At 41.2% G+C, this 72,089-nt stretch overlaps 1 protein-coding gene across 1 annotated transcript; it reads left to right on the top strand.

Annotated features, from left to right (window-relative positions):
- Nucleotides 1-36,959: 36,959 nt before the first annotated feature.
- Nucleotides 36,960-62,941, top strand: SHCBP1 (SHC binding and spindle associated 1). Its single transcript, XM_014868031.3, has 13 exons — nucleotides 36,960-37,113; nucleotides 39,822-39,989; nucleotides 40,161-40,276; nucleotides 41,871-42,079; nucleotides 46,499-46,591; nucleotides 50,318-50,551; nucleotides 50,639-50,807; nucleotides 51,108-51,228; nucleotides 53,845-53,976; nucleotides 54,625-54,743; nucleotides 56,742-56,828; nucleotides 57,158-57,299; nucleotides 60,029-62,941. Exons 1-13 carry the CDS (start codon nucleotides 37,005-37,007, stop codon nucleotides 60,352-60,354), a joined length of 2,025 nt encoding a protein of 674 aa, XP_014723517.1. The 5' UTR covers nucleotides 36,960-37,004; the 3' UTR covers nucleotides 60,355-62,941.
- The last annotated feature ends 9,148 nt before the right edge of the window (nucleotides 62,942-72,089 follow it).

The raw sequence follows: 72,089 nt of genomic DNA, 5'->3' as shown, positions 1-72,089 counted from the left end.
AGGTAGTTGGCAGTGACAATAGAGAGTAGCAAGTGGAATTGGTAGCACTTGAACCCTAGTGGTTAGATACTAGGGTTCAGGAAGAAGGAGGTGAAAAGAATGACTCCTAGTCTTTGGCTGATATATTTGAATGGAAGGACATAGGTGCCATTTATTGAGATACTGTACACTGGAAGGGGATCAGCTTTTTGAGGTGATTTGGGGAGATCATGAGTTTGATCTCAGATGTGCTGAATTTGAGGTGCCATTGAGACTGCTAAATGGGGAGACAAGTAAGCAGCTGAAACCAGGTCTATATAATCTGCAAAGGAGAGGTCTAGGGTGAAGATAGACATTTTGGTGTCATTTGTACATATATAGGTATGAATGATATTTCTTGGGGAGAGAGAAGAAAATTAGAGGAAACAGGTTTTAGGGATTTCATGGCCTTGGATTTGGCAATGGCTTCTTAGATATGATATCAAAAACATGAGCAACAGGAGAAAAAGTAGATACATTGGACTTTATCAAAATTAAAACCTTTTGTACATCAAAGGACATTATCAGCAAAGTGAAAAGACAACCGACAGAATAGGAGAAAATGTTTGGTAATCATATATCTGATAAGGGTTAAATATCTGGATATATAAAGAACTCCTACAAGTCAACAATAAAAGATGAACAATTCAATTGAAAAATGGGCAAAGGACTTAATAGACATTTCTCCAAAGAAGATGTACAAATGACTAATAAGCATATGAAAAGATGCTCAACATCATTAGTCATTAGGTAAGTGCAAATCAAAACCACAATGAGATACCACTTCATACCTACTAGGATGGCTATAATCAAAAAATGGAAAATAAATGTTGATGAGGATGTGGAGAAATTGGAACTCCTGTGCGTTTCTGGTAGGACTATCAAATTGTGCAGCCCCTGTGGAAAACAGTATGGCAGTTCCTCATAGCTAAACATAGAATTAGCATATGACCCAGCAGTGCCACTCCTAGGTTTATGTTCAAAGGAATTGAAAGCAAAGACTCCAACAGATATTTGTATGCCAATGTTTATTCCAGCATTATTCACAATAGCCAAAAGGTGGAAACAACTCAAGTGTCCATCAACAGATGACTGGATAAACAAAATGTGGCATATACATACAATGGAATATTATTCAGTCATAAAAAGGAACGATGTTCTGATACATGTTACAACATGGATGAACCTTCAAAACATTATGCTAAGTGGAATAAGGCAGACACAAAAGGACAAATATTGTATAATTCCACTTATCTGAGGTATATAGAATAGGCAATTTCATAGGGACAGAAAGGAGAGTAAAGGCTGGAGGGAGGAGACAATAGGGAGTTATTGTTTAGTGGTTACAAAGTTTCTGTTTGTGATGATATAAAGGTTTTGGAAATGGTGATGGCTGTACAACAATATGAATGTAATTAATGCTACTGAATCATACACTAAAAAGTGGTTAAAATGTAAAATTTTGTTATATATATCTTACCACAATTTAAAAAATTAAAGTAATATGTCAAAAACCATTGAGCTGTACAATTTAAATGAGTGAATTGTATGAGATGTGAAAAATAAGTCTTTCTTTTAAAAAAAAGGTTTTAGGACTGAGCCTTGAGGAATTCCATCATTTAATGGTCCAGTAGAGAAGAGTAGGTCTTCCAGCAGACTGAGCATGAGAGGCCAAATTGATAGGAAACTCTGGAGAGCAAGGTGTCACAGAAGTCTGTGAAGAGGGTCCTTTCAGTATGTGGGCATGGCCAAGAGGTCAAATGCTGTTGCAAGGAAAGACAAAGTGGAAATCACAGACTACTTTGGATTCAGCAAGGTGGAGGTCATTGGTGATCTTGGTGAGACTTTTTTGGTGGAGTGGCCCAGCAGGATGTCATATTTTAGTGGGTTGAGTGAGTGGGAGGTGAGGAAGTGGTAATACTGAGTGTAGCTGCATGCCCTCTTGTCTCTTCCCTGTGTCGGGGCTAAACTTAGGGGCCCTGGCTCATTTTGCTCCGGATGGAAGTGAATGTCCAACCTCCATGCTTGCTCTCTGAGTCTCTGGGCTCCCTCTGGGCTGAAGCCAAGATTCTTTTCAGAATTCATGACCACTACCAACCCCAGATTTCAGTGTACTTTGCCTAAAATCTAACAGTCTGCTTCTCTAGTGCTTTATTTTCAAGAATCATCAGGAGACACTCAATTTACAACCAGAGATAGTTGAGAAATGAATGAAGAATAAATAAGAGACTGCAAAGCGTGGTGGAAAGAGGTCCAATGGGATTTAGCTTCGACTTGGCAACCAGCTCTGCCTGGCCCAGGGCCAGGGCACCACAAAGATAAAGTAGGAGAGTCTGCTCTCCATGGTGCTGACCACATTGCCCACTGGAGGCTGCAGCAGGTTTGTGTCTCTTGGATATTGGAAAGCATGTGGTCCCTATCCTCCTCTCTGCCTTTTGCTGCCTTAGGCAGGTCTCCAACTTCCTGTTGGCCTCAGGGTCTAACGGGATGTTTTCTATATTGAACATCTCTTGTTTTTGCCTATCAAGCATCCAGTCCTCTTCTGATAATCATAACTTGATTTTTATTTTTGGAACCACTTTTTCCCCCCATCCTCGGTCCATATAGTTGAGGCAAATATGTGTTCTATGATGACACTTGGATAAGCCATAAAAATGTGATTTTTTGGGTCAGTGAGTCAACCTGGGATATTTGTGGAAACTATTGGGAAAGAGGAGCTTTTTTTCTTTTGTGATTATTATATTGGGAGAACTTTCTGGGGTCATCCCATGGAGAGGATACAGAAGCTGGCATAGGAGGAAAGCTGACCTGAGATAGAGAAAAAGAGAGAAGGAGATGGAGGAAGTACTGGGGACATCATTTGACCCCCTGGACACAGCTGTGCTTGAAACCAACATGCCCCTGAACCTTTCAATTATGTGAGATAATTGATACCAATCTTTTGAGTAAACGTTTTTGAGTTGGATTTTTGTCACTTTAAACAAAGAGAATTCTAACTAATACTACCAGTAAGAGCCCTTCTAGCTCTGTTGTTTTAGGAATTTACATGTCCTTCACAACAGAAACATAATATGTAATGTCAGCTACAGTGGATAGAAAACAACTATTTCTCTAGTGCCTTCTTCTCAACAATGGAAGATGGGATTTTATTTATTTTCTTTTTTTTAAGGAATATTAGCGCTGAGCTAACATCTGCCAATTCTCCTCTTTTTTCTGAGGAAACCTGGCCCTGAGCTAACATCTGTGCCCATCTTCCTCTACTTTATATGTGGGACGCCTACCACAGCATGGCTTGCCACGCCATGCCATTTCTGCACCCGGGATCCGAACCGGCGAACCCCGGGCTGCCAAAGCGGAACGTGGGCACTTAACCACTGTGCCACCAGCCAGGCCGGAAGATGGGATTTTAAAAAACAGCTATTGATATATATTTTATGTCCCATAGAAGTAACCCACTTTTAAGTGCACAATTCAATGATTTTTATTAAATTTTCAGGGTTGTAAAATGCACTTTTAGAACATTTTCATCACGCCAAAAAGATTTCTCGTGTTCATTTGCAGTCAATCCCTGTTCCTAATCCCGGTTTGAGGCAACCATTAATCTGATATTTGTCTATAGAGTTGTTTTTTCTGGGCATTTAATATAAATGGAATCATACAACATGTGGCCTTTTGTATCTGGCTTCTTTTCACTTAAAATAATGTTTTTGGGGTTCATCCCTGTTGTTGCATCAGTAGTTCATTCCTTTTCGTTGCTGAGTATTCCATTGCGTGGGTATACCACATTTTATTTATCCATTCACCAGTAGATGGACATGTGGATTGTTTCCATCTTTTGGGTATTATGAATAAAGCTTCTATGAACATTTGGATACAGGTCTTTGTGTGACCATTTGTTTTCATTTCTCTTGGGTAAATACCTAGGAGTAGAATTTCTGGGTTGTATGGTAAGTTTTATGTTTAACTTTTTAAGAAACTATTTTCCACAGAGGCTTCGCCAGCAGGACATGAGAATTCTTTTTTCTCCACATCCTCATCAACACTTGCTATTGTCTGTCTGTTTTTTTTTTTTATTGTCTGTCTTTTTGATTGTAGACATTCCGGTAGGTGTGAAGTGGTATGTCATTATGGTGTTAATTTACATTTCTCTAATGACTAATGATATTGAACATCTAGTCATGTGCTTATTAGCCATTGCATATTTTCTTTGGCGAAATATATATTCAAATCCTTTGCCCATTTAAAAAATTGTATTTTTTGTCTTCTTATTGAGTGGCAAGTATTCTTTGTATATTCTGGATTTAAGTTTTTTGTCAGATATATGATTTGTAAATAATTGGGAAATGGGATTTTAAATCTAGAAGCTAATGATTCCTACCTATTTCTTCATGCCAGTGTCGGCCTTGGCATATCCTGGAAATAGTTAAAATCTGCCTTCAAACCCGGGCTTATGTCCTACTTCCAAGCTGGGTTCCTCTCTCCCCCAGAATTAGGCCCTCACCGTAGTTAGTTTTCTTAGCTGCAAACAACAGAAACCAACTTGGGCTAAATTAAGTGAAAGGAAATTTGTTGGAAGGACTCCTGGAGCTATTGGCCAAGTCATGCTTAGGCCACATGCCCACTCCCTGTCTGTTCCAGGTGGCGAGGGGACAGGCCTGGTTACTTTGCTTTCCTCAGAGTTGGTAGGACCCTTGATTTACTCTCCCACCAAGACTCCACACAATGGAGGAGAGATCATTCCCCAGAGGGAAATCAGGATGCTGTTAAAATGGGGCAAGTAGATGCTGGGCAGCCAAAAAATGTGTCCATACTATAGAATCTTCATCAGAGAAGGGTTGGAACTTCCTAGCAATGACTCCAACATGACCATATCTTGTAAAGAGCTGTCTGTCTGTAGGATTAAGATGAGACACCATTATTTGGAACACATTTCTCTGATGCTAGACATTCTCAAAATAATAAATATTTGTGGAATTTGAAGAAAATTCAGTAAATAGAACCAATGAGCAGAGATTAGGAGGGAGAATATTTCCACTCAATATAAGGATGGGATCTCTGATGGTCAAGGTTTTCCAATGATGGAATGGGCTTCCCTAGAGGCAGTGAGCTCCCCAGCTCTGGATGTGTGTGCAGGCCGAGGCTGGATGGGATGTTGCGGTGAGAATGGGGTGTATCATCCTATGGTTAGCTGTATGTTTCAGCTTGACTGGCCCAGATATTTGGTTAAACATTATTCCGGGTGCGTCTGTGATGGTGTTTCTGGATGAAACGAACATGTGAATTGGTAGACTGAGTAAAGCAGATTGCCCTCCCCAATATGTGAGTGGGCCTCATCCAATCCGTTGGAGGCCTGAGCAGAACAGAGATGCTGAGTAAGGAAGAATTCTCTCTCTGCCTGACTGTCTTTGAGCTGGGACATTGGTCTTCTGCCTTCAGACCTGGCTTCAGAATGAATCTTACACCGTCTGCCCTCCTGGTGCTCAGGACTTCTAGCTTGCTGACTGCAGATTTTGATACTTCTCAATCTCCATAATCATGTGATCCAATTTTTTATAATAAATAAATATATATTATTGGTTCTATTTCTCTGAGAACACTAATACAATGTCACAGGCAAAATAGCAAGATGAACTTGGAGGTCTTCTCTGTGCCAGGAATCTTTGATTCCACAGTTCCGCCTGTGTAGGCTGCTGGTCCTGATTTGGCTTTGGCCAGGGTGGATGCTGCTGACACAGTCTCCCAGACCCAGAGCATAATCATAGCTCTGTTTCTGTTTTCCTTTCTTCATAGTGTATTTCTGAGTCTATTATTTCAAGATGTGGGCTTGAAATCCCAGGGGAGATTGTTTAGAGCTACAATGAGGTGTTGTTTGGCTTGGAGTCAGGCAAACAGATAGAGATAAAGCTTTTTGTCTTCTGTTCTTTTGGGGGCATGAGGATGAACTTGTTGGGCGAAGAAGGGAGGAGGGTGGGGCTGAATCACAGGCTCAGTCCTCCCATGTGGTGGCTACCGCTGGCTTTTCTGAGTCTCTTTCTTCCTCTTTGCCCTAGCTTAACCCTTAAATGACACCCTCCACACACAAGTTGCCTTGTCCCCACTTGAGAAGACAGAAGTGGGATCAGAGGCATATGCCAATTCTATAAGAGGCAGGAGGAGAGGAGATGGGAGTGGTTTGGTTTTGGATTGCATCCATCAGTGGGCCCTGTCCCTCTCATGCCACAGGCTAATGCCCCTTTAGCTTATTGGTAACCCTCTGAATGGGCTCCAGTCTCAGCTTTGCCACCAGCCAGCTATGTAAACTTGGATGAGTTCCCTCCTTTCTCTGACTCTTGATCCCTGATGTGTAAAAGGAGGGTTTTGCATGGCTCTGAGGCAGTTCCACCTGGTGGTTAATATGTGGGTTTAGAAGTCTTAGTTCTAGAACTTCCACCAGCTGTGGGCCCTTAGTCACACTGAGCCTTAGTTTCTCCATCTGTAAAGGGGGATGATAGTAGAGCAATGGTTCCCAAACGTGGCTGCACAATGAATCACCTGGGGTCTTCCTAAAAAAATATTGAGCCTGGTGGACGGCCCCGTGGCCGAGTGGTTAAGTTTGCACGCTCCACTTCGGTGGCTCAGGGTTTCACCAGTTCGAATCCTGGGCGTGGACATAGCACCGCTCATCAGGCCATGCTGAGGTGGCGTCCCACATGCCACAACTAGAAGGACCCACAATTAAAAATACATGACTGTGTACTGGAGGGCTCTACGGATAAAAAGGAAAAAAAAATTTTAACAAAAATACTGAGCCTGATTTTCATCCCCAGACATTCTGCTTTAATTGGTATTGAGATATGGCTGAACATTGGGAGTCTTTAAAGCTCCCAGGTAATTCTGGCATACAGCAACCTTTGGGAAGCACTGTAATAGTGTTTGGCCCTGGAGATTATATGCAAGAACTTGTGCAAAGCAGCCAGCATGGTTCAACATGGCCAGCAGCTCCAGCAACTGCAGCTGGTAGGAATAAAGAGATGATGTCATGTTAGACACAAAGACTCCCAAAGGGAGTGAACAGCCGTTTTCCTTGCTCTGACTTTTATGCTGCATAATGCTGCTCTTCTTCTCCATCCTCATTCAGGCAGTCAGCACTCATTTCCAAGGAAGAAGGTGGGGCTATCCTTTTAGAGAGAATATTGGGAGGATGAGCAGAGAGGGATAGACTTCCCTCTGTCTATTCACTCCCAAACATGTTTTCCAGAGAGCACCAGCTCTATTTCCATATGAACTACCAGCTCTGTGTGTGTATGTTCCAGATGTTCCTTGCAGCACCCTGCACCTGGAGGGCAGCTAGGCTTGACTAAAACCCCATAAACAACAGCCCTTGGAAGCCCAGAACCCTCTCTCCAATTTCTGTGTGGGTCCTCACGGCCCTCCTGCTTCCAAGCCTGGATCCCCAGGGCTGCCTCTGCTTCACATAACACCTGCTGGATGCAAAATGAACCTTTTCACCAACTTTCAGGACAACCTCATTCCCACTAGGCATTTTATGAGTTCAATAAATTCTACTAGAGATTTAAGTGTCACAAGGAAGGGACACATCATGAAGCCTGTGACAAAGATACTTTCATTGACCAAACTCTACTCAGATTCCCCTGAACTCTCTTCTCAACTAGACCTGACTTTTGGACTTCCACATTCATATCTGCGCTGTCCAATTTTAGCAAGAACTCTGCTAACTCAGTCTAACCAGAACCCCCGACCTTCAATACCTGATCACCCTCGATATCCAATTGGGTTCCTTATCTTCCACCATCCCCCAGGTGATGTGTGATCACCCTGGTCTGCCTTCAGAAAGAATCCTGTTAGGTTGGTGTAGCCCGAATCTCCCCTTACCCCTGATGTTTCCTCTCAGTGATCTTCCATCCTCTGGCCCCTGCCCTGCTCCTTGACTATAAATTCCTGCTGCCCACGCTGTACTCGAAATTGAGCCCGATCTCTCTCCTTCACTGCAGAAGTCCTTTCCAGTGGTCCCTATACCTGTTGTGATGGTCCCTCCTTGAGCAAAATCTTCCTTAGCATGCTCTAAGTGTCCTTTGAGTGCTTTTTTCTTTAACAGTTAGAATGAACGTTTTTTTCTCTGACAACTGCCACCTTCCTAGGTCGCACAAGATGCTTTTCTCTGTCACACAATCCCTACCTCAGCAAAACAAATTCCTCTCTTGGGCTCACACACAAAGGGAAATGGAGGAATTTCCTTCCTAGTGTTTTTGGTGGGAGTGTGAATTGGTAAAGCATCTTTGCGGATATTTTGCAGTATTTATTTAAACTTAACATGCACTTACCCTTTGGCTCAGCAATTGCTCTTCTAAGAATTTTGCTTCATGCATAGTTAGATACATATGAAATGAAAATTGCACAAGATTTTACAAATGATTAGAAACAACCCAAATATTTGGTAGCATATAAATGTCTAAACAAATTGTGGTACTTCCATGTAATGAAATAATATCTAGCCATAGAAAGAATAAGGAAGCTCTTTATGAACTAATATGGAATGATTTCCAAGAGATATTAAATGAAAACAACAAGGTGCAGGTTAGAAATACACACATATTTGCTTGTATATGTATAAAACATCTCTGGGAGTCATATAAAATTAGTTGTTTGTGGGGAGGGAAACTGGGTGAGTGCAGGACAGGGCTAGCAGGGAAATTTTTACTGAAAATGCATCACCGTTTAAAAATTTGAAAGCTGGAAGTTAATGGTTTATTCAAAAACTAAGTTACAAGAAATAATAACAAAAGACCTAGCAGGGTGCTTGGCATGTAGTATGGATTCTATATATGGTAGCTTATTAGTAATTGTATTATTAGGGGCTTAGGAAGACCTAGTCCAATTTGGAGTCAGGTATGTAAATCAAAGGTAATTATGACACGAGAATGTTGTTGAGGGAAATGGTCTTTGAGGTTTTTGCTCTTTTAAAAGAGCAATTGGGCACATGCACGTTGACTTTGGAATTTGAAATGGACATATTTTTAAAAAAATTTTTATTGAGGTCAATAGTGTATAACATTGTAAAATTTCAAGTGTATGTTATTATTTATCAGTGTTCTGTATAGACTGCATCATGCTCACCATCAATAGTCTAGTTTTTATCTGCACCAAATATGTGCCCATTTACCCCTTTCGCCCACCCCCAAACCCCCCTCTCTTGTAACCACTAATCTGTTCTCTTTGTCTATGTGTTCTTATTCTTCCACATATGAGTGAAGTTATATGGTGTTTGTCTTTGTCTGTTTTATTTCACTCAACATAAAACCTCAAGGTCCATTCATTTTGTTGCAAATGGGACAATTTTGTCTTTTTTATGACTGAGTAGTATTCCATTGTGTATAAGTATATATATATATATATATATCTTCTTTATCTAATCATCAGTTAATGGGCACTTGGGTTGCCTCCACATCTTGGCTATTGTGAATAATGCTGCAGTGAACATAGGGGTGCATAAGTTTCTTTGAATTGTTGATTTCAAGTTCTTTGGATAAACACCCAGTAGTGGGATAGCTGGATCATATGGTATTTTTATTTTTAATTTTTTGGGGAATCTCCATACTGTTTTCCATAGTGGCTGCATCAGTTTGCATTCCCGCCAACAGTGTATGAGGGTTCCCTTTCCTCCACATCGTCTCCAATATTATTTTTTTGTCTTGGTGATTATAGCTATTCTAATGGGTGTAAGGGGATATCTTAGTGTAGTTTTGATTTGCATTTCCCTAATAATTAGTGATATTGAACATCTTTTCATGTGCCTGTTGGCCATCTGTATATCTTCTTTGGAAAGATGTCTGTTCATAACCTCTGCCCATTTCTTGATTAGGTTGTTTGGTTTTTCTGTTGTTGAGTTGTATGAGTTCTTATATATTTTGGAGACATGGTGTTTAAAAAGATCCTTCTAAGACCAATGTCAAAGAGTGTACTGCCTGGGGCTGGCCCCGTGGCTGAGTGGTTAAGTTCGCGCGTTCCGCTGCAGGTGGCCCAGTGTTTCGTTGGTTCGAATCCTGGGCGCAGACATGGCACTGCTCATCAAACCACGCTGAGGCAGCGTTCCACATGCCACAACTAGAAGGACCCACAATGAAGAATATACAACTATGTACCAGGGGGCTTTGGGGAGAAAAAGGAAAAAAATAAAATCTTAAAAAAAAAAAAAAAGAGTGTACTGCCTATATTTTCTTGTAGGAGTTTTATGGTTTCACATCTACCTTTAAGTCTTTAATCTATTTTGAGTTAATTTTAGTGTATGGTGCAAGATAGTGATCTACTTTCCTTCTTTTGCATGTGGCTGTCCAGTTTTCCCAACACCATTTATTGAAGAGACTTTCTTTTCTCCATTGTATGTTCTTGGCTCCGTTGTTGAAGATTGGCTGTCTATAGTTGTGTAGTTTTATGTCTGGGCTTTCAATTCTGTTCTATTGGTCTGTGTGTCTGATTTTGTACCAGTACCATGCTGTTTTGATTACTGTATCTTTGTAGTATATTTTGAAGTTAGGGATTGTCATGCCTCCAGCTTTGTATTTTTTCTCAGGATTGCCTTTGCTATTCAGGGTCTTCCGTTGTTCCATATACATTTTCGGATTCTTTGTTCTGTTTCTGTGAAGAATGTCATTGGGATTCTGATTGGGATTGCATTGAATCTGTAGATTGCTTTAGGTAGTATGGACATTTTAACTATGTTTATTTGTATGACCCATGAGCACGGAATATCTTTCCATTTCTTTATGTTTTCTTCAATTTATTTCAATAATGTCTTATACTTTTCAGTGTATAGATCTTTCACCTCCTTGGTTAAATTTGTTCCTAGATATTTTATCCTTTTTGTTGTGATTGTAAATGGAATTGTATTCTTGGGTTCTCTTTCTCCAAGTTCATTACTAGAGTATAGAAATGCAACTGATTTTTGTAAGTTGATTTTGTACGCTGCCACTTTCCTATAGTTCTTGATTATTTCTAATAGTTTTTAATGGATTCTTTAGGGTCTTCTATATATAAAACATGTCATCTGCTAACAGTGAGAGTTTCACTTCTTCCTTGCCAACTCGGATACCTTTTATTTTTTTATCTTGCCTAACTACTCTGGCCAAAACCTCCAGTACTATGTTGAATAAGAGTGGTGAGAGTGGGCACCCTTGTCTTGTTCCTGTTCTCAGAGGGATGGTTTTCAGTTTTTCCATGTTGAGTGGGTTTACCATATATGACCTTTATCATGTTGAGGTAATTTCCTTCTATACCTATTTTATTGAGAGGTTTTTATCATAAACAGATGTTGGATCTTGTCAAATGCTTTCTCTGCATCTATTGCAATGATAATGTGGTTTTTATTCCTCATTTTGTTAATGTGGTGTATCACATTGATCGATTTGTGGATGTTGAGCCATGCCTGCGTCCCTGGTACAAATACCACTTGATCATGATGTCTGATCCTTTTAATGTATTGCTGTATTCAGTTTGCCAGTATTTTGTTGAAGATTTTTGCATTTATGTTCATCAGCAATATTGGCCTGTAATTTTCCTTCTTTGTGTTGTCCTTTTCTGGTTTTGGGATCAGAGTGATGTTGGCCTCATAGAATGAGTTAGGAAGGATTCTGTCTTCTTCAATTTTTTGGAATAGTTTGAGAAGAATAGGTATTAGATCTTCTTTGAATGTTTGGTATAATTCTCCAGAGACGCCATCTAGTCCTAAACTTTTGTGTTTTGGGATGCTTTTGATTACTGTTTCAATCTTTTTCCTTGTGATTGGTCTATTCAAATTCTCTATTTCTTCTTGATTCAGTTTTGGGAGGTTATATGAGTCTAAGAATTTATCCATTTCTTCTAAGTTATCCAGTTTGTTGGCATATAGTTTTTCATAGTATTTTCTTATAATCCTTTGTATTTCTGTGGTATCTGTTGTAATTTCTCCTCTTTCATTTTTAATTTTATTTATTTGAGACTTCTCTCTTTTTTTCTTATGAGTCTGGCTAAGGGTTTGTCAATTTTGTTTATCTTCTCAAAGAACCAGCTCTTAGTTCATTGATCCTTTCTACTGTTTTTTTTTTTTGTTTCAATTTCATTTATTTATGATCTAATTTTTATTTTTTTCCCTCCTTCTGCTGACTTTGGGCTCTGTTTTATCTTCTCTCTCTAGTTCTGTGAGGTGTAGTTTAAGATTACTTATTTCTGATTTTTCTTGTTTGTTGAGGTGGGCCTGTTTTGCTATGAATTTCCCTCTAGAACTGCTTTTGTTGCATCCCATAAGATGCAGCATGATGTATTTTCATTTTCATTTGTCTCCAGATATTTTTTGATTTCTCCTTTGATTTCTTCATTGATCCATTGATTGTTCAGCAGCATGTTGTTTAGTCTCCACATATTTATGTCTTCCCCAGCATTTTCCTTGGGGAAGTTCATTTCGAGTTTCTTGCAGTTCATTTCTAGTTTCATAGCATCATGGTCAGAAAAGATGCTTGATATGATTTCAATCTTCTTAAATTTGCCTTGTTTCCCAACATATGGTCTATCTTTGAGAATGTTCTATGTGCACTTGAGAAGAATGTATATTCTGCTGTTTTTTGATGGAATGTTCTATATATATCTGTTAAGTCCATCTAGTCTAGCTTTTCATTTAATTCCACTATTTCCTTGTTGACTGAATGAACTACCCATTGATATAAGTGGGGTGTTGATGTCCCCTACTATTATTGTGTTGCTGTTAATGTCTCCCTTAAGGTCTGCTAATAGTTGCTTTATGTACTTTGGTGCTCCTGTGTTAGGGGCCTACATATTCATAAGTATTATGTCCTCTTGGTGGAATATCCCTTTTATCATTATATACTGCCACTGTTTGTCTGTCATTATCTTTTTTTATCTTGAAATCTGCTTTGTCTGGTATAAATATGGCAACACCTGCTTTCTTTTCTTTACCATTTTCTTGGAGTATCATCTTCCATCCCTTCACTCTAAGCCTGTGTTTGTCTTTAGAGCTGAGATGTGTTTCCTGGAGGCAGCATATTGTTGGGTCTTGTTTTTCAATCCATCCAGCCATTTTGTGTCTTTTGATTGAAGAATTCAATGCATTTACATGTAGAGTGATTATTGATACATGAGGGCTTAAGGCTGCCATTTTGTCACTTGTTTTCCAGTTGTTCTACATTTCCCTTATTTCTCTTTCTGTATATTTCTGACTTCCATTTCAGTTTGGTGATGTTCTATGATGATTTTCTCAGTTTTCTCTTTATTTATCATTTGTGTCTCTGTTCTGACTTTTTTGTTTAGTGGTTACCATGAGGTTTGTAAGAAAGATCTCATATATGAGGTAGTCCATTCTCTGATAGCCTCTTATTTCCTTCATCTAAGCATGTTCCATTCCTTTCCTCTTCCCTGTCTAAGTTAAGTTATTGTTGCCACAACTTATTCTGTTTTGTGCTGTGAGTTTTTGGTTAAAATGCAGTGATTATAGCTATTCTTGATATTTTTCTTCCCTTTATCTTTAATGTTATAATTGTTTGTTAACCTGTTCTGATAGAGAGCTGCAGTTTTCTGATTTTGTCTGTCTATTTATCTCCTTGCTCAAGGCTTTGCCTACCCTTTCTTTTTTCTCAGTATGAGGGCCTTCTTGATCCTTTCTTGTGGTGGTGGGGGCTGGGGTTCTGTGGCAATGAACTCCCTCAGCTTTTGTTTATCTGGGAAAGTTCTTATTCCTCCATTGTATCTGAAGGATAGTTTCACTGGATAGAGTATCCTTGGCTGAAAGTTTTTGTCTTTCAGAACTTTGAATATATCATTCCATTCTCTCCTAGCCTGTAAGGTTTCTGCTGAGAAATCCACTGAAAGCCTGATAGGGTTTCCTTTGTAGATTATTGTCTTCTGCCTTGCTGCCATTAATATTTTATCTTTGTCATTGACTTTTGCCAGTTTTACTAATATATCACTTGTAGAAAGTCTTTTTGCATTGATATAATTAGGAGTTCTACTAGCTTCACTTACTTGTAATTCCAGTTCCTTTCCCAGGTTTGGGAAATTCTCAGCTGTTATTTCTTTGAACAAGCTCTCTGCTCCTTTTTCCCTCTCTTCTCCCTCTTGAATGCCTATAATCCTTACGTTGCATTTCCTGATTGAGTCAGCTATTTCTTGGAGAATTTCTTCATTTTTTTTTTTAGTCTTAGTTCTCTCTCCTTCTTCACCTGAAGTATTTCTATATTTCTGTCCTTTAAATTACTAATTCTGTCCTTCATAATGTTAGCTCTGTTTTTCAAGGTTTCTAGATTGTCTTTTTTCTCATTCTTCGTCTCCAGCATTTCTGGGTTTTTTTTTTTTTATAGTTTCAATCTCTTTTGTGAGAATTCCTTCTACTCATTAATTTTATTCCTGAGTTCATTGAACTGTCTTTCTGAGTTTTCTTTTAAGTCGTTGAATTTCTTTCTGATAACTATTTTGAATTCTCTGTCATTTAGATGATAAATTTCTGTGACTACAGGATTGGTTTCTGTCTTGTCATTTTCCTTCTGATCTGGAATGTTAATGTATTTCTTCATGGTGTTTGATGAAGTGGACCTTTGCTGGTGCATAATGGTAGTGTCTGGTCGCAGATTCCACCTGCTACTGGGGGGTGGTGCAGGAGCTGTGTTTTCTGAACCTGCTGAGTCCACTGGAAGTTGTGCCCACCCATTGGAACTTGTGCTGATAGGTTTTCTCTGTATCCACCCCTGGCCACCACTGCTTGGTGGTTCCCACACACAGGTGCAGATGCTCTGGAGTGGATCCACTGCTCTAGCTGACCAGCTGAGCTGGTGCACGAGGTGGGAGGGGAGGGAAGGAGCACTTTCTTTTGAGTGCACAAGCCAGCTCTGTACTCACTGGTGGCCCATCTGGGCTGCTGGGCTTGGTGGGGGTGCCCACACAGTGGCTGAGCCACCTCAGTTTGAAGAGTTCCTGCAGGCTGGGATGCAATTCTGAAAATAAAAGCATTCCTTCAGAGGCCTGCCTGTTCCCCTGTCTCCTCTTAGAGTCTTGTGCTAGCTGTTGCATGAGTTCCTGTGCCCTAGATCGCTGCTGCTGGGGAAGGGGGAAAGATCCACTCACCTCCTTCCACTGCTTTCCAGGAATGCAGTACCCCCACCTTCAGACATGTGGCTGCATGGATGTCTCAAATGTCCTATTGTGCTGTGTGGGTGTCCTTTGTTGGTTAATTGATATCCTTTTGGTTGTACCTTAGGGAGGAGAGACTAAGGGAACAGCTTACTCCACCATGATGCTGACATCACTATCTGGACATAATTTTTTTAATGCCTATTCTTAAACCATCTAGAGTGGCCTTTGCCCATCACAGTGAAATGAGTGCTGATTGCCTGATCAAGGATGCAGAAGAAAAGCAGCATACTACAGCATAGAAGTCAGAGCAACTGCAATGATGAAAGGAAGACTGCAATTTAATGGGGCTCAATATTTGATTACAATAGACCCCTCAGTTGCCATAGAAACAAAACCACCTCTCTACTGATGCGGCCAGGTAGGGACATATCTTTAAAAAAAGACTAAATTAAAATGAAGCACAGAATGGCAATGAATTCTCCTGAAATTTCCCTATCTGGATGGATAAATGAGGAAAGCACAGAGATAACAGGCAAAACGCAGACACCTGATGAAGGCTGACTGAAGCAGCCTCCAAACTGTAAAAGGAAAATGACAGTTGAATCTTGGGATCTTCCTCTGTGACCAGGCCCAGGTGCTGGTTTCCTCTGGGATTGTGGATGAGTAAGTCGTCTTGGGGGCTGTGGTCAGGGCACCATCAAAACAGGAATCTGGATAACATGGTGGAAGAGAGAGAGAAAGAGGGAGAAGGAGAAAGAGCAGAGAAAAAGAGAGACAGGCACACAAACAGACACACAGAGAGACAGACAACTTGAGACCTTGTTGCCAATAATTGAAAGTCTGGTGGGTGAGGAGCTGACTTTTCAGGGCAATCTGGCACACTGTACTGAGAACCTTGAAAAAGTGCATACCCGGGAATTCTAATTCCAGAAATCTCTGTGCTGAAATTTTCCTTACAGAGTCATTTACATTTGCAAAAATTTGAAGGAAAAAAACCGCCTAATAATACAGGTGAAAATTTAGAAAAAATTCTAATAACACTGCTGAAAATTTAGAAAAAACCCTGATAATACCAGTGAAAATGCTTACTCTAAGTATCCCTGTGCCAAGAGCTTCATATGCATCCTCTTATTTAATCTTCCTGACAACCTAGGAGAGAGGCATTATTATTATTTCTGTGTTATAGATGGGGGAAACTGAGATCCTTGGAGAATAAAGCAATAAGTATTCAGTGGAAGACCCAGGATTTGAACCCAGGTCCTTCTGAATAGAGACTCTTAAACATAGACATTAAGTGAATTATAAATGTCATTATAAAGTAGAATATTCCACAGACACTGAAATTATGTTTTTAAACAACTTTAATGACATAGCTTGTTTATTTTAAGTGAGAAAAGCAGCTCACAAAAGTTGTATATTGCATAACTCCAACCATGTTACGTCATTTTTATATATGTAAACAAAAAATACAGGAAGAAAATTATAGTTTTTAAAATATTCTACTGGGGCCAGCCTGGTGGCATAGTGGTTAAGTTTGTGCATTCTGTTTCGGCAGCCCAGCGTTCACCAGTTCAGATCCTGGGCACATACCTAGCTCCACTCATCAAGCCATACTGTGGCAGGCATCCCACAGATAAAATAGAGGAAGATGGGAACAGATGTTAGCTCATGGCCAATCTTCCTCAGCAAAAGAGGAGGATTGGTGGTGGATGTTAGCTCAGGGCTATCTTCCTAAAAAAAAAAAAAAAACCTGCAAATTTACAATAAAAAGGAAGCAATTTTATTTAAAAAATATTCTACTGTCCTCTTTTCTATATTTTCTAGGTTTTTTCTTTTTAAAAAAAGTCAATTCTGGGCAGATCTGAGGTTGTGGGTATGGGTAATATCCGAATATTTTATTGCAGTGTTATTTTCTTAAGGCAAACCCATGGAAAGCCAGAGAAACATCCAGAAGCAGAGAGATTTTCCAAAGATAGTGGGTCAGGGGCCAGGCTGACCTCTAGGACTATTTCCAACTGGAGTAAGCTGGAGGGGGAGACAAGGGAGGCTCTATTGCCTAGAGCAGCCCCTCCCACTCTGGCCCCCATGGCCCTCACAGCAACTTCTGGATTTTCTCTCCTCCTCCTCCTCTTCCATTCTTTGTCCTCTTCTTTCTCTTCTTCCCCCATCCCCTTCTTTCTCTTCTACCCAACCTCTATTGGGCACTGAGCTAAGTCAGCATTTGTGAAATGGCTGTTTAACAGGGTGGGCATTGGTTCCATCCCCAGCATACGTCTTCCCTCTTCCTGGTAACAGTGTAAGCTTGAGTTCTCTTTGCAAACTATCTCTACCTGTGGGAGCTGGTGGGGCTGCCACTCAAGGTGCCTGCCCTTCCCTAGCCAGAGGATGGGTGTGTGACTGAACATGGCTAGTTGAAATCTGGTAGGAATCTGAATCTTGAGCAGATGAGATAAGGACAGAAAATCAGGGAAGCAGATCATCCTGGAGGAAGCACCTCAAAGAAATTGCTCCTTTGGAACCCAGACCTTCCCTGAGACCTATCCTTCCTAATGCCTTGTCCTTTCATTTTCTTCCATTCTATAAGCTACCCCAGATGCTTCCAAGGTTTTACTTCTGTTGTTGCTGAGTTTTGCTTTAGTTAGCCAGTCTGTTTCTGTTGCCACCAAATAGTAAGAGAGATTGACTCCGTGGCTGTTTACAGTCTCATTAACTTGGTTCAGACATACAAAGGAGAAGAGGTTGCCATCTCCTCCTCCCTCATTGAGTCATTCCAGATCCTGTTGCCAGGACTTAGGCTTGTTTCCAGATTCAGGGAAGAGTTGCAGTTTGGCTACCACATTGTCCAATCAGTGAGTGACCTTGTTCTGTGGTCCCTCTTGTCATTTTATCTGAAAAATCTGAGCCAGGGTCAGATTAAAGGGTAGGCTGGCAAGCAGTTGCCAATCTGGAGGGAAGTTACATCATCATCTGGGAATGTGGGGCCAATGAGCTCAGGTCTCCACAGGCACAACGTTATAGAACTGGAAGGAAACTAGAGTCAGCTCCACTGAGGGAGACATTGCCCTTTGGGGATGATGAAAACACTCTCCACTTTTTCTTTTTTGTGTTTTTGAGATACACACATAAAAGTCAGATGAAAGTTCGATTCCAAATTATGTAATAACAACATTCACCTTGAACAAACGATTCCTTTTCATTATCTGTTAAACCCTTTAATGTCATTCCATGTGGTTTTCTAGTTTGGAAAACCATGAAAGAAAATGAAACTATAGGAAAGTGGGAAATGTTTTACTGACTTATTTCAGACAAGATCAGGCGCATTCAGGGTGGTATGGCTATAGACTATTGATTTCTGTCTTTCTTTCCTTTTTTTTTAAGAAAGGTTAGCCCTGAGCTAATCCTCCTCTTTTCGCTGAGAAAGACTGGCCCTGAGCTAACATCCATGCCCGTCTTCCTCTACTTTATACGTGGGATGCCTACCACAGCATGGCTTTTGCCAAGCGGTGCCATGTCCACACCCAAGAGCCGAAGTGGCAAACCCCGGGCCGCCGAGAAGCGGAACGTGTGAACTTAACTGCTGCGCCAATGGACTGGCCCCTATTGATTTATTTCAAAGCCTTGACAGTGAAGTGACTTGGTAGCAGTTAAAAATAATGAGGTAGAACTCTAGGTACTAAGATGGGCCACCTTTAAGATATATTGGTCAAATAGCAACTTAAAGAGTAAGTTGTCAAAGGTGTTTTTTTAAAAAAAATTAAAAGAACTCACACACTGTCCATTTTCTAGGGATATATATAAAGGCTTGGAAGGGTGAAACTCTTCCAAACTAACCATACCTTGAGGGGTGGAAGGAGGGGAACTGGAATTAGGAGAGGTGGTCAAGGGACCTTAACCTTTTTGGGTGGATGTTTCACAAGAGGAATCTCTTTACAACTTTCTGATGAAAATAAGACAAAATTTAAAAGGCAGATAAAAAACCAGCTGCTCCGAGTGGAGGAGCCCTCCACCCTTGCCCCTCCTGGAACTTATCTGGACATCTTGGAACTGGGTTTAGTCTGGACTCTTCACTTTTTAGTTGGGGAAACTGAAGTCCAGCAATTCACCAGAATGATTTGTCTGAGGCTTTTTATTTTCTTAAGGTCAGACAAAACTCACTGAAAGCCAGAGAAATGTCTAGAACCTCCCTCCCTTTTCCTGCCCCACTCCCACCCTCAGTCCTTCCCAGAAGGGGAAGGAGATTCTGATTGCCTTGGCAAGAGACCTGTTTGAATTAAACATGAGCGTGTTTTCCGGGTGAAGATTAACGACCTAATGATCAACAGCAGAGACTGAATTACCGGGAGAGGATGGTGCTAATTGGATCCATGAACTCCCAGTCTCCGGATTGGAGAGATTCACCAGAGGAAGCCGCGCCCGTCCTACTTCCAGGCTGGAGGAGAGTGTGGGTCCCGTCCGCCCTAGTACCACAGCCAGGAGGCTCTCAGCAGAGTGTTGGGGAGCACAATTAGGGACCCAAGAGCGCACCATTGCGTGAGGGAGTCGATGACGTGGGCGGCGGCCATGATAGTAACTGTTGTGAGATGGCGCAAGTTGTTTCCTCTTTCTCCGTCTCAGTTTCTGTTTTGGTAAAATAGGTGGAGGAATATATATTCCGTTCACGCTACAGTGATGGTGTGGGGACCACAGGGGCTTCAAAGCCGCGTCAAAAATGAAGGAACGTGGGATGAAATCAGGACAGACCCCTTTGTTTGCAAGTGGCAGAAACCCAATTCAATTAATTTAAACAACATAAAAAGTGGAATTTTTTCACTCATGAAATTGAAAAGATCCATGTGGGTGTTGCGCGTGTGTGCATGTGTGCATATGTTTTTGTGCACATGAGTGTGTGTTTGTGCACATGTATGTTTGTGCATGTGTGTATGTGTGTGTGTTTGTGCTGTGTGTTTGTGTGTGTGGGTATCTGTCTTAGGCGCAGATGGACCCGAGGAACGAACTATTGTCGACAGGAATCTTTTCTTTTTCTCTAGTTCTTGGCTTTGTTTTCTTCTGTGTCATCTTATTCAAGCAGACTCTCCTCTGGGCTGGCAAAGGTGACTCTGGCATGTTAGACTTACATCATCCTCATAGCTGGTGGTCCCAGTGAAAAGAGAAACTCCTCTTTCTGGGTGGTTTCAGCAAAAGTCCTCGGGAGAATTTTGACTGCCCAGCTTTGGTCATGTGCCCATCCCTGAGCCAATTACTATGGCCAGGGGCATGGTGTTCCCTGATTGGCTTGGCCTGGGTCATGTGTCCATCCAAAGTAGATGGACAGAGCAAGGGTGAGGGATGGTTTTGATATGGGGTCGGTGAGCCAAGGAGTCGAAAGAAAGATTTCTTAGACTCTTAAGATCTGGCAGTAGTGCTCTTTTATTTAGAGAATAGTATAGAATAGCATGGGGACAGGACCCATGGGCAGTCAGAGCTTCTGCTGCCCCAAGTTGAGGGTTAGAGCTAAATTTAAGGCATAGGTATGTGAGTTATCTCTTTACAAGACAAAGAATATGTAAAAAAGTTAAAACGGTATAAGTGCCCATAGGGTCCCGCCATTTGGCGGTCCCACAACTTTTAGATAGGAATCAAACCTGATTGAGTAAATGGCAGAAGTCACCGCTTGAATATTATCCTCAGCTAAAGACAAAGTAGGACTTTGGGGTGGCGGGGGGTCAGTTACATGAGGTTGCCAGACAGTAAACAACTTAAGTTCTGGCCTCTGGCATTGATTAAGAGTTTCTAGAGACAAGGCCATCCCCCTTCTTCCTGGCACAGAGAGGGAGGCATCTTCACAGATAGAGGTTTCCCTTAGAAATGCAAATGTTTCCCAACAAAGGGACAAGCAAATTCCACTCCTTGGAGCCTGCTTCTCATCTGCAGTTTCAAAATTAACCAGCCTAAAAATCCTCATCATAAACCGTTTTAAGATTAACCAGCCTAAAAATCCTCATCAGTTTCCCAAAGAGATGCTGAACAGAGAGTAAACATACAGCCACCATATGACTGATATCATGCCCAGCAAGAACTCATGCCCTCCCTAATCCCTGATGGGTCCTGAGCCCAAGAGAGGCCCCTCCCAGGGACCCATGGCAACATTGCTGTCTCCAATGATGAGGGGGCTGTTTGGCCTGCATAAATACTTCTCTGCACAGAGCCCTCTACTTGCTACTGTCGTTAGCTTGGCCTGCCTGTTACAGTGGGCTAGGAATACTCTTGGCCCCAAATGAACATAGAACCCCGAGGGCTGAGCAAGTGAATGGACAAGGATGTGGTCTTTATCCTGTGATAGCAGTTACCTGGCTGCCAGTCAAAGAAAGGACGTGGCAAAGATATGAGAGGGCATAACCAAGTTGTTTTGTAATTTTTTAATATAAAATTAAATATATTCCATTCTACTTCTAAAAGTAGATCATTTTATATGTAAAGTCCCTTTTGATTGCCACCCCTAATCTCATGTCTCACTCCTGTTACCAGTTTTATAAATTGCATATTAAATATACTTTAAAAATAAATTTTGTCTTCAGAAAACTTATCTATTGGTGTGTGTGCATGTATCAGTCAGGATGGGCTAGGCTCTGCTGTGGTAACAAATAATTCCAAAATTCCACTACCTTAACACACATTTATTTCTCACTTCAACACATGTTTGACAGGAGTCTACAATGGGAATCTGTTTATTGGTGTCACTGAGGGACTCAGGCTGATGGAGACCAAGGCAGGAAGAAGAAGAAAATGGTGAGTTGTATACTGTCTCTTAAAGCTTCCACCCAGAGGTGAGTCATGTCACTTCTCACATTTTTTTGCCAGAGCAAGTCACATGGCCTCACCTAACTCCAAGGAGTGTGGAATCTTGTACCTGGGAGAACTGGAAATAATTGGTAGATAGCACTAATGACTACTCCAGTAGGTTTAGCATATCATCTGCAATTTGTTATTTTTATTCAACACTGCTTCTAGGATGTATCTATGTTGATACATATAAATCTAGTTCATAATCACGAATTGATAAGCCAGACACAAGAGGAGATACTGTATGATTCCAAAATCCCTGAGGCTTTTATCATTAGTTTAGTTCTTCTTATTGTTTTTGGCCTCTGGTTCAGCAATTGATCAATGAATCAATCCATCAAGAATGAGTTATTTAGTCAGTGCCTTCTGGATGCTCTGTGCCAGAAGATATCAATGAGCCAAGGGGATGGGGGAGCTGTTGTTCTGCCCTGAGGCACTTGGGGACTGGTTCACAGGGCAATGGAAGGCCTAGTGCTGAGGTATGGACTGCCAGGGCTGAGAACCTCACAGCAGGGAGGGATCCTGGGGGCTGGAGGAGCCAGAGTGGGCTTCCTGGAGGGTGTAGGGCTAGGCCTGGAAGGATGGGCGAGGCAGCGACAGGCAAGAAGGGTAGAGGGGTCAGCAGTCTGGGTTTGACAGAAACTCATGCAGCAGGTCAGTCTGGTCAGACTCATCTCCATCCTCATTATCACACGAGGTTAGATATGTCACAGGTCAAACCATGTTCCCTGAACTCAAGGTCATCATTCTTGGCAATGGCTACTCCAGGACACCAGCATCACAGTGTTGAAGCAAAGGCCCTGTGGCTAGAATCGTCTTTCAAATTGGGGCTTGACTAATTTTTTGAAAGCCAGTCCTGTGCCTTGGGCTTGAAATCATGGTAAAAATGACAGTAGTGGGCAATTATTGAATGCTAGGTATGTGCCCCATGTCACTCAATGAGTGGGTGATTATGTAAGGAATAAAGCACAGCAACAACAACAGCAAAACTGGTGCTTCCACACTGCTTACTACCTGCCAGGCTCTTTTGTCAGGAGCTGTGAATGTTAACTCTTGTCTGTCTCCTGATAGCCCCACGAGGCAGGTGCTCTTGTTATCCCTACGTTGCACGTGAGGAAGCAGGGGCACAGACTGCTCAAGCACTTTGCCCAAGGCCACGTCACTAGCAAGTTGCAGACGCAGGATTTGAATCCAGGCCCAATGAACCCAATGAGAATTGAAGGAAGCTCTGCCTCTGTCTTAGCCTGTGAGGGCTGCTATAACAGAATGCCATAGATGGGGTGGCTTATGGACAAAAGAAATTTCTCTCTCACAGTCTGGAGGCTGGGAGTCCAAGATCAAGGTGCTGGCAGGTTCAGTGTCTGGTGAGGACCCACTTCCTGGTTCATGGACGGCTGTCTTCTCACTGTGGCCTCATCTGACAGAAGGGATGAGGGAGCTCTCCAAGGTCTTTTTAAAAAGGGGACTAATCCCATTCATAAGAGTTCCAATCTCATGACCTAATCACCCCCCAAAGGCCCCACCTCTTAAAACTGTCACATTGGGAATTAGGTTTCAACATATGAATTTTGGGGAAGAACAAACATTCAGTCCATAACAGTCTCTCTCAGCCCACCCTGCAGTCCAACATGCAGCAGCGATGGCCTTGGTGGCCCTGGTGTCATCGTTAAGTCCAAGTGGGGCTATTTGGGCCTGGCCGAGGGCCCAAGCTGGCTGAACCTGAAGTTTTCTTTTCCTCTGACAACCCCTACCCCCAGGATTCTTCCCTGCTGAGTGGCTGGCGCCTCCTGTCTGCTATAAAGAGGCTCTTTGCTGGTCTGATTACCCACAGCCCTTCTTGGAAGTGCTTTCCAGTGAGTAGGTAGAAGGTGTAACTCCTGGGAGGGGAGGGCATTTTCTCCACAGCCACCTGATGGCTGTGCCTCCAGCCGCTCCAGGCCCTGGGCTGATGGGAGTGTCAGAGGTAGGAGAGTGCAAGCAGAGATTCTTGACTTCTTCTGTGCTCTGGTCGCAGGGTGAAGCCTCTGGTGCATAGGTAAAATACACAGGATTATGAAGGCAATCAATTATAATGAAATGCAGTTATCAAATGGTTAAAAACATTTGCGACATAGTAATATATGTGCTATTTCCTTAACTCATTAAATAAGATCTAGAGGTAGGATTAATGGCTGCAAAAAGTCCAGAGCAGGCAAGGAAACCCCCTGGAGGATGTGGGCTTGCCCTGCGCCTTAAAGGATGGGTAAGAATTGCAAAGACAAGGACAATGGCTCATAGATACTGAGTGGAATAGACAGGGCCCTTGTCAGAGAGAAGGTGACTCTGAGCTCAACAGAATGGGACACAGACACCTGGGGTGTGTGAGTCACTTTAATTGGGGCCACAGGTTGATTCTATTTTAATTATTTTACTATCAATGTCCCTCAGTTAGAAGTACCTAAAGTAATGAAGAAGCCTTCAATTAAAAATATATATGTCTCCAAATCAGATGCTTCATGAGAATCTACTCGGCTTTGGAGTCATCAGATTGCCTACAACACATATGGCTGCTCTGTCTGTGTTAGGGCTGGGATCTCTCTCTCTCTCAAGTATATATATGTCATATATATGTAAATATGTTTGTTTCAAATATTTGTATGTCAAATTTACATAAATATCTGAGAGCTGGAGAGCTGATGGTCTAAATTCCAGTTCAGATCTGAAGGCCTGAGAACCAGGAGTGCCGAGGGCAAGGGAAGATTGATGTTCCAGCTCAGCAGTCAGGGAGAGAGTGCTGTCACATTCTCTTCCCTCCCTCCACCTCTTTGCTCTGTTCAGGCCCCCAGTGGGATGGATGATGCTGCCTACACTGGAGAAGGCAATCGGCAATGTCTTTACTCAGTCTAGTGGTTCAAATGCTAATTCTGGAAACATTGTCACAGACACACCCAGAAATAATGTGTAACCAGATATCTGACACATAAAATTAACCATCGCAGGTCCACCATTTGTCAATGTGCTGCCCATATACATCTCCTTAAGGCACACTTAATCTCCAAACGAACACTGTAACAAGGTCATCATTTCACCTAACATGATACAACTATCCTGTGTACAACTGAAAACACATTAACCCCTTTCTCAGAAGAGGAGATAAAGTCCTTGAGTGATGTTTCCTCTTCTTGATATCTCATAGTTTAAATACTGTCATGTAAAATTGACAATACTTAAGTAGTGTGATGTAAAGTGAACATATGTTACATGCTAGGGAACAGGAGAGGAGAGAAAAGAAAGATGTATACACACGCACACACACACATGTATTCATAACAAAATGAGGAGGAGATACTCATGACAATTACAGTCCTTGTTTCTGTAATTGGTCACATGATCATAGCTGGTATTTACAGCTACCCCCTTTCACTCTTCATTCCATATTCCTTTTGCCTTAAGCAAGCACCTGTACTCCACCTGGTGGGGTGACCCAAACCTTCATTCCTGAAGGGTCTGGGTTGTTAGAAGTCCTGCCTGGATTGAGTAGTTGTAGTTTTCCATTGACTTTAATCACGGGGTGTGGTAATACACGTTTCCCCTGCTATCCTAAGCTGAACTGGAGGAAAGCGAAGAAGCAGTTACCTTAGGACACTTCTTGCTAACGGATGCACAAAATAAGTGGAGATAAAGCCCAGATGCTCACAGACACACTTCAGACCTATGGCCACTTGAGTCTGCTATGCTGAGTGTAGTTCCTGGGGAAGGAGCTTGGCAGCGCCACTCTCACTGCTCGGGGCTCATGCTCCCTCTAATGGCTGGCTGCAGAACAAATGCTGAAGCTTAGTTTGCTTTTTGCCTTTCTTCGTAAAAGTGCAAATCCTCTTTGGATTTCTTTCTGTTAGTGAAAACAGGTACTTCTAATGTAGGTCTTTTGTAAATGTGAAGTGGTATAAAGCGAACTTTGGAAAAGCAGGGGATAAGAGGCACCCTCAAGGATCTGCTGTACTCCAGACATGCTTCCTTACCTCCCTGGTGGAATAGTAGTCAAATTTCCCCTTGGTGATCAGGATCACTCACCTCAGGCAGCAGAGTAAGTCCCTCCTTTGTCCATTGATTCAGAGGTTTGAGGAAACTAAAGTGACCAGAGGGCAGTCTTAACTTCCAGTTCAGTGGACTCATTTTTGTGTCTGCTGGTGGACTCATTCTTCCTTTGGAACTAAGTCCTTTAGGCCAGCAGAGCATAATGTCATGGGAACAGGAAGCACAATTTTTGCTAATGGGTCACTAAGGGTAATAGTGATGCTGTGGTCATCTCCACTCCTTGATTCTTGAACCTGTGAGTCTTGGCTATGGGAGAAAGAGTAGCATATATTGGATGCTTATTCGGAGCATACATAGCCTTCTGGAAAACTTTGCCCCAGCCCTGCAATGTATTGCCACATATCTGATGTTGTAACTGAGTCTTCAAAAGGCCATTCTGCTATCAAACCAGCTGCTTCAGGATGATGGGGAATGTAGTAAGAATCCTGTGAGCGTGGACCCATTGCCACACTTCTTTTGCTGTGAAGTGAGTTCCTTGATCAGAAGCAATACTGTGTGGAATACTGTGGTGGTGGATAAGGCAATCTGTAAGTCCATGGATAGTACTTTTGGCATAAGCATTGCATGCAGGGAAGGCAAATCTGTATCCAGAGTGTCTATTCCAGTAAGAACTGCCCCTTTGCTGCCCCTTTAATGATGTAAGTGGTCCACTATAATCAATGTGCCACCAAGTAGCTGGCTGACCCCCCTGGAGAACAGAGCCCTCTCTGGGACTCAGTGTTGGTCTCTTCTTCTGGCAGATTGGGCACTCAGCTGTGGCTGGACTCACATTGGCCTTGTTGAGTGGAAGTCCATGCATGTCCTCTATCCATGCCACTTTTTTTGAGCCCATTGGGCAATGACAGAGGTGGTTGGGGAAGGTGGCTGACTGGTACTCATAGGATAGATCACCCTATTCACTTGCTTATTAAAATCTCCTCTGCTCAGGTCACCCTTTGGTGAACATTCACATGAGACACAAGTATCTTCACATTTTTTGCCCATTCAGAGAGGTCTATCCACATATCTCTTCCCCCAAATTTCCTTGTCACCAATTTTCCTATCACGTTCCTTCCAGCCCCTGACTCTCTAGCCAAACCATTGGCCACAGCCCATGAATCAGTATATAATTGCAAAGTGAACAACCAGGTGCACTGCTTGAAGTCCTGCCCACTGGGAAGATTTCTCTTCACCGCTGTCCTTCAGGGATGTTCAGGGAGGGGCTGAGAGCTAAAGCTGTCCACCTTCAAGTGGTGCCTGCACATCGTGCAGAACAATCTGTAAACCACTGGGTTTTTAAAAAGTTTTGGCCATTCTAGTAGATATGGATTGCTATCCCATTATGGCTTAAATTTGCATTTCCCTGCTGATTAATTACTTTGAGCATTATATCATGTACTTACTGATTATTTGTATATCTTCTTTGTGAGGTATCTGTTCTAGTCTTTTGCCAATTTTTGGTAATTTTTAATAGCTTTATTGAGATACAATTCACATGCCAAACAATTCATCCATTTAATGTGTACAATGCTAGTGGCTTCTAGTATATTAACAGAGTTGTTCATCCATCGCCACAATCAATTTTAGAAAAATTTCATTACCTCAAAAAGAAACTCTGCATTGTTTAACCATTACCTCCCTTATCCCACTCCACCCCTCATGTTCTCTAGCCCTAGGAAACCAGTAATCTACTTTCTGTCTCTATACATTTGTCTATTCTGGATATTTTATACAAAACTGATCATATGGTATCTGGTCCTTTGTGACTGGCTTTTTTTCACTTGGCATAATGTTTTCAAGATTTATCCATGTTGTACTATGTATGAGTACTTCAGTGCTTTTTGTGGCTGAATAATATTCCATTGTATGTATATACCACATTTTGTTTATCCACTCATCAATTGATAAACATTTGAGTTGTTTCCACTTTTTGGCCATTATGAATAATGCTGCTGTGAACATTCACGTACAAGTTTTTTTGTAGACATATATTTCCAAATCTCCTGCTTATATAACTAAGAATGTAATTGCTGGATCATATTGTAACTCTCTGTTTAACCATTAGCAGACTGTTTTCAAAGTGACTGCACTATTTTACATTCCTATTAATGATGTATAAGGGTTCTATTTTCTTCCAATCCTTGCTGGCCCTTGTTATTGTCCATTATTTTTGTGTCTGGGGAAGATTTGCCCTGAGATAACATCTGTTGCCAATCTCCCTCTTATTCTTTTTTTCCTCCCCAAAGCCTCAGTGCATGGCTGTATATTCTAGTTGTAAGTCGTTCTAGTTTTTCTATGTGAGCCGCCACCACAGCATGGTAACTCATGGATGGGTGGTGGGTTCTGCCACTGGGAGGTGAACCCTGGGCTGCTGAAGTGGTGAGAGTGCTGAACTTTAACCACTAGGCCATCAGGGCTGCCTCCCATCTTTTTGATTATAGCCATTCTGGTGGGTGTAAAGTGGTATCTCATTGTGGTTTTGATGTGCATTTCCCAGATGGCTGATACTCTCGAGGATCTTTTTATTGGCTTATTGGCTTGTTGACGAAAATAATCCATAACCAATCTATAAATGAAAATTTGGGTGAGTTTTTTCTGAGCTAAAATGTGAGGTTTATAACCCGGGAGAGTCTTTCCACAAAGGAACAGAGCACTCCAAAGAAGTGGGGGTATACAGGATGGTTTTTTCCCCCAAAGAGGATGTTTCACATATGATTGAAATGTCCCTTTTACAATAGTCATGAGGCTGCTCTGTTGGCACAGCGATTGATGGAAACAGCAGATAGGTCTGCTGTCTCGGTGAACACAGGAGGGTGGCAGGTCTGTTGCCTCGAGCTGGGTGATCACAGGTGAGTGCTGCAATCAGTTCCTTGCCTAAGGAAAGATGCTTAATCTTTAAGGAGATGCCAATGTTGGGACGGGGAGTGAAGTTGCGCCTTTATCTCAAGGGCCTTTGTTCTTATCATAGGAAATTTCTAAGCAGATATACAATGCATGCTCAATGACCACAGTCAGGCCCTTTTGGAAAAAACTAAGTCAGGCCGAATTAGGTTTATACCAAATGGCTTCCTCATATACTCCAATATATCCTATTGCTTGCCATTTCTATTTGTCAGGCTATTTGTATATCTTCCTCGAGGAAATGTGTGTTCATGTCTCTTGCCCATTTTCTAATTGGCTTTTTTGTTTGTTTGTTTTTTTACTGTGGAGTTTTAAGAATTCTTTATATATTCTAGATACTAGTCCTTATGAGGAGTCCCCTCTCTGGCTGGTCTGAACTCCGATGTCTCCCGGGTCTGCGAGAGTTTTGGCTCTTGTTTAACTTTCAGCTTCTTGGCCCAGCCTCCTGGAGTTCCAGCCTGTGCACATGTGGCTCAGTATTCAAGAACAGTCAGGAGGGGAGCTCTGCAGATTTCTGGAGCTCTTTTTGTGATCAGATCTTTCTCCTGGTCCTCCTTCCTCAAAAGACCAGCCACATCTGTCTCACCAAACTCTGACCCTTTTTCTGCAGCTCAGTGGGATGCTGTGCTCTGCTCAAATCCCCCTCCTTGCACTAGAGTCTGGGAGCTGCCTCCAGGCAGAGAGCCAGGGTGATTACAGGACCCGTTATCTGTTTTCCTTGTCTCAGGGATCACAGTCCTGCCATGTCTGTGGTTTGAAAACTGTTGTTTCATATACTCTGTCCAGTTTTCTAGTTGTTTATGGTGAGAAGGTAAATTTAGTCCTCGTTGCTCATCATAGCTGGAAGCAAAAGTATTTAAAATTTTTTAAAATTAATTAATTAATTATTGCAGTAACTGGCTTATAACATTTTATAAATTTCAGGTGTACATCATTCTATTTTGATTTCTGTGCAGATTACCTCATGTTCACCACCAAAAGACTAATTACCATCCATCACCACACACATGTGCCTAATCACCCCTTTTGCTCTCCTCCCTCCCACCTTCCCCTCTGGTAATCACTAATCCAATCTTTGTTGCTTTGTGTTTGTTTGTCATTTTTTGGGTTTTTTTTTTAAAGATTGGCACCTGAGCTAACATCTGTTGCCAATCCTTTTTTTTTTTTTTCCTTCTTTTGTTCTCCGCAAAGCCCTCCAGTGGGTAGTTGTATATTCTAGTTGCAAGTCTTTCTAGTTCTGCTATGTGGGACACTGCCTCAGCATGGCCTGATGAGCAGTGCCATGTCCGTGCCCAGGATCTGAACCAGGGAAACCCCGGCCACCAAAGTGGAGCACACGAACTTAACCGCTTGGCCACAGGGCTGGCCACTTTCGCTGTTTTTTGTCTGTTTGTTTTTGAGGAAGATTAGCCCTGAGCTAACATCTGCCACCAATGCTCCTCTTTTTGCTGAGGAAGGCTGGCACTGAGCTAACATCCATGCCCATCTTCCTCCACTTTATATGTGGGGCTTCTGCCACCGCATGGCCTGACAAGTGGTGCCATGTCTGCACCTGGGATCCGAACCAGCAAACCCCAGGCCACCGAAGCAGAATGTGCGCACTTAACCACTGTGCCACTGGGCTGGCCCCCCGTCACTGTTTTTATCTTCTACTTATGAGTGAGATCATGCAGTATATTTGGCTTTCTCCCTCTGACTTATTTTGCTTAGCATAATACACTCAAGGTCCATCCGTGTTGTCACAAATGGCCAGAATTCATCATTTCTTATGGCTGAGTATTATCCCATTGTGTATATATACCACATCTTCTTTATCCATTCCTCCCTTGATGGGCACCTAGGTTGTTTCCAAGTCTTGGCTATTGTGAATAATGCTGCAATGAACATAGGGGTGACGTATCTTTACGCATTTGTGTTTTCACGTTCTTTGGATAAATACCCAGCGGTGGAATAGCTGGATCATATGGTAGATCTATTCTTAATTTTCTGAGGAATCTCCACACTGTTTTCCATAGTGGCTGCACCAGTTTTCACTCCCACCAGCAGTGTACGAGGGTTCCCTTCTCTCCACATCCTCTCCAACACTTGTTTCCTGTCTTGTTAATTATAGCCTTTCTGGAGTAAGGTGATACCTCACTGTAGTTTTGACTTGCATTTCCCTGATAGTTAATGATATTGAACATCTTTTCATGTGCCTGTTGGACATCTGTATATCTTCTTTGGAGAAATGTCTGTTCAGATCTTTTGCCCATTTCTTAATTGGGTGGTTAGTTTTTTTGTTGTTGAGATGAATGAGTTCTTTGTACATTTTGGATATTAACCCTTTATCAGACATATAGTTTGAAAATATCTTCTCCCAATTGTTAGGTTGTCTTTCCATTTTGTTGATGGTTTCCTTTGCTGTGCAGAAGCTTTTTAGTTTGATGTAGTCCCATTTGTTTATTTTTTCTATTGTTTCTCTTGCCTGGTCAGACATGGTACTTGAAAATATGCTGCTAACACTGATGTCGAAGAGCATACTGCCTATGTTTTCTTCTAGAAGTTCCATGGTTTCAGGTCTGACATTCAAGTCTTTAATCCATTTTAGGTTAATTTTTGTGTTTGGTGTAAGATAATGGTCTACTTTCATTATTTTGCGTGTGGCTGTCCAGTTTTCCCAATACCAGTTATTGATGGAAGCAGAAGTATTGACTTGTGTTCTTACAGTTGGTTAATATAAGCATAAACACTGGGCTGTGCAGGTCTAGGGGTGTCCAAGGGTTGGGGTGAGAGGGAAGATGATTGGCACTAACTCTTTTGTCCTCTCCTCTACCTTCTTAAGAATTTTCAGTTCTGTCCTGGACCAGTTCCCTGGACTACATATGTCTAGACACATGGCGAGTTAAATGCCTGACCTGCTCTCTGCAGGGTTTGGAAGATCAGTACTTGAGCATCACTTTTACTTGATATGCATAGACAAATATAAGTAAATAAATAAAATAAAAAATATATGTGTAAATATATTTATATTTATCTATACATATCAAGTAATATATATTTGTACCATATGGCTAAAGTCAAAACTAAAAGAGCCCTGAACTAGAAGTCCAGCAGACTTGGTTAGAGTCCAGACTCCCCATTTACAGATCCCTCTAAATTTGGGTGACATGAGAATTCACTGGACATATTTCCTCTAGGAAAACATCTCATAGCAAAGCTGGGAAAGGAGAAAGACAAGAGGCAAGGGCTGGAGATCAAATGAAATGACTTTTGTAAACTGGAGAGCACTAGTCAAATGTGGGGTGTTCCTGTTAGTTTTACATAATCTATGCAGGCAAGAGGCAAATGTAGCCAAATGGACAGTCCCTCGGCAATGCATGCTCCATATGGCAGGCAGAAAGCTCTGGCAAGAGCATCAGTCAAGTCGCCTCTTCTTCCTTGAAGCTCATCAATGGTATCTCATTACGTGTTGAATAAAATTTGAACTTTTAACGAAGGACGGCCTTCAAGGTCTTGTTACCCCAGCAGCTTTATCTCCAACCTCTTCCTCCCTCATACTCTGTGCTCTGAAGCCTCAAGGACTCTTTCTTCTTCTGGAACACATCAAAATCTTTCCTGCCTCAGGGCCTCTAGAGCTGGAGCTCCCCTCTTCCTTGATCACCCCCTCTCCTTCTTAGATTTCTCCCTTCTTCCTGAATCCCCTGCCACCTCCCACCAATGGTTGCTTCTGTGTTATCCTCAAGATTTTAGTGCAGTATCCTCTTCTCAGAGAGGTCTTCCCATGGCCTCCAATGCAAACAGCCCTCTGCCTGGGATTCTCTCTCCTTGATGGCAATTGTTCCAGGTTCTGACTCTACATTCATTGCATGTTCTGGTATTTAATATGTCTCTCCTCCCACTGGACTGTGAGCTTCAAGAGGCAAGAGCTCAGTTTATCTGTTCCCTTCTCATCCCCAGAGCCTCACACAGGGGCTGGAGGCCCAAGAGGAAACTTACTGGAAGGGCTCCTCAATGCTTTATCAAGCGCTAAAGATTTATTTTCTTCTGAAAGTTTAAGCTGCCCTTTAGTGGAGAATACAGCCAAGACTCAGATCTGGCTTTCCTTGTTTTTATTTTTGTCAATGGGAGGCCCATTGACATAGCAGAGACCTAGCATCTCTCTCTTCCTGCAGCAGAGTGGCCACCATGGGCTACTGCCCACCCTGGGACCACGTGGAGCTCATACAGGGACAAGTCTCTCAGGTGGGCCCTCTCCCAGCATCTCGGGCCCTCCTTACCCTCCTCTGATGTTCAGAATTTGTACTGTCTGTCCTGGTCCATGCCTGCTCTCAGAAGCTCACTCATATGCACGTGCAGTCACCTTCTGTAGTTGGGTAGCTGGACAATAGTAGACCTCTGTCTCCCAGGGGACCAAAGCCCTTGGCTACACAATGAATCACCACCTTAGAGGGTGTTTCTTTCCTTGGGGGGAGCTTGTGAGTTGGTTTGGGGCAGAAGGCCCCATATACAAGAGCTTTCACTGACCCTGACTTACGTAATGGTACCAATGATGAATCTGTGGTTCTAGGAGGCCTCTGGGTAGCAGCAACAGAAACGGCCAAGGCCCCTGAACACTTGACTCTAAACCTGAGCCTTTGGCTAATGACATCATAGTCTCACCTTATATATAAAAGGACCAGTATTAATTTAGTTTGTCCCTTTACTAAGTGAAGTTTAGTAGTAGGTGCCAGCAATACAAAGACAAAGATGATGACATACTTGCCTTCAAAGAACCCACAGCATCTGACTCAATGTCATGAGTAGACTAGGTCTCAGAAGTTGCAAACTGGTGGTCTATAGATATATTTTATTTGGCTGGCACAGTGTTTACATTTTTAGAGACAAGTTGCCAACATTTTAATGTGGGAGATTTCCTATAAAAATCTGGATTTCTGGATTCTCTTGGAAAACCAACATAGCACCACTGGGTTCATACCCACCACTTTCCAGAGGAGTCATGACCAGTGCCCACTTCTCTCTTTATGTCATCTGTCTGGCCATTCTTGGCATTACATTTGAGACCCCTGTACTAGGAGCAGCAAGAGGGGAGCAATTTATTCTGGAAGCATGAGAGGGTTGATGGGATGAATTCCCAGATGCCATCTCAACAGCCTGAATGGGAGATAATGCGGCTGTGGCAGGGAGGATGGAATGAGATGAGAGTAAGAGAAGCTGAAGGATGGGCAGCCGTTGGGTTTGGCTTTACAGCATAATGAACGTGAATTATGGGCAAGAATTTTAGGTCAAGTTTCCTGAAAGATGAAAACTGATCCAGCTTTAGGAGAGAAGTCAGGTCTGAAGGCCTTTATATCAAATGTGAATGATGTCGCTTGGGGACTGGGGATCTTGTTGAAATGCAGATTCTGATCATCCAGCAGATCTGGAGTAGGGGGAAGACTCTGCATTTCTCACAAGCTCCTGGTCCCTGGACTATACTTTGGGTAGTTGGGACTTAGAACACAGGTTGTAGTCCAGTGGGCAGTAGGCCAAATTTGGCCTGGAAAATAAGGTTTTTCTCAGTTGCATAGTGTTTAAGTTCTTTAAAAAAATAGTATCTAATAGTGTAAAATCAAGCATTTTTGCATAAAAATCTGAACCTGTCCTCCCCACTTATCGTTCTCTGTCACAAGACTGAATTTTATTTTGTTTTCAGTATTTTTCACAATTGAATCTTGCTTGTTAATTGACTTTTTGCTTGTTCATTGTGCATCCTACTAGGCTGTGAACTCCACACTGGCAGAGACCTGGTCTGTCTTGTTTGCCCCTGTTTCCCTAGAACCTGGAACAGTGCCTGGCACACAGCCTATACTCTACATGTTTAATTTTGGTCACATGAGCGAGCAAATCTGCTTTCCTGCGTGCTCACAGTGATTGCCACGGTCTGCACTCGGCCTTCTTCACTCACTATGTTACCTCCTGAGGAAGGTGGACTCAGGATATGCCCTTGGGAACCCCTTAGGTTTAGGGAATCTGAGGGGGAGGAAGAGGAATGAGGGCAGGAAGGAGGACCAGCAGAGTGAGGGCCCAGAGGCTAGGGAGGAGCGTCTGAGGTGGGTGCTGGGTCAGTGCTGCAGTAGGGTGGAGAGTGGAGGGTGGAGGGCAGCAGACGGCGGGACAGGGAGGCCAGCCTCTGGAGGAAGCTCCAAGCGAGCTGGAGAGGAAAGATGCGTGAGGGCAGCATCTCAAGATTGCAAATGGGCTTTGGGAGGTTTTGGGGAGGACAGTTAGATTTGAGCCCGTGTGTAGAAACAGTGTAAGAACCTAGTGGTGAGAGAGAGAGTGAAGATATAAAAAAGACTGGGACTAATGGGTGCCATCCCACCTTAGGGCAGGTAGAAGGTTGTGATGGGCCACGAGTGGAGGGATTGGAAAGGAAGAAGGAAAAACCTCTTTCCTTAGGATGGGGCAGGGGGGCAGGAAACCAAGAAAGGTGCTCCTGAGGGGTCCCACTCAGGGGAACTCTAGGAACTCTTTTTTTTTTATAACTTTTTTTTTTTAAAGATTGGCCCTGAGCTAACATCTGTTGCCAATTGTTTTGACAAATAGAAATAGCCAGCAATAGGATATATTGGAGTATATGAGGAAGCCATCTGGTGTAAACCTAATTTGGCCTGACCTTGTTTTTCCAAAAGGGCCTGACATGGCCATTGAGCATGTGTTCTATATCTGCTGAAGTATTTGCTGTGTCCCAAAGACAAGAACAAATGGTCTTAAGATAAAGGTGCAACTTCCCCCACATTGGCAATTCCTTAAGGATAAGTATCTTTCGCTAGGCTAGGAACTGATTGCTGTGCTCACCTGTGACCACCCAGCTCGAGACAACAGACCCGCCACCTGCTGTGTCCATCAATCACTGTGCCAACAGAGCAGTCTCGTGACTGTTGTAAAAGGGACGTCTCAATCATATGTGAAACATCCTCTTTGGGGGTATATCACCACTCTGTACACCTCACTTCTTTGGTGCCCTTCCTTCCTTTGGTAAAGAAGGCCCTGGGCCATGGTCCTCACATTTTGGCTCAGAATAAACTCACCCAAATTTTCATTTATAGATTGGTTATGGATTATTTTTATCAAGTTTTTTTTCTTCTTTTCCCCAAAGCCCCTCAGAATGTATAATATAGTTGAATACAGAATATAGTTGTATATTCTAGTTGTGGGTCCTTCTATCTCTACTATGTGGGATGCCGCCTCAGCATGGCCTGATGAGCGATGCCATGTCTGCGCCCAGGATCTGAACCGGTGAAATTCTGGGCCACTGAAGTGGAGTGCACAAACTTAACCACTCAGCCACAGGGCTGGCCCCTAGGAACTTTTGATATAATCCGAGCAAGTAATGAATGAACATTGACATAGGTTAAAATACAGCCAGAGCAGCCATTTCAGAGGAATTACCTTGTACATCTTGTTTTCTTTGTCTTCCAAACTGGACCAAACCACCAACATTCCAAAGAAGTCAGTATGGGCAAGGGTATCTTGTTTGTAAGGGCTGAGGAAACTTGACTTTGCCGGGGGCCCATCACTAGCCAGTCAATGAAGTACAAGTCTGGCCTTTTGTCTGAAGATGGAACCTCAGGCCAATCTATGAACTATAAACCTAGCCTGATCTTACCCAGCACCAATGAACTCTTCTTCAATACAGCTCACCCTATCCTCCCCTTTCCCCATAAAACCCCTAAACCCCTCTCCTGTAATCAGGACAATATTTGGGTTTCTACCTGAATCTGTGCTCCTGGAATTGCAATTCTTTGACCCCAAAATAAATACTCCACTGCCTTTCACTTTGGCCATTTTTAGGTTAACAACGCCATTTCCAGGCGTGGCTTGTTCGTTTTTTGGAAATCATCTAAAATTATGGCCCAGTTCAACTGTGTCCACCGACCTCCAGCAAACCCAAGCCCAAGAGCGGGGAGGAGAGCAGCGGACCGCCAGCTGGCGCCGGGTTGGCAGAGGCTGCAGGGGGCGGGGTCGTGTGGAGACGGGCAGCTCAAGTCTTCCTCTCATTGGCCCGAGAACCTCTGCGCAGTCTCCAATCAGAAGCGCCTGCGTCATCACGTCGCGGGGCGAGGCGCCGCCCGCGGAAATTTGAAATGGCTGGCGGGGAGCTGGCGGATGGCTGGCTGCGGTCGGAGGCGATGGCACCGGGGCCGGAGCGCAGAGGCCGGGCGGCCGAGGAGGAGCCGGCGCCCGTCGAGAAAGGTGAGCACCCGCCCTGCCGGCCGCGGAGCTCCTCCTGCGGCGGCCGGTGTCCGCGCGGCCTGCGGCGCCGGGTGCCTCCGCGGGCGCCTGTCTGAGGCCTTCGGACCCGCCGGCCGGGGGACGCGGTGGCCGTGCGAGGCCCCAGCCGCTCTCCTGACGTCAGCGTCGGGAGGCACCGGGCAACTCCCGCCTCTCCCCGCCCGGTCTGGCCTCCGCTTCCTGGAGCCCGAGGGGCTGGGACCGGGCCAGGAGCTCCCAGCCCGCTGTCGGGGCGCTCCGGGGGCTCGGGCGCCGTGATTGGTGGAGAGGGGCTCGTCTTTTTCCTCCGCGTCTCGGAGGATATCCTGAACCACACTGCGCTTTCTCGAAAGAGAAGAAACCGGAACCCTTGGCCTATAGATAACTGCACTGAGCAGGGAGGGGTGACAGGCTCGAAGCTGGGGGAGCCAACTTTGGACAGAGGCTAAAAATAGAACCCAGGTCTAGTTCTCAGTCCTTTCTGCCTATTTACGGAGATCCCACTATTTATTTATTTTTCTTGATATTTTAAGCTGGTTCAGGTTTTTAGTTTAACATTTCCAGTTGCGTTGTGTAGCGGAAAGAGTCTTGACAGAGAGAAAACATGATTGTGACTTAATTACACTACCAACCCCTCTTGTGACCTGGCAGAAGTCACTTGGCTTCAGTTTTCCTATCTGGAAAACAGAGCCAATGGTCCTACGGAGTGCTGAAGATGAAGTGAAATAATGTGTGAAAAAGGGATACTTTCAAAGTGGCTGTAAAGAATGGTGCTGAAGTAAGGTCTTCTTCTTTTCTTCTTTTTTTATTGTGTTAAAATACACATAACATAAAATTTACCCTCTTAATCATTTTTAAGTGTGCAGTTCAGTGGTATGAAATACATTTACGTTGTTGTATAGCCATCATCACAATTCAATCCCGTAACTCTTTTCATCTTGTAAACTGAAGCTCTACACCCGGTGCGGGACAGCTCGCCTTCCGCCTCCCCCAGGCCCCGGCAACCACCGTCATACTTCCTGTCTTTATGATTCTGACTACTCTAAGTACCTCATATGAGTGAAATCATACGGTATTTGTCTTTCTGTGACTGGCTTATTTATCTTAGCATATCTTCGAGGTTCATCATGTTGTAGCATATTGCGGAATTTCCTTCCTTTTTAAGGTTGAATGATATTCTCTTGTACGGATATACCACATGTTGCTTATCCATTCACCCATCGATGGACACTTGTGTTGCTTCATGTTTTAGCTGTTGTGAACAATGCTGCAAAGAACATGGGTGTACAAGTATCTCTTGGAGACCCAGCTTTCAGTTCTTTGGAGTATGTACCCAGAAGTGGAATTGCTGGGTCATACGGTAATTTTATTTTTAAGTTTTTGAGGAACCACCATATTGTTTTCCACAGCAGTTGTACCATCTTGCTTGCCTGTCAGCAGTGCACAAGGGTTCCCGTTTCTCCGCATCCTTGCCAACACTTTTCTTGATAGTTTTTCTTGTTTTTTTGATAGTAGCCATCCTAATGGGTGAGAGGTGAAGTTATTACTGCTTTAACAAACATTTATGTATACTGTGTGATGGGTACTGTTGTAAGTGATTAACAAATTATTTAATTCTCTTAATTTATTTGAAGTAGGCATACTATTTTACCTTCCCTTTATGGGTGAGGAAACTGAGGCATAGAGAGATTGTCACAAAGCCAGTAAGGTGTTGCTGTGCTCTGGGGCTCATGTGCGTTGGTGTTTGTGAGTCGTAGCCCCATGAGTACCCTTTGGTCATCTGTTGGGTCAAGTAATTCTGGTGGCTGAACAGGGGCAAAGTTGAAGGAAGGAGAAACTGTAAGAGGTGGGGGGAGAGAAAGATTGCTGCTAATTATAGTGTCAGATGCCCTCCCTGAAACCACCTATGGAAACTATTTTGCCAGTCTGAGTGCTACCCTCACCACTGTTTATTTAATAGTTTTGTCGATTAAAAACATCATATTACACAAAATTAGACATGCCACTGGCTGAATCACGTCTTATGATTTTGAAGCCTTATGAAACATAATTACATACAGCCCAAACCAAATGTGATTAGCATTTTCTAATCTTTTCCTTAGGTACAGTCACTGAAATTAGTGAGGAGGAGCCTAGAAGCTTTAGTGGAGTAAACCTTAAGCGTTGTTGAGAATCTCTCATCCCTGTTTATTGAGGGGCCGTTGACAGACATGTAGAAATAGAGGGAGGCTTCAACTCGTTTGAGAGGGAGTATAGGGAGCTCTTTACTTTAATGCAGCTTTGTGCAATTGTTTTGGGGAAAAAAGACTGAGCTATTTGACTATTGTAAGTTGCTAGCTGTAGTTAGAATCATAGCTGATCCTGTGAAGGAGAACGTGGGTGATTTCCACTGAAATAGAAAACAACCCTCTTGCTTTGCCTCCCTGAAAAACTTCACAGACAACACCAAAAACCTGACCTGTGAAAGATTGTAAGTTATTATTTTGAAGTAGAACTTGGATTCTGAGAGATTTTTCAGTTTGGAAACCTGGTTTGTTCTGACAACAATAGAGGTAAGGGGAGCATCATGCCAAAATCCTTGTTTATGTTTTGCTTGGAGTTTCTAAGCAAGGACGTGAACATAGGAGCGGTCTGTAAGCACTGCAGGTGTCTGGGATAGTTGAGCTGGCTTATTTTTGTTGTTTTCTTAGCTTTCTTCCAAGATGAAGATTCATGCAGTGATTGTAGCAATCAGGATAAGCCAGGTACCCGGTTACAAAGTTTTGTGCCAGAAGGAACAACTCACTTCCCAGAAGTGTTCCAAACAAGTCATCTTTTGTTCTATGAGCGATTCAGAGCCTACCAAGATTACATTCTAGGTGAGTCAGTTCTCTTTTTTGCTTCTTTTATCTTTAGTTTACAAGTAGATTGTCTAACTCAGTCCCTTAGACTGCCAGCTCTTGGTTCTGAGAAAGTGGATTTAAGTGGGTTTATTAACTTCTCTCTGCTTTATGCACTCTCCATTCTTACTGTGTCTGATTTGTTTGTAGCTGACTGCAAGGCCTCTGAGGTCAGAGAGTTCACAGCTGAGTTCTTGGAGAAGGTCCTTGAGTCGTCTGGATGGCGGGCAGTCTGGCACACTAATGTGTTCGAGGTTCTGGTTGAGGTAAATTTAATTCTGTTGTTAAGACATTTGTCTTTAGCTAAAAGGACTTTCCTTCAGACTTTTGTATCCAAAGTGCTTATTTTTAATGAAAGTTTATAAGCTAATTGAAAACAGCATGTTTTTTCACATCTAACTGCCATGGTGTATGACGTGTTCTGCAAATTTTAAAGGCAGCTGAGGAGCTACCAGAGAATTGAGGTGGTTTAAGTTTCAGTGTCCTTTGACAAGGGGAAATGGATTATAAACCTATGACGTGGAGGAGGTATTTGATGCCATTTAAAAAGTAAAGAGGCCTAGGGCCGCCCCGTGTCCAGGTGGTTAAGTTCACACGCTCTGCTGCAGTGGCCCAGGGTTTTGCCAGTTCGGATCCTGGGCGCACACATGGCACCGGCTCATCAAGCCATGCCGAGGGGGCATCCCACATGCCACAACTAGAAGGATCCACAACTAGAAATGTGCAACTGTGTACCACGGGGCTTTGGGGAGAAAAAGGAAAAAACAAAAAAATCTTAAAAATAAAGAGGCCTAATTATGAAGTCAGCTGACTTTCAATTAATTTTTTACCTTCTAGTTGTAGCTCAAACCAAATAGGCATTTTAAAATTAATCTATTTTTGCCTAACAAATTTGTAGATATGTGGTTAATCTCTTGATAATGTGTCCAATTGCAGAAAGTAAAAACGATCTTATTTTTCAACTGACTGGGCCTTTTACATTAAATTTGCACTTTACTTACAGCTGTGAATTTTTTCTCGGTGTTTGTTAACTGGACCACAAAAAAACCTGTTAAACTAAAATGTTAAACTAGGGAGTGTGAATACAAGTTGCTCCTGCAGCTTCTTCAGAAAACGCCATCCCATACTGCAGTGATGATGGACGAGGCTGAGTTGCAGCTGCTCCTTGTGATGTTTAAATTTTGGATTATGCAGATATCTCTGGTTGCAGTTCGGGCCTGTTAATTAGGTTATGATAATGTCATTGTTGTTGTGTCCGCCAGCCCATCAGTTCTCTAAAAGCAGTCAAGGTTGTTTTAAAGAGAAATGTGCCATTTCCTCTGCTTAAAACCTCTAATACATTGGATTTACCAAAGGCCTGGCGTTGGCTTTATGGCTTCTTATTGTGCTGGAGAACACATAAAATCCAAGCTCCTTCCATCCCTTCACAGCCTGGTCTCCTTGCCCCTCTCTCTCACCTCATCTCCTGCTGCCCCCACTCCCATTTCCTTCCTTTGGTTCCAGCAGGAAGCACTGCCTTTCTGCCCCTCCAGCTGCTGAGCTTTTCTCTGCCTTAGGGCCTCCCGCACCTTCCTGTTCTTCAGACAGCTGCTTCCTTTTCACCTTTTTCATCGCAGCTCCGAAGTGACTTCCCCTGACCATCCCAGCAAAACCAGACCACTACCTCTGCTAGTTATTCTCTGTCACATACTCATCACAATCCTGTTTGTCTCCCCGATTACAACGTAAGTTCCATGTGGGTAAGAAGAAGGCTCCCTCCTCCCATTTCATGCTTTAAAAAAATCAGGCTGTAAGTAGTGTTTCTTCTGTGTGTCTTAATTTTGATTTCCGTGTGTTAAGTCGCACTATTTTAAATTTCAGGTCATAGATGTGGACTATGCGGCCTTGAAGGCGGTGGTGAGCCTCGCTGACCCGTACCTCTGTGACTCTCCAGTGAGCACTTTTACCTTGGAGTGTATGCAAGAGCTCCTCGAGCTGAAGGAGCATCGGCTGCCCCTGCAGGAGCTGTGGGTGGTTTTTGATGATTCCGGAGTATTTGACCAGACAGCACTTGCAATTGAGCATGTCAGGTAGGAAGAGAGTTGATAAAAATAACCTGAGGCCAGAAACTTTGGACGAAATGCAGTAATTCTGGTCTGTATTATACCTAGATTTGAAATTCAAACTGTAAACGTGGTCATTGCAGTATTTTAAAATATTCAAAGATAGGAGAGTCTTTTCTAAATTAAAAAAAATTTAAAGATGGTTGAAGTTTTCCTTTTGAGATAATTTCAGAGTTACAGAAAAGTTGAAAAAAATATTACAAAGAGTTCCTGTATAGCTTTCACTCATTATCCCCAAATGTTAACAAAGGATAGAGGATTCTTAATTTGGTTTACATATATTTAGAAACTATCTTAAAAGTTCTGGATGCTAAGGCTTATGGCTGATGTACTTGCATATGAGAGGAAAGGGAAGGAGTGAAGAGGTGGTGGACCATTACCTGTGCGCTGATAAGGCCTGCACACATTGTTTTCAAGGATGCGTCTGGCCTAAGAAGGCGTTTTCTCAGGCCCCTTCCAGGATCCTTAGGGGATGTGCTCCTGCCTTTCATCCTTTTTTGACATAACTGATTTCCACTTGCATAAGTGCACGCCTTGTCCCTTCAGTGAGAAAGAAAGCCCATACCTGAATTTATAGGTACTTTTTTCAGTTTTTCAGATAAATCTTCTGTCAGATAGTTGCTGATATAGATAGTTCCTTTGGATCTTCTGTTTATAAATCTGCTCACTAAGAAAGGCTTACTTTTGGCTGTTTAAAAATGGACTTACGTTCCTCCAGGAGCTGGAAGACTGAATAATATAATGATCATGTTAATAATATTCCTTGGTGTTTTCTAGTTTAAAAAGTACTTTCCTGTTTCTGTACCATTAGTGAGTTCACCTAGTTTTGCTGAGCTTAATTTGAATGCTCTACAAAGAAGCATAGTGTCTTGGGTCCTGCTTCCAAGACATCTCATTGAAAATTTTTAATTGTATGTCAGAACATTTAACCCTAGATGTTCAATAGTAGGCCAAGCAATATAAATCTAAGGAACTGACTTCTGTCCAGACTGAAATAACTCCCTTATGTTTCTCTCACTGACAATAATCCATCAATTGAAGCATTTGAAGGTAAAGAAATAATTGATGAGTTTAGGGAATCAGGAATCAGAGAGCTAATCTCTTATGTGTATAGAAGTTGCAGAAAGACAAGTATCTGGAATTAGTAGTGGTGTTATTTGAAGGAGAGCGTGGCTAAATTTATTCTTCATTTTGAGGTCAGTGCACAGGAAAGGTCCAATTATGAGGGTTTTCATTTGTTCATTTATTCAATAAATACTTGAGTGCTGGTTCTGAGTTGAGGGTTAAATTTGACTGGTGCATGGAACAGACATGGTCACCATCACCAGGGAGCTGTAAGGCTACAGGTGGGAGACGACCCTGGATGAAATAATTGCACAAAGATATATACATGATTGGAAACCGCAGTGAGTGCTCTGAAGAATTACAGTGTTCTAAGACTGGATCAGGTTGCTGTTACGTGGTTATTGCCTGAGCAGATGACATTTGAACTTGAGTCTGAAGCTTGGCAGGTCAAAGGGCTTCTGGCAGGGGTGGGGGAGGGAACAGATGGTTCAGGAGCTCAGTGCACTCAAGGAGCTGAGAGGCCAGCATGGCTGGAACACAGGCGGTAACGGGAGAGACTCAGGGAACCGGTGTGGAGAGCTTGTCAGGGATCAGAAGATGCAGGGCTGCTAGCCAATTAATGGTTTTTGTCAGTAAGAGCAGTGGGAAACCATTGAAGGGTTTTCATTCAAGGGTGAGTATGATCCGCTTTGTGTTATAAAAGGTTCCTTCTGGCCGCCGTGTGGAAAACAAGTGGAGGGAGATGGAGTAGGGAGACCAGTTAAGAGGCCAGCGAGTGGACTCGAGGAGGGACACGGAGAGGACAGAGTCAGGCTCACTAAGAAAGTGGGAGGGCTCGGGCTTGGTGGTGGAGTGGATATCAAGGATGAGGAGATATGAGTGGATATGGAGAAGTCAAGGTTGACTCCCAAGTTTGTGTCTTGAGAGAATACACACAGGAGGAGGTGCAGATGTGAATGATCTGTGAATGCCCCACATGGTACTGCTGAGGATGATAGCAGGGCTGGGTCATGAAATGTGAATATCAGCTTCCCGGGTGGAGAAGGTGGAAGGCACTTCTGGCAGCCTCACTAGCATGCCACATGGAGGTTTGAAAGAGCTTGTGAAATTAGCAGTTTGCATGCAGGGGTTCTGAGGCAAGAGAGGCTCTAGGGCCAGACTGAATCCATGGACTCTCAGCAGGCTCAGGAATTTGGACTTTATTCTGAGGGCAACAAGGAGCCAGCAGAGTTTCTTTATCCGGTAAAGGCATGCTCAGGTTTTTGTTTTGTTATGTTAAAGATGGATTCTAGAAAGTGAAGAGATCGGCAGTCCAACCTATAAGAATTAAGAGATGGCTGCATTTTCACTGTTCCTTCCTTTTCACAGCAGAACTTCTTGGCAGACTTACAGTCACAGTCTGAATTTCCTGGCATTCCAGTAATGTTTCTTTCCCTGCAGCACCCCTGAAACTGTGCTCAAGGTCACCAAAGTCCTCCATGTTCTTGTATCCAGTTGTCACTTCTCTGATCTCATCTTGTTTGACCTCTTGGTCACATTCTAGTTGTCTAATCATTCCCATCTTCTTAACACACTCTCCTCCCGGCTTCTGGGACACCAACATTTTGATAGTGTGTTACTGGCTTGCTTTCTTAGTCATTTTGGCTGGCTTTTCCTCTCATGCTCAAACTTTAGAATGTTTGGAGTTACCCAAGGATCAGTTTTAGGCTGTCTGTTCTTTTCTCTTTCTAATCAACATTGGAAGCATGTTAGAATAACCTTGGAATTTTCTTTATGGGAGTAGTCCAATAATACATGAAGAAAGAATGATAGGATCAGAATATCAGTATTTTGCAACCAGTAATGAAATAAAGGTTCAAGGCAATGATCATCAATGGCTACAACCACTGGCAAAAAGCTGATGGGGACCTTTGTAGTAGATGGATCAGGCTGACAGCCCCATTGATCATTGATTTAATCCATTGATTGTTCTTAACCTCATCATCAAAAGAGATCACCGGGTATGATGTGCTTCCTGATGGAATTACGTTATACTTCCCTTGAAGTATTCTTGCCAAAAAGGCTTTCCTAAAGCTGATCAAGTCTCTAGATCTTACTATCAGTTTACTAGAAAGAAAGGGAACAGAAGAACATGTTAAAGGACCCTATAGGGATGCAATCAACAAAATTCAGAGTGTGGGAAACTATTAAATAAATTGCAAGAAGAAAAAGCGGGAGGGATCATCTATAGAAGAAAGTGATTTAATTAAAGGCAGTGGCTGACCATTGTTTGGATCCTCATTTGAACAAGCCAAGTGTAAAACAGCAGCAAAAGAGTCAAGTAGGGAAAACTGAACACTGACTGGATATTTGGATATTAAGGAATTGAAAACATTTTTTTTGGTATAAAGATTTATTTTAGAGGTACATACTAAAAATTTATGAATGAAATGAGATGTCTGAGATTTGCTTTAAAATAATCCATGTCAGGATGGTGAGGGGAGGGGAGCAGAGAAGTAAGGGGTATGGGGTAGAGAGGAAATAAGATTGCCCGTGAGTTGATAACTGTTGAAGCTGAGTGATGGGTCCATGATATTCATGATACTAGTTGCTCTTGTATATGTTTGAAATTTTCCATAATACAAAATTTGTGAAATCACTTGGGCACTTTAAAAAAAAATATGGATCCTGCACACGCATGGCCACTGTGCGCCACCCCCTCACCCCGCCAGCCTCAAGAGAATCTGATTTATTTGTCTGGGGTAGGGTTGAGAATCCATTTTAACAGCTTCCCAGGGCCTCTAATGTCCAGCCAGGGTGGAGAACTGCTGCTTCATATTATGTCCCTAGATGATCTCATCTCTTGCTTTAATGCCATCGACATGCTGGCAACTCCCAGATTTGTGTCTCCTGCCCTGGCCCTTCCCTTGAGCTCTGGGCTATATGTTCTTCTGCACTCAGACATCATCCACTTGGAGGTCACACAGGCATCTCAACTGGAACATGGCAAAAACAGAACTCTTTATTGTCCACCCCAAACCTGTTTCTCTCCTAGTTTTTTCTGTCTCAACAAATGGCACTACCATCCACCTAGTTACAGATGGTCAATAAATAGTTCTTATAAAAAGACAGTCCTACCAGAACCAGGGTTGTAGAGAAACTTCTAAAGAAGTTTCCCATCTGAAGAAGGACTCATGATTATCAAGCACGTCTAGCAAATCCGCAGCATTCTCCACCGTGGTTGGTAGAATTGTTTGGATTTACTCGTTAGCTCTCACTCCTCCAACATCCTAACATTTTGAGCCAGTGATTGAATTTGAATGATGCTACTTTCCTTTTCAGGTTTTTTTACCAAAACATTTGGAGGAGTTGGGATGAAGAAGAGGAGGATGAGTACGATTATTTTGTCAGATGTGTTGAACCTCGATTGAGATTGTAAGTATTCCTTAGTAACCTTGCACATGTTGGAAAAATAGCTACCCATGGTTTAACTTTACCCGTGTGTGTACATACGTCAGGGGCCAGACTGAAACACTGACGTACAGATAGTACAACCCATCGACGAGTCACTATATGGAATTTGTACAAGTGCAGAGAAACCTACTTTTAGTGTTTAGAAACTGAGTCTAAAAGCAGAGAATTCATGGGGCTGGCCCTGTGGCCGAGTGGTTAAGTTCACGTGCTCTGCTTCTGTGGCCCAGGGTTTTGCTGGTTCGGATCCTGGGTGTGGACATGGCACCGCTCATCAAGCCATGCTGAGGCAGCATCCCACATGCCACAACTAGAAGGACCCACAACTGAAATATACACTTATGTACTGGGGGGATTTGGGGAAAAAAGCAGGAAAAAAAAAAGAAGATTGGCAACAGTTGTTAGCTCAGGTGCCAATCTTTAAAAAAAAAACAGAACTTAAAAACACACAGCTTTTGTAAATCTGAATAAAACTCAATTGAACTAATGTGTTAAATTCAAAGACAGTCGTTTGAAAAACAGGGAAATTAAATTGAATTATAGAAGACTTTTTTTAAAGAGTACTTTTAAAGATATATGGCTTTACTGTAAGTTCCTACAGTGAAACACACTAGGCTAAGTGAACAGATTTATCTCAGGATGTATTGTCAAGTTCTTGTCCTTACATCTTATTTGACAAATAGAGAACATACTAAATAGTTAATATTAGTGGTGAATAAAAATTTTCAAAATACCTAAACACATTCTTCTTCTAATTTATTGTATCTTGGTAGGGAAAAACCCTTCCTTACAAAAATACCAAACATCAACCATGCAACCCAAATAGTTGTTCTGCACTGACTTTGTTCAATGTGGCATTCAGCCTCCACTAGATGGTGCTCGAAGCCCGGGTAATTTTTCTTATATTCATGAGTAGTCTTTTAACAGACAGTGCAGCAATAAAAATACAATTAGAAGTTGCACTCTAAAAAAAATTGTAGAAGGTAACTTTTTTCCCTGTATGAAAGATGGTTTGGTTACGTGAGATAAGACTGCAAACCTCTACATTTTGGAATCCAGTTTGACTTAGTAAGTTTCTCTTGGTTTAAATAGTAAAGTGAAAAATATGTGAGAAGTCTGCTTAATGGTTCTACCTGGTTTAGAACTGTGTGTGTCTGATTTCAGCTCTTCATAAATTGGTTGTGATTTCTATTTAGCTTTTCCAGTTTTTCCATTGTGCATTTCCTATTTTCCCAGAGTGTATTCAATAAAATGCCATAATTTCAACAAATTTGCATATTTTCTAATTTTGATACACTTGCTCTTAAATTGCAGTGATTGGTTTTGATTGAAGTGAGATGTGATGGTGGGTGAATATCAAGTATCTGGCAAATTTGACATTTACTTGGAAAAAACTCTATTCCGATTTGACAGCCTTACATGTTTGAGCAGCAAGAAATGATTTATGCACATACCTTGTACATCACTGGCAGATGGGAAAGCATAAGGGAGGAATTGTTTTTAGTTATTGAGAAGAAACTTTGACACGTGATAGAGAAACTAGAATGTTATCAAACGTAGGCAGATTCTTTATAAAGGTCCCTGGGCTAAGACAGGAGTAGAGCTGTCAACAGGCAAGATTTAAAGGGAATCGACTGGGGCTGGCCCTGTGGCCGAGTGGTTAAGTTCGCGCGCTCCGCTGCAGGCGGCCCAGTGTTTCGTTGGTTCGAATCCTGGGCGCGGACATGGCACTGCTCATCAAACCACGCTGAGGCAGCGTCCCACATGCCACAACTAGAAGGACCCACAACGAAGAATAAAAATTAGAATAAAATCTTAAAAAAAAAAAAGAATTTATAAAAAAAATAAATAAAATAAAATAAAGGGAATCGGACCATATTGTCTGGATTTTGCACGGTGTGGTAAATATTTTTCCTTTGTAATTTGAAACACCCTGCTTCAAAGCTCATGGATCTGAGACACAGATGTTGGTTCACTGCTTCCACACTACGAAGTATCACTATAATGAGAAGAAAGAAGCTGACTGACACAGATATTGAAATGCTAAGAAACTTATTTTAAAATATGAGTCTTCATCTCTCTAACTTAATAGACCTGGTCAAGCAGTCAGTGGTTTGATCCCCTTGTTTGTGAAGTGGATTTCTAGAATATCTTTAAGTGAGTGTGGATTAACCAAAGTAGACGAAATCCTTGCTTTATAAGCTTTACCTAATTCATTTACTTGAAAAGCAAACATAAATTTATTATTTATTCATTTTAAATACTGTTTGCATGTTCACCATAATTTGATGTAAGTATGTTTAGGATGTGGTTCTGTTTTTTTCCCCCATCTTATTTAGAGCATGACTGAGTGAAAAAAAACATCATCTAAGGCAGTAGTTCTCAACCTTGGCTGCACATTAGAATCCCCAAGGGTCCAGGGACTGGCCCTGTGGCCGGGTGGTTAAGTTTGTGCCCCCTGCTTCAGCGACCCAGGGTTTCACCACTTTGTATCCTGGGCATGGACATGACACTGCTCATCAGGCCATGCTGAGGTGGTGTCCCACATAGCGCAACCGGAGGTACTCACAACTAGAATATACAACTATGTCCTGGGGGGGTTTGGGGGGAGAAAAAGAAGAAGAAGAAAAAAGAAGATTGACAACAGTTGTTAGCTCAGTTGCCAATCTTTAAAAATAAATAAATAAATAGAATCCCCAAGGAACTTTAAAAAATACCTTTCTACTTCTAGAGACCAATTTAATCTGTCTGGGTGGGGACCTGAGCATCTGTATGTTTAAAAGCTCCCCAGTGAGTCTAATATGCAGCCAAGGTTGAGAAGCTCTGGCCTCCGGCGTAGCTAATATACTTTTAATGTAAAATAAAGGAATTATTTTACAACTACAGATAATGACAATAATATTGCAGTTTATTTTCAAATCCATTAATTTCACATCCATTAACTTGGTTGTACATTCATAAATTATTTTATGGCATCTAGAAGTACTTTTTTTCTGCCTATACATTTGATGAGTTATATAAATTAATAATAAATTTTAAGTGCCAATAAGGTTGTCCAGTACAAAGTTATTTTGTTTTAATCACTCTCTAGTAATGAAAGTTTTATTTTTTTCTCCCAGAATCTCAAAGGCTTATGCTTTTGAAATACTCCAAAATCTTCCTGAGGGAATATTCAGCGTAATTTTGTGCCATAGTGCCTTAACTGTGAGGAAGGACTAGATGATTTGAATCATTTTTAATTTTTGATCTTATAAATATGATAATCTTAAACATTCTTAGGAAACTATTTGGGATACTTCCTTCTCCACCTCCACCCTAGATTGCCTTCTGCCATCCACTTATGATTTTGAATCTACTATATGAGAAAATAATTTATTAAATAATGATATAAATACGAATAATACAAATTGTTCAACATGAACTTTCAGTGTTTCTAAAGCACAAATGCTTAGACCTAAGGAAAAAAATAGCAACTTCTCAAAAGAAGAACAATTAGTGACCTTAGTGAAGCTGTGCTTAGAACTTTCAACAGCTTCCACTCAGAGTGCTGTTCAGAAAGACTTAACATACCTGAGTTATACACTATAAAACAGTTTTCTTACTGAGTCTTTGAGGAGTAAATGGACTGTCTTAGTGATAAGAAAATGTGTCTGAAAGGCAGTAGATTTCAATTTACTTTTAAACTTGCAGGCATTATGACATCCTTGAAAACCGAGTTCCATCGGGACTTATTGTTGACTACCGCAATCTCTTGTCTCAATGTGAAGAGAGTTACAGGAAATTTTTAAATCTGAGAAGCAGTTTGTCAAACTGTAGCTCTGATTCCGAGCAGGAAAACATCTCCATGGTGGAAGGGTTAAAATTGTATTCAGAGATCGAACAGTTGAAACAAAAGCTAAAACTCATTGAGAATCCTTTGTTGAGGTACGTATTTGTCCTTCTTAGCCGGTTGGCATCTTTTCTAACCAGCTCTCTTACTGAGAACTGATAGGTCTGTTTGGTTTCTTTAAGATATGTGTTTGGTTATCAGAAGAATTCTAATATCCAAGCAAAGGGCGTCCGTCCAAACGGTCAGAAGGTCACCCACGTGGTCGCCTCCACCATGATGACTGGCCTGCTGTGGTCCCTGCTCAGGGACAGGCTTTGTCAGGAGCCCAGTAAGGAAGAAATAGAGATTCAGGTAAAATTTCTTGCTGCAGGTGGTTTTTTCCCCTTCGTATCCACCCTGGGTTTTCCTGAATTGTGCAGAGTATGTTGACAGGAGCTTGCCAGAGCTGCTTTCTGGGCAGTGGGAAGTAGTGTGAGTGCTGCCTTCCATCAGCACCAGTCACTTACCAGCCTGCGTTGGGCTCAGTGCAGTAGCAAAGGAGATAGTTATTAGGCAGTTTTGGCTTCCTTTTCAAAGGAAACAGGAGGCGCGTGCAGGAATACTCAGGTTGCTTTCGGGGGTGCACATTTGCAATATGTTGTTGTTTTCCAGTTCCATGGTGATCCATTGTCTGCTATAAATGCCTGCTATGAAGGTGACACTGTTATTGTTTGTCCTGGCCATTACGTGGTACATGGCACATTCTCCATTGCTGACTCCATTGAGTTGGAAGGTGAGTATGAAGATCATACTACCAAACTCTCATGCATGATCTGCTGGAGAAAACGGTCCGTCACTGACCTTGTTGAAGCTCCAGGAATAGGATTGCAGCTCACTTGACTGAGGATGTGTTGCCTGGAAGCATTAGGGGTGTTTCAGGTGTCCAGGGGATTGACTCAGTGTTTGAGCAACTTGACGTGTGGTTCTTTGCAGCCTTATACGTGTTGGGAAGGCAAACACAGAGAAAGAGGACCATTAGGAAGAACCATCCTTTCCAGATTCGAAGTGGTTTATGGAAAGAAAATCTCATTTCTGTTTTCATAGAATATTTTCAGCAATATATTTTTAAAGTTTAGTATTTTTTTATTTGTTGCTTATTCTTATTTTGTATATGTTGTGGCTATATTGGTGCATTTTTTTGGTTTTAAATTTAGCATATTTTTGTGAGAGGTATAGGTCCAACTTGAAAATGGATCAAAAATCTTTTAATTCTTTAAGACTGCTGAGTGTCACAAATTCTACACGTTGCATTTCATGTTGAAAGATTCTATTAAAAGTAACTTTTTAGGGGCCGACCCCATGGCTGTGTGGTTAAGTTTGTGCAGTTTGCGTGCTGTGCTTTGGTGGCCCAGGGTGTCCTCAGTTCGAGTCCTGGGCGCGGACATGGCACTGCTCATCAAGCCATGCTGAGGCGGCATCCCACATGCCACAACTAGAAGGACCCACAACTAAAAATACACAACTGTGTACTGGGGGGCTTTGGAGAAAGGAAAAATAAAGTCTTTACAAAAAAAAAAGGTAACTTTTTAGCAGTTATAATCTTATTGTACATTTAGAGTGATTCCTAAATTTAGGTTACTTTGCAGTCCTTCATCTTGGTCCTGTATATTTCCATAACGTGTCAAATTTAGATGCACCTGCTCAACTATTTACCAAAAGAACTTCAAGTTAGCAATAAAGCAAAAAGTCATGTATCATTTTGGGACTTGCGCAGCTGTTCACAAACTGGGTAAGCTGTGTCCTTTATCTTTATCTCGTCAGCACTTCTTAATGGAAGCAAGGCTGTTCCATTCAGGGTTTCGTTGCCTGCTGTTCACTCATACATCACCTCACTCCTTTTTTGTTTTGTGTGTGTAATTTTTGTTCTTTCTCTTCTCCAATATTTGATATATAATAGATGTATGTGTATAAATAACACATTTGTAGGATAAATCACTGCAATAAAAACACTTTACTTTTTGGCATAGTGAAAATAGCATTAATATTATAGATTGTATGGTGGGTGAGAGTTCTTCCTAGATTGGTGAGGAAATTATAATGTAATTGCCAAAATGTCATAACTAACGGTATAGAATTCTGATAGTTAAGTGTAAAAATGACTGTAAAATTACTGGTAGAGGGCATTTCTGAGAATCTGGGGAATCAGATGGTATCTCTAGTGTGATGTAGGGAGTACTTGTTCATGAGTAAGATCAGGCTTGTCTGCTAGCTTATCTGACCTGTAGGTAACACTTAAAATAAGAGATATATGTTGAGCTCCCACTATGTGTAGGGTATTAACAGCACTTATAGTAGGGTTTTTCTTTCTTATTTAGGACATCCATTCACTTAGGTGATGGTTTTGTTTTAAACTACTAAGAATACATAACTTGTTTATGTAATAATCTGTTTTTTTCTTAATGTGGCAATTCTTTTTGTATTTTTTATTTTTTGGATGATGAAAAAACAACGGTTATTGTAGAAAATGTAGAAAGTACGGACAGACGCATAAAAAGAATCAGAAAAAAAATTACTCATAATCCAGTCATCCGGAGTCCATCACTGGTGGCATCACGGGGTCTGGGGTCCTTGCGTCCTCTAGTGCCTCCAAGAGTGGTGTGCACTCTTCACGGATGGGGAACCTCAGTGACTTTGCCTATTTAATGTAGCTACTGTAGCTTCATTTCCTCAAGCAAAGACTCATTTTAGACAATGAGAGTTATTTCTTACAGCTCTGTGTGGTTCTGTTTTATGATGAAAGTCAGGCAAATTTTCTAGTTTTCTGATATTCCAGTTTTTTGTAAGCTCATTCAGAGGTCTGGCCTGCGTTATTAGTTTGATTAAGATTTCTAGAGATCCAGTGTAGTTTATTGGTTAACAAGGTAGACCAATTTTTCCAAAAGCTAAAACTATTTTAAGTCAATCTGTTTAAGAGAATATTAAAATTAGAAAATCTTGAGAAATGCTTAGGCTTTTTCAAACCTAATTTATATTAGAAAAATAGAATCTTACAGTTGGAAAAAAGGCTTATAAGGGCTAAATGCTTCAAAGCCCTTTGACCAGTTGTGAGTACTTAGGATTATTTATTTTTTTAAAGTAGTTTTTTGTAAGTGAATTTAGTGCTTAGCTGGTCTAAGATGGTTGATAGGGTAGTTTTCCTGATACATGGGCAAACTGAGTTGTTATTAAAAATTGTACACGTGGTTTAAATTAAACAAGGTATGTGGGGAGATAGTTAGGTTTTATTTAAATGCCACTAGGTTGACTGGTCTCAAATATCATTTGGATCATTTGAGATCATTTGCTATTGTAGCAGTTTTGTGATTGGACGTTTCCTCTCACTCCTCTTAAATCTTGCTCTCTGCCTTAGGATATGGTCTACCAGATGATATTGTGATAGAAAAGAGGGGCAAAGGAGACACTTTTGTGGATTGTACGGGCACAGATATTAAAATCTCAAGCATAAAATTTGTTCAGCATGATGCTGTGGAAGGAATCTTAAGTAAGTGTCTGAATATTTCGTGTATTATGTGTTTTAGGCTTTGAAAGAAAACCTTACTTTCTCTGGAAAATACAATTTAATAAAACACCATTCTTGAGTATATGAAAGGTTGATTAATTATGTACATAGCGTGATGACTTAGGAGGCTTATTCTAACGTGAAAAATAGTTCAGCCTATTCTTGAAATTTGGTTTCTGTGTGATCACTTTTTTTCTTTTAAGACATTCCGGTATTGTCTGTGTTCTTCGTATTCGATTTCGCCCTGCATTCAAACCCGCCGTCCTCACGCTGTGCTGGTATTTCTTCCTAGGATCCTTTCTTGAATTGGGCCTCCTTTTCCTCTCCCTTTCAAGATACTCATGAAAGTTGCTTTGTGATACTTTTTTGTAATGAAAAGTGCTTTTTAACTTGATTTTGCATTTCTGAGGTCAAGTCCTTCTTTTTTAAGAAGGCTGCTTTTAGAGTTTAGAAAATAACTCAAAAGAGTCATTATTTTGTAAGTTATGAATTTGTAATCCCAGTAACAAATTTTAAATGATAGCTATTGAGAAATATTTAGACTATATCTAATGTTAACTCTAGGCCATGTCTAATACTGGAAAAGATAGATTACTTCTTAAAGCATTTGATTGCATGTTTTCATCGTAGTCATTCACCATGGCAAGACGACGTTGGAAAACTGTGTACTGCAGTGTGAAACTACGGGGGTCACAGTGCGAACATCAGCAGAACTTTTAATGAAGAATTCAGATTTATATGGTGCGAAGGTATGATAATCTCTTATCCTTTGGGGAACTAGTTTAGGGTTAAGTTCTAAGTAAGCAAATAAAATGTGGGACCAAGATATAAATACAGACTCTTGTTCTCTTTCTTCCAAGAAGTTCAGACACTTATATGTACTAAGTCAGCCAGACTTGATTCTATAAAGTTCTTTTTTTTTTGAGGAAGATTAGCCCTGAGCTAACATCTGCCGGCAATCCTCCTCTTTTTTCTGAGGAAGCCTGGCCCTGAGCTAAAATCTGTGCCCATCTTCCTCTACTTTATATGTGGGACGCCTGTCACAGCGTGGCTTATCAAATGGTGCCATGTCCGCACCAGGGATCCGAACTGGTGAACCCTGGGCCGCCAAAGTGGAACATGTGAACTTAACCACAGCGCCACCCGGCTGGCCCCTATAAAGTTCTTATTTAGCATTTTCAAAACAGAGATTAGGAAGAAAAATAATACATCTCACAATTTCTCTATAACTTTAAGACAGATTTAGATCCTTCTGGGACCCTGACAACACACATTTTGGATCTTGTATTGTAGTCGCACAGGTCCCTGAGGCTCTGCTCACTGCTATTTTCAGGGCATTTCTCTCTGTTGTTCAGACTGGGCAATTTCTATTCTATCTTCTGGTTCACTGGTTCTTTCCTTTCTGCTATTGAGCCCATCCACGGAGCTTTTTATTTTAGTTATTGTCTTTCTCAGTTCTGAAATTTCCATTTGGTTCTTTATATCTTCTATTTCTTTGCTGAGACATTCATTTTTCATTTGTTTTAAGTATGTTCATAATTGCTCATTAAAGCATTTTTTCCATGGCTGCTTACAAATCAGTGTCAACTAATTATGACATTTCTGACCTCTTGGTTTTGGTTTGCTAGGTAGCTGCTGGCTTAAGTTATTCTCCTTTTTTAAGTTTTACGTGATTCCTGATAATTTGATATTTAATTTTAACTATTTTGTTGTATATGTATTTTTAATGTTATTGTCCCTAAACCTTTTTTGTACATAACCCCAAAATGAAATCTCTTAGCTGAAGGCCCAACCAGCAGATCTTTTTACCTCTCTATAGAGAGTTGGGTTGGTGTGTAGTGGGCCACTCAGCCCTATATGTTCTAGTAATCCCCAAAGGGGAAGTAATAATAAACGTTTTCTCATGATACACTACTACTGTTAGAAAAACAACATACATGCAGTAGATGTGTCATAAATGTTTAGAAACAACTCTTCTTCAAGTATGATATTGTGTATGAAATTATTCCAAAAATGATTTCTTAAATAACTATAGAGGTTTGAGTGAATTATTTTTACTTCCCAAAGTACCTAGCATGGCATGAGGAAATAAATTATTCCTGTTGCTGTTACTTTCTTGTTGGTACCATGTGGTGCTGAGGGACAGTGTGAGAGAATTGGGCCACGCATAGATCTTTCTGGTGACTCTGTGTAAATGAGACGCTTGAGTTGGTTGCTAATTTTAACATTTGTGTAGTAGTAGAGGCCATTAATTGTTTAATTCATAGATGTGATTTTTAAGTTAGGTTGGGATATTTTAAAAGTGGTGTTTTTTAAAAAAAAAAATAGGGTCTTATTTGTATCCTCAAATTACAATATTTTACTATACTCAAATATTGCTCTCTAACTGAATATCTCTGAGAGGTTAGTCATTTTGACTAAGTGCATCTTTCAATGAAATTTTTTTCTGGGGGGGGTCAGGATCAGAAGACTGATTGTCCAGAATGAAAGAGAGTGGAGCAGTAATCACACGTTGATACTCCTAGCCAGTGTATGGTGTGTGTGGTGTTTGTGAAAGTGATAAATGACAGGCATCTTTCTGGAAATGGAGCAAATGGAAATGTTGATTAGAAATACCTAATAAAACTCTCTGTATAACACTTTATATTTGCACTGTGTTAAAGGCTAAGAAGTGGTTGTAATAAACCTTCTTGTATAGTCCTGCCTTTTAAAAACTGATTGTCAATATCTTAAAATGTAACTTGTAGGGTGCTGGTATAGAAATATATCCTGGGAGTAAGTGCACCCTGAGTGACAATGGGATCCATCACTGCAAGGAAGGGATCCTTATAAAGGTGAGCACCTGCTGAAACGCCCTCTTTCCAAAGGTTAGAATGGTTTCACCTAAGAGAGAGTTAGACTTTATTAATTCCCACGTTGGGTTCTGTTGTTTCAATAGTTTCAATAGTTCATGATTGGAACTCTCTTGTGAGAATACTTTACTATCTATAGATCTGCAAAAATGACAGAGGAATGCTGTGTCCCTTAAAGCTCAGACTATGCTACCACGTATTAATAAGCATAACTTTGTACTTTATTTTTAGAATATCCTGAAAAAAGTGAGAGGATTTTTAAAGTAGGCAGTGTTGAATGTTCCTTAAAATGTTTGTTTTCAATGTCACAGGACTTCTTAGATGAGCATTATGACATTCCCAAAATATCCATGGTGAATAATGTCATACACAATAATGAAGGTTATGGTGTTGTCTTGGTGAAACCTACAATTTTCTCTGACCTGCAAGAAAATGTCCAAGATGAAACTGAAGGTATGCTATAATTGGTAATTTTTAAAAATAAAAACCAGATTTAATTTAGTTTATTTCAGCATTAAACTCTGATTAAAAATATGAGTCTTCCAGCCATAAAAAAAGACAAAATTGGCCCATTCGCAGCAACGTGGATGGACCTCGAGGGTATTATATTAAGCGAAATAAGCCAGTCAGAGAAAGACGAACTCTATATGACTCCACTCATAGGTGGAAGTTAACATATTGACAAGGAGATCTGATCGGTGGTTACCAGGGAAAAGGGGGGGTGGGGGGAGGGCACAAAGGGGGAAGAGGTGTACCCACAACATGACTAACAAAAATGTACAACTGAAATCTCACAAGGTTGTAATCTATCATAACATTAATTAAAAAAAAAAAAAAAAGCATGATTAGAAACATTCTCTACTCTGGGGGAAAAAAAAGCCTCAGGCTAAAAAGGGATCCTAAACTGTAGAAAAATTTGTGGACAGAAGGAGAGCAGTAGGATTATTTCTCTTTGCTATGTGGATAGGGGTTTTGGTGACACATAGCAGTTGACAGAGAAATGTAGCAGAATGGCAATATGCCACTCTACAGACTTTATCTCAATACTCCAAAAAGCATGCGTCTGTAGTTTGCACTCAAGATTCACAGTATCACAGTGAATCTATAGGAGGAAACAGGTATCTGTGATTCCTAATGTTCTGCTAGGTCCCACCTCTTCTCAGAGATCCAGATAACTAAGCTCAACAGCATATAAAGTTTAGAAGGAGGGAAGGATGACCATATTCTTATTCCAAAACAGATGTGTTCGCTAAAAGCAGAGGTTCTCAACACTGGCTGCTCATTAGAGTCATCCGAGGAGCTTTTAAAAATGTTGATCTTGGGCCCCGCCATCTCCAAGATTTTAGTTGAATCAGTCTGAATTCGTTTGTGATTGTGGGATGCTAGAGAACCAGGGAGGATGGGAAACTTGACTTTGCTTGCTGAGCACTAGCAGCGTGGATCCTCCTATGGAAAATACTGCTAGTTGTCGCCTTGTATTAGTAAGCTTTCTATTTTTAGTTGGGTTAATGGTCACCTAAAATAAAGGCTGTATTTCACAGTGGAAAAAAAAAAATCTGAGTCTTCCTTTCTTCCTTAAAAAGGAAACCTGGCATACATTTGGGTGTGGAGATAGAGAGGCATGGTAAAGCTAGAACATTATAGAATCTCAGGGGAAAAGAAATTTCTAAGATCAGGGCCAGCCTGATGGCACAGTGGTTAAGTGCACACGTTCCACTTCAGTAGCCTGGGGTTCGCCAGTTCAGATCCCGGGTGCAGACATGGCACTGCTTGACAAGCCATGCTGTGGTAGGCATCCCACAGATAAAGTAGAGGAAGATGGGCATGGATGTTAGCTCAGGGCCAGTCTTCCTCAACAAAGAGAGGAGGATTGGCAGATGTTAGCTCAGGGCTAATCCTCCTCCTCCAAAAAAAAAACTTTTTCCAGGTCAACTAGTTCAACTATTCATTCAAACCTTGATGTGTGGTTTCTGTGGTCCTGCAAGTCCCTTCTCATCATGCTTGGCTTTCTATAAATTTGTAGAATAAGGATGGGCATCTGATGGCAATGGTGGCCTCTGCTGGTATTTGTTAAGGATGGAGGCAGAGAAGTGAATGTGCGGGTTGAAGCCTGCATTACTGGAGGGGATCATGGAGTTGGCCTCTACTTTTTATTGGTAGAAGTAAATGCCTCCTTGTCAACTGTCTTTCTTGACAGCAAAGCTGAGCTAACTCAGTGGGAGATTCATGAATTTGAAGCCATGACCCAGATCACTCTGGAATCGGTCAGAGGAGGATTAGGCCTAGGCATGGGTGAGGACGGTGTACCGGATGACGAGTAGCCCTTGTTGTCCTTCAGGAGCCACTCCAGTTATCTGGGGCTTCTATTTCCCTCGCAGTTCTGTAGGTCAGAAGTCCAGGTGGGCTTGGCTGGGTTGTCTGCTTAGGGTCTCTCAAGGGTGAGGTTGAGGTGTCAGCTGGGCAGGGCTCTTGTCTGAAAGCTCTGGGGAGAGAATCTGCTTCTGAACTTGTCCATGTTGGCAGAATTCACTCCTGCAAGGCTGTAGGACTCAGGCGCCATTGTTTGCTAGCTGTTGGCTAGGGGTTGCTCTCAGCTTCCAGAGGCTGCTCTGAGGTCCTTGCCCCTTGACCTCCTTCATCTCAGCAACAGAGAACCTCCCTCAAGGCAAATCTCTTCATGCTTCACATCTCTTCGTGCTTTCTTCTTCTTCATCCAGCCAGAAAAAACCTGCTTTTAAAGGGCTCCTATTAAGGTTAGGTATTCCTGAATTGTCTCCTTTTCTAAAGATCAACTGATTAGTAACCTTAATTACATCTGCAAAGCCCTTTTGCCATTTAACAATCATGAAAGTACCACCGGGGGCGGGTGTCATAGGGGCCATCTAGAAGTCTTAGTGGGTAGTAAATATCCAGGAAAAGGCTTTTGAGTGAATGAGATTCCAGGATAACAAGAGAAAAGAATTCAAAATTGGTAATCCTATATGAGGGTCAGGAAACCTTGGTGTGAAGAGTAAGACAACTGCTCTTTGAGATAATTATGGCAAAGTGTAAAATCCAGTCAGGTGACAGCAGACACCCTCAGCAGAAAAAGCCTGAAAGCTTTTACAGACTGTAGAAATATATATGTTTTAGTTGGATTGGTTTGTATATTTAACTTTATTTGTTATAATTTGTTTCTCTAGAAAATAATGCACTTAAAATTCAGACCAGTGAAGAGGCCAGTGCAGCTGAAAGAGTGGAACTAGACGAGCTGATTCAATGTGCAACTGGTAAAATGGAGCTTTATGCAAGATCTGACCTTTCTGAGCAAGTTGAAGACAATTGTGAAATTGTAAATGAGCTAGTTGCAGCCTCCACACAGAAGGGCCAGATGAAGAAGAAAAGGTTGAGTGAGCTGGGGATCACGCAAGCTGATGACAACTTGATGTCACAGGAGATGTTTGTTTCCATTGTGGGGAACCAGTTCAAGTGGAACGGGAAAGGGAGTTTTGGCACATTTCTTTTCTGACCACTATGATATAAATAGATAGCAAAATACTGGAGTTTGCGTATGCTGCCCCAAGAATCACTGCTGCTGTCATAGGTTGCTTCATGTCTGTATTTTATATTTGATATATTCGATTGGACTTGAGCGAAATGTAGATTTCTGTCTGCAGGTGTTGCATATACAAAACTCCATCTTTATAAGAAAGGTTATAAAAACATATAATATGGAAAATATTTAGAGGTTTCTTCCTAGGAAGTCTTGCTTTCTCAAACATGTAGTTTGCTCATATTAAGCCCATTAGTTACTGTAGTGTAAATACATTTTAATCTAGCACTTCAGAGACGAGGAAGAAAGACAGGGAATGCAAGATGAGTGCACAAAAATGTGATAGGTGTTAAATGTACAGAGTTCTTACAGTTGTCTTTTTATCCCAATTACAGCAAGTCTGATTTCCGTGTTGTATTTGCATAATACCTGTCTTAAAATAAAAGCTTTTGTGCTTGGGAGGTTATCTGCCTAATCAGACTTCCTGAGAATCTGAGTGGGATGCATTTTTATGCTGAACTGTGTAATCATCAAAACAGTGATGGATAGCATCGCAGGTGTGAAACAGAAGTGAGGTGTGTATTCAGAGCCAGTGTGCACGCAGAGCACTTTCACTGTTGCTGAATACGAATGATTAAAAAGAGGGGGCTTTCCTTTTGCCATAACAGTATTCTGATCAAATTTCTTACACAGTCAAAATGATTACCTATATAACTTATATCAGCTCTGTGTTCTTGATATCATATTGTAAAGCACAGCTTTTAAAAATATTTATATTAAAAAAGTATGTGATATTAATATGCCTACTGATTAAAATTATAGTGATGAAATAATAAATTGAATCTTGTATTTTTCCAAATACGTTATGGGCCATAGTGCCAGTGTAGCATATTGATCCTTTGAATTACACACATTTTGGGTTTTTTTAGTGTTTCAGAAAGAGTATTAAATTTTTTCCTCAGTGTGGTTGTTTGTTTCTTAAATTGGAATAAATTATAATTATTTTCCAGATGCTGCTAAAATGTGGAAGGATTCATCTTAGATATTTTGTTTGGCCATTGAAAGGCATTTTTCTTTTATTCTTTAATCCTGTTTCAAAAGTAGTGCTAATTAATTCTGAATCAACTTGTCCCAAATACTGATTTAAAAACCATTTATTCAACTTAAAAAAAAATCAAGTTGTTTTCCAATTGAATTTCTGTTTTATCTTGGAGTGTAGGTTCTGTGTATTCTCATGCAACTTGCTAGAGTGTCAAGAGAATGACAAGCAGCTAGTTAGTAAAGGTAATGCCTTCTCGCTCCTTTGCATAGCACGATCGCTTTTCAGATTTCATTTCTATAGTAGTTTAAATCTCAGCTTTTATATTAGTGAATAGGCCTTATGTATTCTTAGTGAAGTTACATACAGTGCATTTTGCCTCGGTCATGAAGAGTTGAGCATCTCGGATGACTTAGTAGAGGCAGTATAGAGAGCCGTGGAGGGATGTGCATTTTCACATTTGAGGTCAAAACACTGACGTGGAGACGTGACGTCAGCGTCATGGCGGAGTGAACTTGCCCGGGACTCTCTCCCCTCCAATATACAACAAAAAAACAGCAGCCATATTCCAACAGAAAATACCCTAAAAGCACAAAAATCCTCGGAGAGTCACAGCAGCCACATGAGGGAGGGTGGAGAGGCTGGAGCCCCCATTGGAGGAGCTGGAACAGGGTAAGACAGAGCTTCACTCCCTCCTCTAAAGACTGCGGTAGCTGCCGTGGGAGGCTCCAAGAGGGAAGGAGCAGGGAAGGGGTCGCTTATCTGCTGGATCACCAAGGACACCCTAGAGTCTTGCAGCCTAGAGGGAAGCCCTCTAACAGGGCAAAAGCTTTCCTGTGGGGTGACCTCATCAAGCCAAGATCCCAGGAGAGCAGAAAGCAAGAGCTGATCAGGAAACCTGGGACTGCATGCAGGAGACAGCGCCCCACCCCGGACGGGTGCCACACCATCTCAGCTGAAGGTGAGGGCTCAGAAAAGGCGGCTCTCGACCCCCACCCAGTGGCAATAGGCTGTAACTGCAACCGAATAATATCAATGAGGAAGAGCCCACCTTCCAACATCAGAGGCTACATCAAATCTCCAGACCAGAGAGAAAATGACAAGTACCCAGAATTCAATCCTGCACCCCTATGTTCATCACAGCACTATTCACAATAGCCAAGACATGGAAGCAACCCAAGTGCCCATCGACTGACGATTGGATAAAGAAGATGTGGTATATATATACAATGGAATCCTACTTAGCCATAAAAAAACCAAATTCATCACATTTGCAACAACATGGAAGGACCTGGAGGGAATTATGCTAAGTGAAATAAGCCAGACTGAGAAAGACAAACACCAGATGATTTCACTCACATGTGGAATATAAACAAGTACTGGGACAAAGAAAACAGTTCAGTGGTTACCAGGGGAAGGGGGGTAGGAGGTGGGTACCGGGAGTGAAGGGGAGCACTTATGTGGTGACAGTCAAGAAATAACGTACAACTGAAATCTCACATTGATGTAAACTATTATGAACTCAATAAAAAAAAAAACACTGACACAGAAAAAGGACTGTCTTCTGTGTTGATTGAATAACATCATTAGTGTGACCTTGAATTTATGGCAGGTAGCAAAGTTCTGTACCTTGATTTGAGTATTTTCTTTATTTGAGGTTCTCTAGAAGTATCTCCCTCAGTTTCTTATTCTGTCATTGTGCCACAGATAAATACATGAAAGTATTTTCATTCAGCCAGAGGTCACTTGATTGCAAGTGTATACACCTCACTTTTCTTTCTAACTTCTAGTTGTAGAAGGATGCGAGGTAGCCACTTTCTAGATTTGGCTCTTCCGAGGGAGAATGAAGAAGAAACATATAAAACTCTGATGAGCACGTAGGAGGAATCCTACTTACAGTGTTATTATTTCTATTCTTCTCTAGGAAAAAAATTCCACAGATTTTTATGGAAATTAAGATGAGATAACATTGATAATGAGGCCTTGATGTACATTTTAAACATAGTATTTAATTTTATAACATTTTATCCTGTGATTAAAAGAATTGTGTATGTACAAATTTTAACATCTTATATATATTCAAGTGAACATTCTCTTTTCCCAGGTCTATTAATAGAAAAATATATATCCTTTAAAAACAAGAAAGACATAGTATAATAACGCTCTGAAAAATTACTTTTGCTATTTTCTCTTAACATTTTGTAGAAATCTACGTCTGTATATAGAGATCCACCTCACTCTTTTTGGTGATTCTGTGATACTCCGTTGTCAGAATTCTTTCCTTCGTAAGTGGTAAAAACAACCCAGACAGGCTAATGAGGGTAGGTTCTGGGAACTCGGAGATCTGAAGATTGGAGCTGACTTGGGGCATGGTTGGGTGGATCCATCCTTTTAGTTCTCTCTCTCCTGGTGTCGGCTTCATCCTCAGGGTGGCTTTTTCCATGGTAGCAAAGACGGCCCTTTTTTTTTTTGTGGTCCCAGTTTTTGTGGTCTAAGAAGGGAGAGACCTTTTAGCATCTGGGTGGCTCTGCCTGTATTTTGGGCTTGTCCTTTGACCAGTCACTGTAAACCTGAGGAAGGGCCTCATCTGTTCCCACTGAATCTCATTTCCATCCTCGTAGAGGGGGTGGAGCCTTGTGATTGACTCATTCTCCAGGTGGTGAAGAACATTTCTAGAGGAAAAGGGGGTTCTGTTGCTAGAAGATGGAAGGGCTGCTTTGCAGGCAAAAATATAGAGGTCTGCTAGAGATGGATGAGTTATAACTTAAACCTATGCTCCTGTATTGATGGGTATTCAGGTTTCCAGTTTTTCATCATTACAAATAGATACATATAAAAGGATGTTCAATGCAACATTTGTGACTTCTCTAAGTTTTTCTATGGTTAAATTATTGGATGAAGATTTTTTGTGTTGAGGGTTGTGGTTATTTTTATATTTATTGCCAGACTGTATTCTAAGAAAATGAGCACTGGTTTACACTCCTACCAACAGTGTATGGGAGTGACAGTTTGCCATACTCTAACACCAAATATTGCCAATTAAAAAAAGTTTATCTGCTGAATGAAAAAATAATTTTGACTTGTGTTTGATTTGATATTTACCATTAACTATATTTTCATATATTTATTTTTCTGAAAATTGCCTTTTCATATCTTTTGCCTATTGTTCTATTAGGTAATTTGACCTTGTTATTAATTTATAGGAGTTTTATATAGTGTGGCTTTTAATTCTTTAATATTACAAGTGTGTGTATATATGTCAGCATACTTGTGTTTATATATTACATTACTTATGTAATATATATTACAATATATACTTATATAAGTGTATATAATATAGATATACACATATAAAATATTCTCTTGAGCTGTCTGAGCTTTGATTGTGGTATTTTGTTTTACTTAAGTTTCAATTCTAGTCATTCTAGAATTACTAGTCAATCTAGTCCCTTTGTTCCTTTTCCATGCCAGCTTTATAAAATGACACAAGGCTACAGTATTAGGTGATGTTTCTCAGAACTTTCCTACATATTAAAATCACTTGGTGCACTTAAAAAAAAGAACCAACCTTATGCTAAGACCCTCCCACCCCTCCTAATATTCTGAATTAAATGGTCTAGAGTCAGTTGAGGCATAGATAATTTTTAAAAACACCCTAGGAGATTTTGATGTGCTGCTAGGATTAACCACGGGTATAAGGGAAGATATGTAGAAGGAACAGTAGTTTAGTAGTGTTCAGAGAATAAGGGTGGCGGGCTGTGCCTTTCATTCTTTCTTTTTTTTTTTTTATTGAGTTATTGATAGGTTACAATCTTGTGAAATTTCATTTGTACATTAATGTTTGTCACTTGTGTTGTAGGTGCACCACTTCACCCTTTGTGCCCACCCCCCACCCCACCTTTCCTCTGGTAGCCACTAATCTGTTCTCTTTGATTTTTAAATTCCTCATATGAGTGGAGTCATACAGAGATTATCTTTCTCTAACTGGCTTATTTCACTTAACATAATTCCATCAAGGTCCATCCATGTTGTTGCAAATGGAATGATTTTGTTCTGTTTTACAGCTGAGTAGTATTCCATTGTATATATACACCACATCTTCTTTATCCAGTCATCTGTTGATGGGCACTTAGGTTGCTTCCACGTCTTGGCTATTGTAAATAATGCTGCAGTGAACATTGGGGTGCATGGGACTTTTGGAATTGCTGACTTCAAGCTCTTTGGATAGATACCCAGTAGTGGGATGGCTGGATCATATGGTAGTTCTATTTTTAATTTTTTGAGGAATCTCCATACTGTTTTCCATAGTAGCTGCACCAGTTTGCATTCCCACCAGCAGTGTATGAGGGTTCCTTTTTCTCCACAACCTCTCCAACATTTGTTACTATTAGTTTTAGATATTTTTGTCATTCTAATGGGTGTAAGGTGATATCTTAGTGTAGTTTTGATTTGCATTTCCCTGATGATCAGCGATGATGAGCATCTTTTCATGTGCCTATTGGCCATCCGTATATCTTCTTTGCAGAAATGTCTGTTAATGTCTCCAGCCCATTTTTTGATCGGGTTGTTTGACTTTTTGTTGTTGAGTTGTGTGAGTTCTTTATATATTATGAATATTAAGCCTTTGTCAGATATATGACTTGCAAATATTTTTCCCAGTTAGTGGGTTGTTTTTTCGTTTCAATCCTGTTTTCCTTTGCCTTGAAGAAGCTCTTTAGTCTGATGAAGTCCCATTTGTTTATTCTTTCTATTGTTTCCCTTCTCTGAGAAGACATGGTGTCCGAATAGATCCTTTTAATACTGATGTCAAAGAGTATACTGCCTACGTTTTCTTCTAGAAGCCTTATGGTTTCAGGTCTCAACTTTAGGTCTTTGATCCATTGTGAGTTTATTTTGGTGAATGGTGAAAAAGAATGGTCGATTTTCATTCTTTTACATACGGCTTTCCAGTTTCCCCAGCACCATTTGTTGAAAAGACTTTCTTTTCTCCATTGTATGCCCTCAGCTCCTTTGTCGAAGATAAGCTGTCCATAGATGTGTGGTTTTATTTCTGGGCTTTCAATTCTGTTCCATTGATCTGTGCACCTGTTTTTGTACCAGTACCATGCTATTTTGGTTACTGTAGCTTTGTAGTATGTTTTGAAGTCAGGGATTGTGATGCCTCCCGTTTTGTTCTTTTTTCTCAGGATTGCTTTAGCAATTCGGGGTCTTTTGTTGCCACATATGAATTTTAGGATTCTTTGTTCTAATTCTGTAAAGAATGTCATTGGGATTCTGATTGGGATAGCATTGAATCTGTTGATTGCTTTAGGTAGAATGGACATTTTAACTATGTTTATTCTTCCAATCCAAGTACATGGAATGTCTTTCCATCTCCTTATGTCGTCATCCAATTCTCTCAGAAAGCCCTTGTAATTTTCGTTATATTGGTCCTTCACTTCCTTAGTTAAATTTACCCCGAGATATTTTATTCTTTTGGTTGCAATTGTGAATGGTATTGTGTTCTTGAGTTCTTTTTCTGTTAGCTCGTTATTAGAATATAGAAATGCTACTGATTTATGCAAATTGATTTTATACCCTGCAACTTTGCTGTAGTTGTTGATTACTTCTAAGAGTTTTCCAATGGATTCTTTGGGGTTTTCTATATATAAGATCATGTCATCTGCAAACAGTGAGAGTTTCACTTCTTCCCTCCCTATTTGGATTCCTTCTATTCCTTTTTCTTGCCTGATTGCTCTGGCCAGGACCTCCAGTACTATGTTAAATAAGAGTGGTGATAGAGGGCATCCTTGTCTCATTCCTGTTTTCAGGGGGATGGCACTCAGTTTTTGCCCATTGAGTATGATGTTGGCTGTGGGTTTGTCATATACGGCCTTTATTATGTTGAGGTAGTTCCTTCTATGCCCATTTTGTTCAGAGTTTTTATCATAAATGGCTGTTGGATCTTGTCAAATCCTTTCTCTGCATCTATTGAGATGATCATGTGGTTTTTATTCCTCAGTTTGTTGATGTGGTGTATCATGTTGATTGATTTGTGGATGTTGAACCATCCCTGTGTCCCTAGTATGAATCCCACCTGATCATGATGTATGATCCTTTTGATGAATTGCTGAATTCAGGTTGCCAAAATTTTGTTTAGAATTTTTGCATCTATGTTCATCAGTGATATTGGCCTGTAGTTCTCTTTTTTCGTGGTGTCCTTGTCAGGCTTTGGTATCAGTGTGATCTTGGCCTCATAGAATGTGTTAGGAAGTGTTCCATCCTCCCTAATTTTTTGGAATAGCTTGAAAAGGATAGGTATTAAATCCTCTCTGAAAGTTTGGTAGAATTCCCCAGGGAAGACATCTGGTCCTGGGGTTTTATTCTTTGGGGTGTTTTTGATTGCTGTTTCAATCTGTTTCCTTGTGATTGGTCTGTTCAAATTGTCTGCTTCTTCTTGAGTGAGCTTTGGGAGACTGTAGGAGTCCAAGAATTTATCCATTTCCTCTAGGTTATCCATTCTGTTAGTGTAGAGTTTTTCATAGTATTCTCTTATAATCCATTGTATTTCTGTGGCGTCTGTTGTTACTTCTCCTCTTTCATTTCTGATTTTGTTTATTTGAGCTTTCTCCCTTTTTTTCTTTGTAAGTCTGCCTAGGGGTTTGTCAATTTTATTTATCTTCTCAAAGAACCAGCTCTTTGTTTCATTGATCCTTTCTACCGCCTTTTTTGTTTCAATAGTATTTATTTCTGCTCTGATTTCTTCCTTCTGCTGACTTTGGGCTTTATTTGTTCTTCTTTCTCTAGTTCTGTTAGGTGTAGTTTAAGATTGCTTATTTGGGGTTTTTCTTGTTTGTTAAGATGTGCCTGTATTGCGATGAATTTTCCTCTTAATACAGCTTTTGCTGTATCCCATATGAGTTGGTATGGCATGCTATCATTTTCATTAGTTTCCAGGTATTTTTTGATTTCTTCTTTAATTTCTTCAATGATCCATTGCTTGTTCAGTAGTGTATTGTTTAATCTCCACATCTTTGTGGCTTTCTCAGCTTTTTTCTTGTAATTAATTTCTAGCCTTATAGCATTATGATCGGAGAAGATGCTTGTTATTATTTCAATTTTTTAAATTTGTAGAGGGTTGCCTTGTTTCCCAACATATGGTCTATCCTTGAGAATGTTCTGTGTGCACTTGAGAAGAATGTGTATTCTGCTGTTTTAGGGTGAAGTGATCTATATATGTCTATTAAGTCCAATTGTTTTAGTTTTTCGTTTAGCTCCACTATTTCCTTGTTGATTTTCTGTCTGATGATCTGTCTATTGATGTGAGTGGGGTGTTGAGGTCCCCTACTATTATTGTGTTGTTTTTAACATCTTGCTTTAGGTCTGTTAACAGTTGCTTTATGAACCTTGGTGCTCCTATGTTGGATGCCTAGATATTTATAAGCGTTATTTCTTCTTGATGAAGTGTCCCTTTGATCATTATATATTGTCACTCTGTGTCTCTCTTTACCTGTCTTATTTTGAAATCTGCTTTGTCTGATATAAGAATTGCAACACCTGCCTTTTTCAGCTTGCTATTAGTTTGAAGTATTGTCCTCCACCCCTTCACTCTGAGCCTGTGTTTGTCCTTGGGGCTGAGGTGTGTTTCCTGGAGGCAACAAATTGTTGGATCTTGTTCTTTAATCCATTTTGCCACTCTGTGTCTTTTTATTGGAGAGTTCAATCCGCTTACATTGAGAGTGATTATTGATGCATGTGGACTTAATGCTATCAAACTGTCGCTCGTTATCTGGATTTCCTGCGTTTCTTTTCCTGTGTGCCTTAGCCTATCCATTTAATACTGCAATTTCTTATGCTGGGTTTCTTGGATTTTTGCTTATTTATGTTTTGTGTCTCTGTTCTGTTTTTCAGTTTAGTGGTTACCCTGAAGTTTGTATTTAGAATCTTGTGCATAATATAGTCTATTCTTTGGTGGTCTCTTACTTACTTGGCCTAGACTGATTTAGTCCCTTTGCTCTTCCCCTCCTAAATTGTTATTTTCATTTCTTATTCCAACTCGTGTTATGAGCTTGTAGTTAGAGTGATAAGATTGTCTTTGCTTTGGTAGTTTCCTTCCCTTTATCCTAATGCTATAGCTGAATATTTGCTATCCTATTCTGGCTCTATCTATCTGTCTCCCTACTCTGTGGTTTGTGACCCCTGCCTCCCTTTTTTCTTTTTTCAGGTATGAGAGCCTTCTTGAGGATTTCTTGTAGTGGAGGACTTTTGGTTACAAATTCCCTTAACTTTTGTTTGTCTGGAAAAGATTTAATTTCTCCCTCATATCTGAAGGATATTCTTGCTGGATAGAGTATTCTTGGCTCGAGATTTTTATCTTTTAACGTTTTGAATATGTTACTCCATTCTCTCCTAGCTTGTAAGGTTTCTATAGAGAAATCCACTGAAAGTCTGATAGGGGTTCCTTTGTAGGTTATTTTCTTCTGTCTTGCTGCCCTGAGTATTCTTTCTTTGTCTTTCATTTTTGCCATTTGTACTGCTATATGCCTTGCAGTAGGTCTTTTTGCATTGATAAATCTAGGAGATCTGAAAGCTTCCTCCACACACATTTCTCCCTCAATCCCTAGATTTGGGAAGTTCTCTTCAATAATTTCATTAAGCACCTTTTATGCTCCATTTTCCTTTTCCACGTTTTCGGGAATTCCTATGATCCTTAAATTCTTTCTCCTCATTGAGTCCACTATCTCTCAGAGGTTTTCCTCATTTTTTTTTAATTCTTAGCTCTCTTTCTTCCTCTGTCTGGAGCCATTCAGCCTGTCTATCTTCGATTATGCTAATTTGCTCCTCTATGGTGTCTACATGGGCATTCAGGGAATCCGTATTCTGTTTTATCTGGTCCATTGTGTTTTCATCTCTAGTAATTCTGTTTGATTCTTCTTTATAATTTCAATCTCTTTTGTGAAATAACTCCAGAACTCATTGGCTTGTTTCTCTACCTTTCTCTCTACCTCATTGAGTTTTTTGATTATAGCTGCTCTGAACTCATTTTCACTTAGTTTACCTATTTCTGAGTCTTCAGGACTTAATTCTGTGTTTTTTTTGTTTTCCTTCTGGTCTGGAGCTTTTATAAATTGCTGGATGGTAGAGGAGCAATTTTTTCTCATGATGGTAGAATTTGGTTGCAGTTACAGCCTGTCGCCACTAGATAGGGGGGTCGAGAGCCACGTGTTCTGAGCTCTCTGCTTTCAGGCAAGATGGCAGCACCCAGCGCAGTTTGCCAGGGTGGGGAGGGGCTGTTTCTCTCGTGCACTGATCTGGATTCAGATCAGCTCTGTTCTCTGGACTCCTGGGGTCCAGGGTTTATGGGGTCCCCACGCATGGAAGCTTTCCCCTGTCAGTGGGTTTCCACTGCACCGGCAGCAGGAGTCCTGGATGATCCCCTGGTCACACGGCCCCTCCCCTGCTCCTTCCCTCACCCACAGAGCGATCCCAGTGTCTAGGGGAGGGAGCGAAGTTCTCTCCTACCCTGTTACAGCTCCTGCGAGGCTGCAGCAAGGTCTCCGTCCTCTGTCTTTTTTGGTACCGTAGGTCTCTAAGGTTCTGGCATTAGGTTTATTTGCTGAAAATCAGTTTTTTTCCAGTCCTTTGTTGTAGTTTTGAGGGGGGGGAGTCCAGGGTCAGCTCACCCCGCCATTTTGCTCCACCTCCAAAATTCTCCTTGCATTATTTCTTAACACTCATTTCATGTTCTGCAGGAAGTGATGAGGTCTGACTAATACTCAACACTAGAAACAGATCTGCTAATCTTTGATCTAACTCTTTAACAGCTGTTACGTTATTTCTTGGTGGCTGTGTTTGCAGAAAGCCCAGAACTCTAAATATCTAGAGTTGTGTGAAAATTCCTTTTTTCTGATCTCTTCCACCAACTACTCAGGTGATCTTGAGCACATGCATAACCCACCTGAAGGTTTTCTCATTTGAGAGTTGGGAATAATACAGCTTTGCTGACATGCTTTGAGTTAATTCCAGAAGGGCTCCTTAATGTCTGTCTCTTGGCTAAGTACTTCTATGATAATGTCTTGGACTTCATCAGTGTCTTATCTGGAGAGGGCTCTCTATAAGGCATTCTGCTGCGCATTGTGGGAGAGTGAAGGATGTGGAAGATCTAGCTCTTTCTTTCAAGGAACTTTGGTGGGTGGAGAAACACCTAGAAAAAAGTCCCATACTATTGCACACTGAGTGTCAAGTGATCGGTCAAGGTACACAGAAGAGGAGAGAGTGCTAGACACTGGATGGTAGAGACCAACTCACTCCGGTTTGCCCAGCGCCTTCCTGGTTTTAGCACTGAGAGTTCTGTGTCCTGGGAAACCTTTCCATCCCAGGCAAAGCAAGTGAGTGGCTCATCCTACAGTGGCTCAGGCTTGGCAGTGATTGGAGTGTCTTGAAGGGGCATTTTAGGTGGTGGAAAAATAATAATTCCCTCTCTAGTATGTATCGACATACAACCCACAAGCCCCCAATACCCAACAATTTTACTCCCAGCAGAAATGAGTTCTTAAGAGCATTGTTCTTACTAGCCCTAAACTGCAGATAACCTTAATGTCTACCAACAGAAGAATGGATATTTTACTGAGGTATATTCACAGACTATGACATACAACAACATGGACAGACTTCTCAGATATAATTTTGGGTG

The sequence above is a fragment of the Equus asinus genome, chromosome 28 (assembly GCF_041296235.1).
Source record: "Equus asinus isolate D_3611 breed Donkey chromosome 28, EquAss-T2T_v2, whole genome shotgun sequence".
In the NCBI taxonomy this organism is placed as follows: domain Eukaryota; kingdom Metazoa; phylum Chordata; class Mammalia; order Perissodactyla; family Equidae; genus Equus; species Equus asinus.
This window is presented reverse-complemented; position numbering and strand designations above follow the sequence as displayed.

Excerpts from the sequence above, each read along its gene's own strand:
- SHCBP1 (XM_014868031.3), top strand. The coding sequence starts at position 37,005 with ATGGCTGGCGGGGAGCTGGCGGATGGCTGGCTGCGGTCGGAGGCGATG. Across the intron at positions 50,552-50,638 it reads ATTGAGAATCCTTTGTTGAG|ATATGTGTTTGGTTATCAGA; the intron begins GTACGTATTTGT and ends GGTTTCTTTAAG. Across the intron at positions 56,829-57,157 it reads AGGAAGGGATCCTTATAAAG|GACTTCTTAGATGAGCATTA; the intron begins GTGAGCACCTGC and ends TCAATGTCACAG.